The 70,937-nt window shown below is 54.2% G+C and overlaps 1 long non-coding RNA gene across 2 annotated transcripts; it reads left to right on the forward strand.

Moving 5' to 3' along the window:
- Positions 1 to 8,461: 8,461 nt before the first annotated feature.
- Positions 8,462 to 51,155, forward strand: LOC142821013 (uncharacterized). Of its 2 annotated transcripts, none has more exons than XR_012898060.1 (3): positions 8,462 to 8,682; positions 38,969 to 39,149; positions 50,385 to 51,155. It is a non-coding gene; the product is annotated as an uncharacterized LOC142821013 (long non-coding RNA). The 2 variants fall into 2 exon arrangements; XR_012898061.1 differs by lacking the exon at positions 8,462 to 8,682 and adding an exon at positions 38,463 to 38,826.
- The last annotated feature ends 19,782 nt before the right edge of the window (positions 51,156 to 70,937 follow it).

Here is a 70,937-nt window from a genome sequence, read left to right on the forward strand (position 1 = left end):
ACTGAGAACAGCTTCTCTCCAGCCTCTTTGGAACCCCCCTTCAGGAAGTTGAAGGCTGCTCTCAAATCCCCCCTCACTCGTCTCTTCTGCAGACAAAAGAAGACCAAATCCCTCAGCCTCTCCTCGTAGGTCATGTGCTCCAGCCTCCTTATCATTTTGATCACCCTCTACTGGACCCTCTCCAATACGTCCACATCCTTTCTTTAATGAGGGCCCCAGATTGGATGCAATACTCCAGATGTGGCCTCACCAGAGCCGGATAAAGGGGAATAATCACTTCTCTAGATCCACTGGAAATTCTCCTCCTAATGCCCCCTAATACGCCATTAACTTTCTTGGCTACAAGGGCGCCCTGCTGACTCATATCCAGCATCTCTTCCACTGGAATCCCCAGGTCCTGTTCTGCCAAACTGCTGCTTAGCCAGTCGGTCCCCAGCCTGTAACACTGCTTGGGATTCTTCCATCCCAAGTACCATTAACTCAGTCCTGGGAGATGAGCTCCCCTCACTCTCATGGGCAGGAAACTGCCAATCACACCTTCTGTTTGCAGTGCAGGGGCTCCCTAGAGGAGTGTGTGATGTGGATCTCACTGACTGCTCCGGGTTGTGTGTTTCTGCCTTCGGGAGCAGCCTCCTTTGTTTCTTCTTGGGCTTGCCGTTCTTGTGCATTATCTGGTTGAATTCTGTGAAGCCGTGTCATGTTACAGCCTTTCCGCAAGAGTCTTTCTGAGCTTTTTGATCTGTTTTCTCTGTGCATGTGCCATAAAACATACCAACCTACTGCTGCAGAAAGGGCTGTTTGATGCCAGCATCACCACGTGATTTCCAGTCTGAGTAACTGCATCATTCAGCCCAGGACAGAGCTGAACAGTTTGCAAAGTCCCGTGGCACCCTTTGGGTTTGAGGGGTGCTCTATAAATGCAGAATTCATCATGAATGCAGGGGATGAATCTCAGAAGCACCAGCTGATTTGTGTGTGTTCAGCTGTTGAAATCTAACACCAGGGGCAGCTGATGCAGCAAAAGGGATTTCATTTTCCGCAGAAATCGTTAGTTTCGTGAACTCCTCTGTGACTGTCTGAGTTCCCATCCACAAATGACCCCTCTTTGATAGACACTGTGTAATAATGAAGCTAATTCTGGAGTGAGGTCAAATTTTCTGATAAAATCTTACTTCACCCAGGGATAGGGAAGCAATCAAAAACTTCCTCACCCTGTGTGCAGGGCAGAGTTCATAGGTCAGAGCAGACATGCCGCTATTTCTTTGGGCGTACACGGGACAACACCTAATCTTGGATTCACTAAAACCAGATCTTAGCAACATGTCCACTGCCTGACGTAGAAACAGAATTGGGCACCGAGTTTCTGTGGCACTGCTCAGAAGGTTCCTTTGTGAGCTGGGAGGGAATAGAGATTTGGGACCTAACCCTGCTCCAAAATTGGTGATGGGGAGTGGGTGCCCTAGGAAGATTGGGGAGAGCACATTCTTGAAGGTGAGTTGAACAAATTCAGTGTCAAGTTTAATGTCGATATCATCTAGCTTGTCACATGTGTTGACCTTGTGTGTGTTTGTAAAGTACCTGGCAGGCTGCTGGAGCTATGGGAGTACTAAATACTAAACGCCGCCCCAAGTGAACATTTAACAAATGCTAGCTCATCCGTGGGTGAGGTGAAGACTTCACATAGCGCCACAGAGTCAAGCAGGTCTATGCCAAGATACAGGCATGGGGGGGAAAGTCTTGTCCAAAAGGAGTTGCCAGTGGCCACAGTCCTGTAGGGATTCAGACAATCATGCTGGTACCTTCTGTTTCTCCTTTTGTGGGGTGGGGAGTTCGGAGGAGGACATCATTCTTTTGTTTTGTTTGGCAACTTGTCTTTTGCACAGCAGTGATGCTTTCTGCAGTGTCTCTGTAACACCTGCAAGCCTACGGAATGGTGTGTTTTAACAAAGTCCTCTTTTTTCCCAACGGGGCATTGGGTGTTTGAATGAAATAATGTTGACCAACATCAAAAAGAGTTTTAAACAAATTGCTTCCCCTCTCAACCACGTGCCCTTGTGAAGTCCTCTGCTGAGGTCTCGGGTGGGGAAGTCATTCATATTCCAGTTTTTGATCCATGTGCCTCCTTTCAATGGGACTTCCTCTTAATTTAAAATGCCTTTATTGAACAGTTTAGATGCATTTTTCTACTCGCCTGTCAGGAAGGTCACAATGAGGGCAGCGAATCAAGGGATAACCTGACTAGCTAAATGAAAGAAGCAGCTGATAGCAGCTCAGCTAGATTCTTTTCAGGGCTCAGCCATTAGCCTGCTCTTTGTCCTTGGGTTGGTCACCCTCTGTGCCTCCATTTTTCCTCCCTGCCCCTCATCTGTCTGCCTCTTTGAGGCAGAGACAGTCTCTTACCATGGGCATGTACAGTGCTGAGTGCAATGGGCTACTGCTCTCAGCTGGAACGTCTATCGTGGTGACAATTCAGTCAGGGATGATAAAACATTAACTGACTATATGGGGAATGAGTGAAACTGACTAGGTGCAGAGTGAGTCCAGTTCTATGGGTCGCAGATGCGACCTGTCACTGCGTGAGGTATAGAATTTCCAGGCAGAAACTTTGATTCTCCAGTTGTCGATGCCCTTTAAAGCGCTGCTTAAATGAACAGCCCTCTCTGCAGAAGGGTTAGCAAAGGTCTGTAGAACCAGGGCGTATTTTGCCTGTTTATTCTCTGGTCTTCTCTGAGCTCAGATACAATCTCCTGGATAAAAGATTTCAGCTGCAGAGCTAGTGAACTGGAACTGTCTCTCCTGGCAATGAATTTCCGTGGGTGTTTGTTAACTGGCTTTTATGACAGAGAATACGATAAGCCATAATAGCTGAAACGCTGTAATTGTTCTTTGGCGTTCTCGGGAACAGTTATTGAATTGTTTCTACAGTGGATCAAACCTGCCAATTTTGGTGAATTTACCGCGAGCAAGAAAAAAGCATCATTTGTTCAGAATTCTGAGCTGCACTGTCCGGGTGATTCCCATTCACATCTCCTGCCACCAACGCAGCTGGCTCTGCATCTCAAACAGCCCCCACCCCCACTTGCAGAGAACTAGGGGACAGCTGGGTCAGGCAGACCAGGGACAGCAGGACAATGACTCAGTGGCTCACCTGGGAATACTCTGTGCAATGGCGAGGCCTGAAAAATTGGAAGTTGCTTTGTGCTTTATTTGGAGACCAGATCACAAGTGGTGAGTTTCTGGATAGATTTTGCTTTTCTGTAGGATGGTCTAATTAGCATTAGAATTAGCAGTGGCTGTTCATTCTTGCGGAGAAATGGACTGTGACTCAGTGAAATGCACAAACACACAGACTCTCACATTCCTCCGCATGCACACCACAGAGTGAGGCCAAAGCCAGATCGGCTCTCGTCATCAGAGGGGATGTGGTCTGTACTGGCCAGATATCTGACTGAGAGGCCTGTCACAGGTTTGTTCAGGATGCACTTGTCCCTCTGAGCTTGTAGACAAGTAGGGGCTGACCCCATTCATGTCCATTTCAGTCAATTTCATGATGATAGGATCCTAAAAATGGTACATGTCATGATTTCAGCTGTGGAAATGTCACAGGATTGAATTGCAGGAATCCTGGCCCAAAAAGGAATGGGGAGGGGGTGTCCGAAAGGTTCTTGTGTGTGCGGGGGGAGGCGGATGTTGCAGGACTTCTACCCAGAGGTGAAAGTAAGCGGGTGCGCACTGGCTGAGCTGTGGCAAAAGCCAGCAGGGAGCCATTTAAAGAGCTGGCAGGGAGCCAGGTTGCAAGAGGACCGTCCCTGTAAGAAACCGTAAGTTACTTTCACTGCTGCTTCTACCCTTACTTCCGCTGCAGGCAGAAGTGCTGCCTTCAGAGCAAGGCAGCTGCGGTGCGTCTGCATAGAGGCACTCAAAGTGCGTAAGTTATTTCTAGCTTATTTTGAGACAGTCTCTTTGTCTGCACAAGACCAAATTTCCAAACAGACCGCTATTCCGACAAGTCCCTTAATCCTCATGGAACCAAGTTTTACCGGAACTCGGACTAGTGTACCTGTTATTTTGATTGCATTTAGAAATGACTGGCATGCTATTAAGATGTGTAAAATGCTATTTCGGGATACTGGTCATTTCTCAAAATAGCGCCACTCTCTAGATGTCCCCCTGGAGAGAAGCGGCTGCTGTCCGGGAGGCCGGCTCTGAAGGCAGCACCCGGCCAGCAGCAGCACAGAAGTAAGGATGGCATTGCCACGTTACTTCTGCAATGTTGCCTGCAGAGCTGAGCCCCAGTCTGCAGGAGCCACTATCCGGCTGCCCAGTTCTGAAGGCAGCGGTGCAGAAGTAAGTGTGGCATGGAGTGGTATTGCCACCCTGACTTCTGCCTTGCTGCTGGTGGGGCGCTGCCTTCAGGCCAGGTGCCTGGCCAACAGCTGCTGCTCCCCAGCTGCTGAGCTCTGCAGTCCGCACAGGAGTCGGGCTGGCAATACCACGACCCCCCCAACACTAAACTTGTGACTCACCTGCTGCTCCCTTTTGGGTCAGGACCTGCCCTTTGAGAAATGCTGCTCTCCCCTGAGCTAGCTGTGTCGTACCGGACAAAAGTGCCCAGAAGACCCGATCTCACGCTCCGGGAGGCATTTTTCATGGCTGTGAATGTGGTAGGGCCCTAACAATGAAGTTTAAAGCTACAGACCCCTTGTCACAGGTGGAGAGCAGAAAGTGGGAACTGGTGCAGGAGACAAGTGTGGCTGGATATGTCTAGCACCCTTTCTGCTCACACCAGGGAAGGGTGCCTGAGTGAGATCGGGGGGTTTCCTACGTCACTGGTTACCCGCCTTTGCTCCTTGCATTTTGCCATGGTTCCCACATTCTGCTGCAAAGAGCCATGGTTCTGCCTCAAACAAACACAACTGCAATGTAAAGCCCACGCCCAGCTGGAGCGGGACTTGGAACGCAGGCCTCTGAACTCCAAAAGCAGCGCCAGTCTCTGAGCCTCGAGGGAAAGGGGAATGTTTCCGGGTTCCAATGGCTCTAGGGCTTGGTTCCTGTTGTGAAGCCCTTGAGCTAGTTTGTAAAGAGATACTAATCTATTCCTGTACACTGCAGTTGTGTATCCTTTCTCTGGACTGCCGCTAGAATGCAACACACACACACACACTTCTCTCTCTCGCTCGCTCTTTCACACACACACACACACACACACACACACACACACACACACACACACACACTCCATCCCACTGCTTTGATACCCGGCAGCTGCTGTCCGAAAGCAACCCATCTGCCCCTCCAGCTGGGGGAGACCCACCCACGCCTGCTGAGTGTGATAGTGCACTGAAAGCGGAGGGTAGCCCCGGTGTGCAAGCAGCTGTGTGATCCCATCGGAAGCACGGACATACTCGCACCACTGTGGCTAAGTTTTGTTTTCCGAGCGGTAGCCGGGTCAGAGGTCGCACAGGTGTGTCTCCGAGAGCTGAGACTCAAGCTCCGCTCACCGTGCGGACACACCCTAGCAGGGCGAGCGTTAACAGCGCACACCGTCGGGTACTGTCAGCTCCGAGGGCCTGTCGATGCTGTGGATGGGAGGTATGGACATGACCCAGCAGAACAACTTCTGGGATGTGTGAGGGGGTGTCTGGTGGTGGTGGGGGGGGGGATGGGCAGGAAGAAGGTGGGAGTCTGGCTGCTGGGAAGTGAGTCAGGTCTTCCTCCCAGGGTGAGGCATCCTGACTTCCCATGTCCCTGGGAAATCCCCTTCAGTGGGATTCTGTGCTGGGCTCCCACCTTCTCCTCAGGTTAGGACCAGCAGGGTGGAGGTGTCCTGAGCAGCCGTGGCTGGCAGCTGGATGAACTGCACAACTCCATGCAGCCCCCAGGAGAGAAGTGGGGATGGAAGGCGAGGCCCCTGCAGACAGCACTGGGCCTGGCTCTGTTTCTAGCCATGCTGAGGTAGTGGGCGAGGGAGGTGTCTGGCTTGTCTGGCTGCATAAGGCAAACTGAACGAGTCCACGGGAGAAGTGGTGCCTTGAGCAGAAAGAGCAGCCATGCTGGCGCAATGCCCTGAATTAGCTTTCATGGCAGGAGGGAAGCGATTTAGGTATTGGCATAGAGAGGACACTTATTGAGTCTGCAGATGATACCAAGCTGGGAGGGGCTTCGAGTGCTTTGGAGGATGGGTTATAATTCAAAATGATCTGGACAAACTAGAGAAATAGTCTGAGGTCAACTTATTAAACTTCCTAACGGTCAGGCTATGTCTGCTCTGCAGGCTTCTTGCACAAGAACGTCCGTTCTTCCACAAAAACTTGCTGGCTGGCTACACTGCACGTGTGTTCTTGCACAAGTACATTTACAGTAAAGCATCGCAACAGAGGGCTTCTTATGCAAGAGTTATTCCTCTCCCCATGAGGAATAAAGCCCTCTTGCACAAGAAGGCAGTGTGGACTGGCAACAGGGGTTTCTTGTGCAAGAAACCCCTATGGCTAAAACAGCCATCAGAGCTTTCTTGCACAAGAGAACATCCGCACTGCCATGAACGCTCTTGCACAAAACAGTTCTTGTGCAAGAAGCCTGCAGTGTAGACGAAGCCTGCAGTGAGACGTAGCCTCAGGGGCTGTGTCTAGACTGCATCCCTTTTCCGCAAAAGGGATGCAAATTAGAAACATCGCAATTGCAAATGAAGCGGGGATTTAAATCCCCCCCGCTTCATTTGCATAAACATGGCTGCTGCTTTTTTCTGGCTCGGAGCTTTGCCGGAAAAAAGCGCCAGTCTACACGGGGATCTTTCGGAAAATAAAGCCTTTACCGAAAGATCCCTTATTCCTTCCAACCCAGTAGCCTGTCTTCCCACAGATGCTTCCATGGGAATGAACAAAACAGGGCAGTATCCAGCAATCCATCCCGTCTCATCCAGTCCCAGCTTCTGGCAGTCATCAGTTGAGGGACACCAACAGCATGTGGCCACATCCCTGACCACCATGGCTTATAAGCACTGATGGACCTGTCCTCCCTGAACTTATCTAGTTCTTTTTTTGAATCCAGTTATCCTTTTGGCCTTCACCACATCACCTGGCAAGGAGTTCCACAGATGGACTGCACATTGATTGGTGAAATACTCCCTTATGTTTGCTTTAAACCAACTGCCTGTTACATTTTTGGATTTATATAGTGGCACTGTGATTTTTTTAATCTCTTATTTCTACCCCTTTCCTAATGGCTCCTAATACTCTGCTAGCACTTTTGACTGCTGCTGCATGTGAGTAACAGTTTTCAGAGAACTAGCTATGGGGATGCTGTGACGTAGTGGGGGTACTTGCTGGGCTGTGGTGACCTCTGCTGTCTGGAGCAAGACCCATCAGGGAAAACCTTATTATGCAAAGGTACCATACCAGTTGAACCAGCCTACCCCCCATGGGGAGAAACAAAGGGAGGTGGAATGCTGCCCTGGCTGGGGGCAGGGCTTGGAGAGGGGGAGTTAGTTCCTGGCTGGAAAGCAGGGGAGAAGGAGCTGGCGAGGGGGCTGGGATTCCCCTATCTCAAGGGGGGCACTGAGGCCTCTTAGCCCCAATTCCTGTAACCAGATTACATCTGTGCTGCGCTGTATCCTGGAGGAGCAATAAACCACCCTCCATTCTACTGGCTGGTGGAGTCTGTTTGTGCCATTTCGGGGTGCAGGAGACGGGGGACCCCCAACGCGCCGTCACAGATGCCAAGATCTCTTTCATGCCTCGGAACAGCTAATGGAGACCCCCCAGTTTGGACAGACAGGTAGAGTTGTGTTCTCCAGTGGGCAACACTTTGTATTTATCCACCAGGAATTTCATCTGCCATTTGCTCGCCCCGTCCCTCGGTTTAGTGAGCTCCCTCTAGCTCTGCGCAGGCTGCTTTGGACTTAACTCCCCTGAGTAGTTGTGTATCGGCTGCAAACTCAATCAAGCCCCTTTGCATGGGTTGGCGCCCTCTCAGCGGGTGCTCACCAGTCAGAGCAGTGGCCCTCAACCTGTGGGGTGGGGCCCCCAGGGCTCCCTTAGACTTGCTGGCTCCAGGGCTGCAGCTCAAGCCAAAGAGCCCAGGGCCAAAGCTGAAGTCTGAGGGTGCTGGATTCAGGATACAGGTCCCCGGCTTGGGGTGAAGCCCTTGGAGCCTCTGCCCCAGAGCACTGGACTCAGGCTTTGGCGCTGTCCCCAACAGGGCTCAGGCTCCTGCCCCCTCCTGGGGCTGTGAAGGGATAGTTGTTGTCACAAGGGTCCCAGTCCAACAGAATGACCCTGGTTCTTTTAGTCCTCCCGCTGCTATTCTACACGGCATCCGTACACAGCAAAGAGACCTGCTCTGGGGTCATGTCTCAGCTGCCCAAGGGGGCTGTGACCTGCATGTGTTGCAAGCACACAGAGGCCTGACGCCACCATGGTCACACTGCCACAGGCTGAGGGTCTGGTCTTGCCCTGCGCGGAGAGGGGCAGGCCCGGTTCCATTGGGCAGCTCAGATGGACAGACAGTGCGAAGAACAAATCAGAGGGTGGCTGTAATGAGAGGGCGGAGCCACCATCTCCCGCATCTCGCGCTCTACAGGCACCTGTCCTGGTGAGCAAAGTGAGCATGTGCCGGAGACGCCACCGCCGAGCGCCAGGGGATGGTGCGGGCTGTCACCAGGCCGACTTGCCCTGGGAGCCATAGGTGAGGACCCGAGAGGCAGGACGTCTGCTGTGAAAGGCCAGGAGGTGACAGGAGCAGCAGCGGGCGAGGCTGTAATGTCTACGTTGCCATATCTAGCTGTCCTGCCCCTGGTGTGCAGGGGGAGGCTGTGAGGGAACCCCGCCGCTGGGACCGTGCACCATCGGGTCTGCTCCTACGTGGGGGGCTTTTGCTTGGAGAGGGAGTACAGAGCCCTTAATTTCCCTTCTCCCTTTCTGTGTCCTTCTCCCTGGAGCGAGGGGGCCTAGCTCTCCCCCCTCTGTCCCAGCACCCAGTCCTGGGCCCCCCGCATGGTGCGCAGAGAAGCCCAGTTCTCCTTCCCGCTGTCCCTCCCTCCGGCAAGGCACAAGTGGGGCATCTACCCCAGAGCATGTTTATTGCCCTAGCCCAGGGGGCTGGAATGCCACCCCATCCCAGAGCAGGACTGGAGCCTCAGACCCCCAGCCCGGCTGCCCTGGGCGGAGCCAGGGCCCAAGAGTTTTGGTGATCCCCACCGGGGCCAGGCAGACCCTGGTGCTGGTTCAGCAGGCTGGTGTTCATCCGTGGTGCCAGCAGAGCTAATCTAGCACCGGATGCTCTTCGTGCCCAACGTCTGCTCCCTGAAATGCAGCCGCTGGCTACCCAACATGGGGTGGAGCACCCCAGCCAGGGACACCCCCTGATTTCTATCTCGCTCCCACCTGGTTCAACCCCGGGTGTGGACATGGGTCTGCGGCTCAGACTGGCAGATTTGCAGGGCTCTAGTGATCACCACGCACGCCAAGGAACCGGCTAGCGGTGATCTAGTGCAGCCCACAGTGCCAGGGAGGTAGCAGGCCATTCTGCACCCACTGCCCATCGTCCCAGCTCAGTGCTGCCGTCCTGCTGGCCAGCCCTGGGACAGCCGAGCCGAGCTGAGCCCAGAGGCAGCTCTCCGCTGCGGTCAGCTACTCCAGGAGCAGGTCATGCAGAAGTGACTGCACAAAATCACACTCTGCTATGAAGTAGGGCTGAAAAGCGGGGAGAGCAGAGTTTTGAGAGAGGGCAACTAGGTGGTACAAAGACGCCTGGAATTATGAAACAGTTTGGCTATGTCTACACTACCACCCTAGTTCGAACTAGGGTGACAGTGTAGACATACCCTTTGTGAGGTTGGTAGGCAGTCAGCATTGGGAAACCCACGCTGAACTGAAGCAGGAGCACAAGTAGAACTCAGGATCTCGTTTTATGGACTGCACAGTAAGCAGAGGACACTCCCAGAGGAGGCGGAAGAATTGTGCAGATTCAGTGTGCGTACAGGAATTAATAAATGAAAGGGTGACTAGCTTGCTTTGGTCTTGGGAGCGGCTCTCTGGGGGCCTGGAGGGAATGTCTGCTGATCCTTCGGTTCTTGGGATGTCAGCCACTAGGGTAGGAGCCACGAGCTTAGATGCCTCAGGCTGCCAGGGCGCAAACTGCTCGACCGGAGCGAGTTAATTCCATTTTTAAGCAAAAGCCACGGACACTTTTTGTGAGTCTTGCAGAGGTGTTTTTAGCTTGTAGCCAAATGTTTGCAGCCTGCGAAGCACCAGGGGACCCTTTGGTGGAGCGAGGCTGGACGACTGGGAGATGAATGGCCACTAAACACGGCCCTAGATCAGATTGCAGTACAATGGATGGAAATTGCATTTCAGGTGTGATGTACAATAGCTGCATCGGCCAAATTACTGACACTCGTACATTAGCTTCCCAAGCCCTTCCTTGGATGCACTGTGACTTCCTCCCCAGGCGGACACCAGCGGGTTAGTGTCAGGAATGCTGATGGAATCTGCCCTGCTTGCTGTGTGATAGGATAGGCTGCTGCTGGGCTGCTGCACGTTAGCCCTTTGGGAACGTGAAGTCACTTTGCAGATTGTGTTGTTGGGCTCGTCGTGGGTGAGATTCAAACCTGCTTGGGCTGGAGACAAAACTCTCCAGACTTAATAAGATTCAAATTAGATTGGAATTGTGGCTTGTCCTGATGCTTAGAAGAGGCTGCACAATTTATTCTCCTCTTTGCTTCGGCGCTTGAGCAAAAGCGTCCTCCCACCCAGCCGCGAGTCACCCCCAGCGCCTGGCCAGCCCCCCTCCTCCTCCACAGCGACACACATGGCGAGAGCTTGTGCCAAGGGGCAAGCAAATGGTGGGGGGAGAGGCGGGGCTGTCTGTCCCCAACTCTGCCCCTTCTGCCCAAGGCCCCGCCCCTTGTGGGAGTGCCACAGGAGCCCAGCAATCCTGTTGGCTCCCCTGCATACACAAGATGTTAGCCCTTGGCCCCGGTGCACCATTATGCATTATGTGTATCACGGCAGCTGCTACCAGCCCGGTCTGGGCTCAGGACTCCGTCACATTAGGGGCAGGGCAAACTCAGCATAAAACGTGAGCTTGTCAAACACACCTTGTGGAGCGGATGAATCAGTAGCAGCCCATGTCGCCCGAGCAAGAAGGTCACCAAGTTGCTTGCTTGTTAGATCGAACTCAGATTGTACCTATGGGCAAAGCAAAAGTCCAAGAGCTTCGCACACTCCGAAAATCCCACGTCTAGTCCCGGCGGTGCGGAGTCCAGAACGCATCGCCTCCGAGATCACTGACAAAAGCTGTAATCGGGAGGCCAGTTTAGATTCACTGTGCTACAAAATAGATCTCCGAGAGGTACATGAGCCCTGGGCTGCCAGGCTCCGGCTGCCTCTCCTCTTGCATTACTGAGACGAGAGGCAATACATCTCGCAAGGAGAAACATCTGAAACATTTAGGTGGAATTTTCATTCTGGTCACCTAATCCTCCCCGCTCCTTTCACTCTCCTGGCCTGTCCCGGAACCCCTGTCATGAGTCTCCCCACACCCAACTGCAACAGGGTGAGCATACCCCGCAGCAGGCCACAAGGGATTAACCCCACACGTTTCCTCCAGGGTAGCTTGGCAGAGACCCTGGAGGTTTTTCGCCTTCCTCTGTAGCATGGGGCACAGATCACAGATGGAGGATTCTCTGCATCTTGTGGTCTTCACAGTATTTGAAGGCTTCAATATCTGAGATATAGGTGAGAGGGTTATTCTAGGAGGGGTGGGTGAGATTCTATGGCCTGCACTGTGCAGGGGGTCAGACTGGATGATTGTAATGGTCCCTTCTGACCTTAAAGTCCATGAGTCTATGACATGTGGGAGGAGGAAGTCCTGCCCCATCTGCTGTATTGAGCATGCTCAGAGTGCTTTGCCAGCATAAAAGGAAGCAGCTCAGCTCAGGCCAGGAGGGATGCTGGAGAGGAAAGACGTGGACCATTGAGATCCACCCCCAGACCCTCCTGGCTGGAGATGGGAAGCCCCGCATCTGGCGGAGCACCAGGGAATGGCCTGCCTTGAGGAACCGGGAGAGCCCCAGGCATTGCAGGCTGCCAGACCACCAGCCACAGCAGGAAGCAACCAAGAGCTCAAAGTCTTTTCCCTGCTGAGCGGGTGGTGGCCTCCTCTGCCGCAGCCAGGTCCCTGAGTCTTGAAACCCTAGTTGGATCTCCAGTCCACTGTTGACAGTGCCAAACAGACTCTGCCTATTAGGCCACGCTGTCCTGTACCAAAGTGCAGCCATACTAACTCTGGCTATTAGATCACACTGCCCTGTGGTGAAGGGTGGCTGTACCAACACTGGCTATTAGGCCGTGCTGCCCTATAGACAAGGACGGCTGTACTGACTCTGGCTATTAGCCTGTGTTGTCCCAAGGCAACGGGCGGCTGTACTGACTCTGGCTATTAGACTGTGTTGTCCCAAGGCAACGGGCGGCTGTACTGACCCTGGCTATTAGCCTGTGTTGTTCCAAGGCAAAGGGCGGCTGTACTGACCCTGGCTATTACCCTGTGTTGTCCCAAGGCAACGGGCGGCTGTACTGACTCTGGCTATTAGACTGTGTTGTCCCAAGGCAACGGGCGGCTGTACTGACTCTGGCTATTAGCCTGTGCTGTCCTGAGGTGAAGGGCGACTATAGTGACTCTGGCTATTAAGCCATGCTGCCATGTAGCCAAGGACGGCTGTACTGATTAGGCTGCGCTGCCCCGTGGTGAAGGGTGGTCATACCAACTCTGGCTATTAGGTTGTATTGTCCTGTGGCAAAGGGCAACTATACTGACTCTGGCTATTAAGCTGCACTGCTCTGTGGCTGTCTCCGGCTATTAGGCCATGCTACCCTGGGCACAGGGGCAAGTGTCTTCACCTTGGGCCTTAGACTGTGGGGGTTTTAAGCCCGTAGCGCACCCTATAGCGTTAACCGTGGTCTATACACACTACCCTTACCACGCCCTACACGCCAGGGTGTGCATACTTTGTGACGTCATCCTCCCTGAATTCTCACTACCAGACACAGACTTTGCCACTTTGGTTTATCAGCGCCTGCCCCCCGGACACCAGCTCCCTTTGGGGCATGAGCTCCATGTAGAGCACACGGCGGAGACCTTCTGACAGAAAAAATAAAGACAAGTTTTTTAATAAAAACCCCTCAGATTTAAACATGAAAAAGCTCGGGGAGAGCAGAGATAGGAGAGTTACACAGAAAAAATCATAAAGACACAACCTCAGGCTTTACACGTCTGTACTGGATAAAAGCCCCTTCGTAGTACAAGTTACCTGTGGCGTTCAAACCCTTCTCCTGTTCCTCTCTTAGCCCAGTGGAGAATCCAGCTCAGCCATGGCCAGCATCCATGACCGTCCCTCAGAATGGAGGAACACAGCGCGGGAAGCCCATGTAATAGCCTTGAAACCCCCCAAGGAGACACGCCCCCCCCCCCCCCAGTCTCGGAAACCCTTATATGCCAAAACCTGAGACACAAACCTGCTTTTAAAGAGCCTTTATCCCTTTCTTAGTTTTCTCTCTCAGGGTGTGTCTAGACAACAGGGTTTTGTCGACAAAAGTGGACTTTTGTCAACAAAACTATACCTGCATCCACACTGCCTTTGAGTCATGTCGACATAACGTTGACAAAACTCAGCAGTTTTGTTGACGTATGTAAACCGCATTCTACGAGGAATAACGCCTTTTGTTGACACAGTTCTGTCGATAGAAGGCATTATTGCATCTACACTGTCCTTTGCGTCCACACTGTTATGTCGACAAAGCGGCTGGTTTTGTTGACAGAACTGGATGTAGTGTAGACGCTCTTTGTCGACAGAAGCTTTGTCGACAGTATCTGTTGACAAAACTTCTGTCGACAAAAGCCTGTAGTCTAGACGTACCCTTAGTGTCCTTACTTAGAGATCTGGGATGTGTCCGTGGCTTTCCATTCATTGAATAGTCCGCCCCATTCTTTCCAAGGCTGGGCAATGGGGGCACACCGTACCCGACACGGGCTGCACACGCACCAGGGGCTTGGGAGGTGCCCCTCCCAGTCTGATGCCTCATCACCCTCCTGCTGGATGAGCTGGAATTGGGTTGGCCCAAAGGTCCAACTAGCCCAGCGTCCTGTCTTCTGACAGTGGCCACTGCTGGGTGCCCCAGCAGAGAGGAATAGACCAGGCCACCATGGAGTGAGCCTGTTGAATCCGATGCCTGGATCCCTCACTACAGCCCACAGGCTTGTCTCACAATGACTGTCAAGATCAGAGCATCACGAGCTTTCATAAACCCTCACTTGTGTTTGCATAGCACCACAATGCTGTACACATCCATCGGCTTGCCTGCTTGTTCTCTGGAGTTCAAGCAAGGGTGCTGGCAGGGGGGAGGTGGGACGGTCCAGCCCTATCCCTTTTTACTGGCCATTAAGGTGAACGCTGTGGGCTAGGAGCAGAGAGAAATGAGTGCGCAGGGCAGGGCTTAGAGAGAAGAGGTGGCGGCACAGGACTGGGGCCTCAGGAGAAGGGCCGGTGTGAGGGTGAGGGCTCAGGAGAAGAGCCGGTGTGAGAGTGGGGGCTCAGAAGAAGGGCCGGTGTGAGGGTGAGGGCTCAGGAGAAGAGCCGGTGTGAGAGTGGGGGCTCAGAAGAAGGGCCGGTGTGAGGGTGAGGGCTCAGGAGAAGGGCCGGTGTGAGGGTGAGGGCTCAGGAGAAGGGCCGGTGTGAGGGTGGCTGCCCCTCCCTTCCGCAGCGGATTCAGAGCCATGGCAGGACTCCTTTGGGCTCCCTAGTTAGGTGGCGAGTGTCACGGGTCAGCACCCGCCACGTTCCAATGCCCTGCCCCCTGCCGTGGGCGTTTTGTGCTGGCGGAGCAATGCGTGCTGCCACTCAACGAGAGCTGGGGGCTGCACTGGCGTGGGGCTCAGGAGAAGAGCAGACGCGCTTTTTCGGCATCCCTGTAAATCTCGTTTTACGAGGAAGAAGGAATGTTCCGAAAAAGGGGTTTTTCCCTACATTTGGCCCAGTGTGGAAAGCCTCTTCCAAAAAAAGAAGTGGAAAAAGCTTCGCAATGTGTGTAGCTTTTTCTGGAATAATAGTGTAGTGTAGCCATAGCCATATAGAGAGCTAAGCACAGTTGCTTTCTACAACCCCAGGTAAGAATTATTTACGCGGGGTTTATAAATAAATAAAAGTGATTTTATTAGGTATAAAAAGTAGGGTTCGTTGGCTGCAAGTAACAGAGCACAGAGCAAAGAAAATTACTAAGCAAAATAAAACAAAACACTTGTTCCACGCAATCCCTCAGCCTAACCGGCATTCTAAGCACCTTAGTTCATAGGCTGGACAGCTGCCCCGCCTGGGCTGGAGTCTTCCCCTGAGCCTCGTCCGCCAGTCCCGGTCACTTGAAGATGTTTCCAGCAGGCATCTTGGTCAGTAAGCAGGGGTGTCCTGACCCCTGGCAGCCGCCCTTAGTGGTTTCCCATTGCTATATACATTTTGCCCATGGCAGGAATCCTTCGTGTTCCATTTAACATTTTTTTCACCTTCAGTGGAAAAGTACAAGGACCAAGATGGGCCCCAGCATCAGATGACATGATCCCAGATCCCAGAGTCCACGAATCAGTGGCAGTGTAGCAAGACTGCAGGAAGACAGTTCTGCCCTCACTCGTTTGTGGCTTGCTGAATTGCTATTAGCTCGGTGTCTGGTTTCTTCATTGTTGTTCTTGATGGGCTGGGAATAGGCTGTTGCCAACGTGAACACACTGAATACTCCTACATTCAGGTACAGAAATGGCAGATAGAATATACACATTCAGCAAATTGCAACTTTTCAAACGATACCTTCCATCGGGTATTTTGCATAAAGCCTGCTCCAGTGATGCATATTTGTATTCAGAAGCATGTTTCCATAAGGAGTGTGAAAGGCGCCGTCATGCTGTGATTGTTGCAGGCGCACCAGTCAAGCAGGGAGGGAGATGCAGGAAGGTGTCTGTGCAGCAGGGCAGATCTCTGACCTACTGCTGAGACAGACCTTGCCTTGTCCCTGCAGCCGAGTCTTGTGCTATACTTGGAAGAATTTCACAGGATCTTTGTCAGGGGGATACGGCAAAATGTTACATGTATTGACAATGTAACATTATTCCGTTATATGCATATTCACACACACACACACACACACACATACACACACACACACACACACACACACACTGTAGTTTTTTCTCACTGTAACTCACTGGCCAGGTGAGTTAAGTGTGAGGGGGAGGAATGGGGGCATCTCTCGGTTCAGACTAGTGCTCTGATCTTGACAAGAGGAGACCCAGAAATTCATGCAAGACACTCCATCTTTTACAGGACTCTTCTCCCATTCAGGTTTATACATTTTGCTTTGTCAGCTCTTAAACAAGCACCATCAGTTTTGTTTAACATCTGTTTATCTGGAAGTTATTTTTCTTTGTCATCTGACCTCGATATGTTGCTGCCTTCTTCCCGGTGTTATTTCAAGGCTGTCTTATTTGTTAAGGGGTATTTGCTCTTAACTCCAAGGCTATCTACATGTCCTGCACTGGTCTGTCTTATCTTGGGCCCAACTGATGGTACTTTGGCTCTCCTGAGTCTTCCATCTTCTTCAACCACCTAGACCAGGGGTGCCCAAACTTTTTTCAAAGAGGGCCAGATTTGATGAAGTGAACAAGCGTGAGGGCCGACCATTTTGCCTGACATTCTTTGAACCATTAAAATTAAATGCAAATTAACTATTTTATGCAAAGTTTATTGCAAACGGCATACTTTTCATTTCGTCACATGGATGACAAATCTAAACAGGTGTTAAATCACTCTGCCTTTCATATCTGAAGGCCAGATGAAAAAAAAATCCAGGAAGCTGAAATTTATGTCAGGAACATTGTAAAGTACATTACATATTATTGGTAATAAAGGTTGTCTGTCAACTTTTAAGTTCAAAAAATATGAACAGGAACATAACACCAAGTATACATGTTGCGTCCAAATATATTTATAACTGATTTAGACCAACTGACATTAACTGAGATTTTACAATGTATTCATCTCAATACATATGGATTCGTTGGGGGCCATAAAAGATAGATATTGCCAAATTACCTGTGGGGCCGTATTAAACCGGAACACGGGCCGCAATTGGCCCGCGGGCCGGACTTTGGACATGCCTGACCTAGACTCTGAAACTGCTGAGCCTTCAAGTTGTTATCTTTCTGCAAACACTCACATTCCACACTCCTTCACTCCCCTTCCCCAGGAACTACACAAGTGTTTCACATAGCGAAAGATCTGTGATATGTGCAGTATAATAATCATAAATGCAGGCACCACAACATTAATAGGTGCATCGACAATGTTACAGTCAACAATGTGCACAGCAAGTACCACACAGTTCCTAACAGGCCCCCGAAGGGTAGGACCAGGTAGAGTGCCGTCCACCACAACGCATTACTGTGGCTTGTTGTTAAAGTTCTCACTCAAAGCCTCCCAAAGCCATGTTGCTCCTGAGCTCTTCTAATAACCCTCATGTCTGGCTGCTCAATCTCAGCAGACAGCAGGCCCTCCAAGGCAGCCACGACTTTTCCCTTCTGCTTCACAAATATTATGCAGGACGCAGCAAACAACTGTAACTGTTGGGCCCTATTTCTCACTGAGCCCCAATCTCGTGAGTAAACAACACTCCTCACCTGCTGGCTTAGCAGTTAAATCTTCCCTTGGGCTCTCAAGGTGGCTAGTCTACAGCGTCATGAGCTGGGGAGCAATGGGTAGGCAGGGTCCCCCAGGACTGCTATTGGCTTTTTAACATCACCAATGGTACTTTGCCAGTCAGGAACCAAAGAGCCTGATTGCAGATTTTGGAACAGTCCTGCATTCTTAAAGATGTGAGTGTCAGGCACCCTCCCTTCCCAGCCCACAACGATGTCAGAAAAGCACCCCCAGTGATCCAACAGCATTTTCATAATTGTGGAAGAGTAGCCTTTTCTGTTGGTGCACTCTGGGGCAAGGTGGCCTGGTATCAAAGTAGGGATATGCATTCTGTCTATGTATCCACTGAATTTTGGGAACACCATTGCTGCAAATCCATACATCATATCCCGCATATTGCCAAGAGTCAAAGTCTTGTGTAGCAAGAAACAATTAGTGACCTTGCACACTTGTGTGACAATGGCACCTACGGTGCATTTTCCGGCTCCAAAATGGTTTTTCATTGACCAGTAGCAATCTGATGACGTGAGTTTCCACAATGCAATCACCATTCGGTTCTCCATTGTCAGCTGGTTCTCATTCTGGTTCCCCTGTGCTGGAAGGCTGAGGCAATTTCAACACTCAGGCCTGGGAATGTGGCTTTGAGCATCCAAAAGTTCTGCAGCCGCTGCTCATCATCCCAACCCTGCATTATCATGTGATCCCACCAGTCAGTGCTCACGTCTTGGACCAGAAGTTGTGCTTCAGTTAGTGCAGCTGCTCCCTGAATACCACCAACAGTTTTGAATTGATTTTTGTTATGTCCCACAACAGTTGTCCTCTGGGGAATTGTCATGCTCCTCGCAGTAATACTTGCATCTCTGGAAATACCGCAGGATTGTGCATCCTGTTCTTGAAACATACATGACAACCTTACAGAGCTGTTCAGGCTTCATGCAGCTCTCCAAGATGGTGGTCAACGACAAGTCCCATGTGGGAATTTTCAAAATAGAGGCAAAAATTATGAGATAGAGTTGTCATTATGGGGTGGGAAAAGTTGCATGTTACAGCAGGATTATCTGGTTATATTGGCTCTCTCCACTCACCCTATGCTGCCAGTACCTCTAAGCTATCTTTGAGACACCACCGACTTCCTGAGGAAACTACAGAACGTCAGTCATCTTCCCGAAAACACCATCCTGGTCACCATGGACGTAGAAGCTCTTTACACCAACATTCCACACGATGATGGATTGCTGGCCATCAGGAACACCCTCCCTGATGACGCCACTGCACACCTGGTTACCGAGCTCTGCGACTTTGTCCTCACCCACAACTACTTCCAATTCAGAGACAATTTGTATCTTCAAGTCAGCGGCACAGCCATGGGCACCCGCATGGCCCCACAATACACCAACATTTGTATGACTGACCTCGAACAACATTTCGCAGTCAATTGTTTAAGATAGAAACAGATTTGCTCCAATCCCACAGACAGAGACAAACACCAACAGGATCTCTATCAGACATTCTTAAAACTTAATACCCACCTGGGGAAGTGAAAAAACAGGATGACCAAGCCAGATGAATACCCAGGCATCAGCTTCTTCAAGACAGGCCCAACAAAGAAAACAAGAGAACGCCACTGGTCATCACTTGCAGCCCCCAGCTAAAACCCCTCCAGCGCATTAACATCCTGGAAAATGACCCCTCACTCTCAAAGGGCTGGGGGGTGGGTGGGGGGAGGCCAGTCCTCGCCTACAGACAATCTCCCAACCTCAAACAAATTATTTCCAGTAACCACACAACACACCTCCATCATACTCACCAGGAACCTACCCCTGCAATTAGCCCTGGTGCCAGCTCTGCCCACACATCTACACAAGCGACATCATCACGGGACCTTACCACATAAACCACCACATCAGAGGCTCGTACAACTGCACATCTACCAATGTGATCTGTGCCATCAAGTGCCAGCAGTGCTCCTTGGCCATGGATATTGGCCAATCTGGACAGTCTCCCGACAAAGGATGAATGGACAAAAATCAGATATTCAAAACGGTAACACACAGAAACCCCTTGGGGAACATTTCACTTGCTGGGCACTCACTGATGGATCAAAAAATATCTGGATTATTTCCAAGCAATTTCAAAAGTTCCCTGGAGAGGGAAACTACAGAACTGGATTTCGTTTACAAGTCTGACACCTGCAAAAGAGGTTTAAACAAAGCTCTGACCTGGATAAACTGCTACTTTCCACATCCTAATGACATAAAATGCTAAGCACTGGGTACTTAGAATACTTCCAGCCCACGCTAGTAGCCTCGTGTAGCATGAACACTCTAATCAGAAGAGGTGGACTGTGCCCATGAAAGCTCATGATACCAGCTACATTTTTTGTTAGTCTCTAAGGGTATGTCTACACTACCCCGCTAGTTCGAACTAGCGGGGTAATGTATGCATACCGCACTTGCTAATGAAGCCCGGGATTTGAATTTCCCGGGCTTCATTAGCATAAGCGGGGAGCCGCCATTTTTAAATCCCCGCTGCTTCGAACCCCGTGTAGCGCGGCTACACGGGGCTCGAACTAGGTAGTTCGGACTAGGGTCCTATTCCGAACTACCGTTACTCCTCGTGAAACGAGGTGTACCGGTAGTTCGGAATAGGCACCCTAGTCCGAACTACCTAGTTCGAGCCCCGTGTAGCCGCGCTACACGGGGTTCGAAGCAGCGGGGATTTAAAAATGGCGGCTCCCCGCTTATGCTAATGAAGCCCGGGAAATTCAAATCCCGGGCTTCATTAGCAAGTGCGGTATGCATACATTACCCTCCTAGTTCGAACTAGGAGGGTAGTGTAGACATACCCTAAGGTGCTGCAGGACCATTAGTTGTTTTTTTAAGTTTTTTCAGTTACAGACTTAAAACGGCTCCCCCTCTGAAACTAGTCACCCCTGTTTGACTCATTTCTACCCTACCGTGCATTGCCCAAAATTCCCAAATGTCCTGCAGGTGGTGAGTTGCACACTGGCTACCTACCCATCAGGCACCACGCTGGATTGACACAAGCTCTTGGTGAGAATGTTCGGTGCCGATGCAAGAAGCCAAGTATGTGCATGCAGAAGCGATATGCTAACTGTTGTGGCAAAAGCTTGTGGTGCAGATATGTCCTGAGCCTAGATGAAAATGAGGTGAAATGCTGTTTAGAAGGTCACACACGGTAAGTGGATCTATCCTCTGCCATTTGGAACCATGCCTCCTAGGCCCAAAGAGCTCAATACATCGGGTTCACATAGGGACTTTGAAAGTCTTTGAAAGCCTTCTGAAAAATCAGGCCTTAATTTTAGGTACGGAACACTTGGAAGTCTGACCCACTGAGGGTATGTCTACACTACCCCGCTAGTTCGAACTAGCGGGGGTAATGTAGTCATCCGCAGTTGCAAATGAAACTCGGGATTTGAATTTCCCGGGCTTCATTTGCATGAAGCCGGCCGGCGCCATTTTTAAATGCCGGTTAGTTCGAACCCTGTGCCGCGCGGCTAGACGCGGCACGGGGTTCGAACTAACCGGCATTTAAAAATGGCGCCGGCCGGCTTCATGCAAATGAAGCCCGGGAAATTCAAATCCCAGGCTTCATTTGCAACTGCGGATGACTACATTACCCCCGCTAGTTCGAACTAGCGGGGTAGTGTAGACATACCCTGAGAGAGACGTCTGGTGCCCTGCTTGAGAGAAAAATTCCACAGTTCCCATGGCAGTTTGGTGCAAATGTGCAATGTTTAATCACCCACTGCCGGAGGTCTGTGCCTAATTTGTAACCTGTATTAATCTGGGTTCAGCTTCCAGCTGGTCGTGGTTCTGCTTTGTGGTTAGTAACATTGGCGATGTGCTTTCGGATCCATTATACTAAGGGATTACTTGGAATTAGGAGAGAATAAACAAACATTTCACAGATTCTGAGAGGAGACATAATTAATTCAGTCTTCGCTGACAAATTAGTCTTTGGGGAACCCCCTCCTTCTCAGACTCCTCCCTTCCAATCTGGCTGACATTCAGACCACTATTTTACCATGCTCCAGTCACTTGGAAATATGTGATAGGTCATGTGCAGGCTAATTTTAATCAATGCCCATTTAACTATAATGGAGACAAAGGAGATGCTTATCTCTGCTGTTAAATCTGAGGATGTTCGAGGGAAGCAAGTTCGAAGCCATCTTGGGCTGAGTTATGGATTCTGTCTTTGCAACAAATCTCTTTGCATTCTTTTCATCAGTTTCTAATTTATGCACTAACTATAAATCCGAGATGACCCAAACTCAACTAGCACATCTGACACTGGGATTTACAATGGAAAAGTTTTCCAGCTCCTTAATGATCTTCTTATAAAATATGAAGTTCTTCTTATAAAATATTGCAATTCTTTTCTGAGAAGTGTATGTTTTTTAAGTACACCAGAAGCAGTAAGCCTGCTAAACCAGCGTGGTCACTGCATGATCAAGATGCTAAATGAGCCCTCAAATATGATAAAGTAATTGCTGAGAAAATAAATAAATTCTTTCATAGAATCATAGGGCTGGAAGAGACCTCAGGAGTCACCGAATCCAGCCCCCTCTCCAAAGCAGGACTAGCCCTAACTAAATCATCCCAGCCTGGGATTTGTCAAGTCGGGACTTCAAAACCCCCTCACTCTGCTCTTCTGCAGACTAAACAAGCCCAAATCCCCCAGCCTCTCCTAAGTCATGTGCTCCAGCTCTGTAATCATTTTGGTTGCCCACTGCTGGACCCTCTCCAATGCGTCCACATCCTTTCTGTAAGGGCTGGGGGGAGGCAGAATTGGATGCAATACTCCAGATGTGGTTCCATCAGTACCGAATAAAGGGGAATAACTTCACTTCCCTAGAACTGCTGGCAATGCTCCTCCTAATGCACCCTAATATGCCATTAGCCTTCTTGGCTACACGGGCACACTGTTGACTCATATCAACCATCTCATCCACTATAATCCCCAGGTCCTTTTCTGCTGAACTGCTACTTAGCCAGTCAGTCCCCAGCCTGTAACAAGGCTTGGGATTCTTCCATCCCAAGTGCAGGACTCTGCACTTGTCCTTGTTGAATCTCATCAGATTTCTTTTGGCCCAACCCTCCAATTTAAAAAACAACAAATGGTCTGGTAGCACTTTAAAGACTAAGGAAACATGTAGATGGTTTCATGAGCTTTGGTGGGCACAGCTCACTTCCTCAGATGACTGGCTGTCTGACGAAGTGGGCTCTGCGCACAAAAACTCATGATCCCATCTACATGTTTGGTTAGTCTTTAAAGTACTACCGGACCATTTGTTGTTTTTTAAGTTTATCCTGCACAGACTGACTCGGCTCCCCCTCTGAAGCTATTAATGAAGATGTTGAACAAAACCGGCCCAGAACTGATCCGGGGGGCAGCCCCACTTGAGACCATTCACCAACCTGACATCGAGCCGTTGATCACTACCCGTTGAGCCTGACAATCGAGCCAGCTTTCTGCCCATCTTGCAGTCTGTTTATCCAATCCATGCTTCCTTAACTTGCTGGCATGAATACTATGGGAGACCGCATCAAAAGCTTTGCTGAAGTCAAGGTATGTCACATCCACCGCCTTCCCCATATCCACAGAGCCAGTCACCTCGCTATAGAAGCTAATTAGGTTGCTCAGACATGACTTGCCCTTGGTGAATCCACGTTGACTGTTCGTGATCACTTTTCTCTCTCCCAAGTGCTTCAAAATGGATTCCTTGCGAATTCCCTTAGTTTTCCGGGGACTGAGGAGAGACTGAATAGGCTGTAGATCCCATGATGGTCCTTCCCTTTTTTAAAGATGGGCACTACATTTGCCTTTTTCCTGATGACTCCCCTGCATTCTCAAGCAATATATTTATACTGCTCCCTAGTCGTCTGTCCAAGTTTCCACTTCTTGTGAACTTCCTTTCTGCATTTCAGCTCACCAAGGATTTCACTACTAAGCCAAGCTGGCTGCTTGCCATATTTGCCTTTCTTACTGTGCATTGGGATGGTTTGTTTCTGTGCCTTCAATAAGGCTTCTTTAAAATACTGCCAGCTCTCCTGCACTCCTTTCCCGTTCATGTTGGCATCCAGGGGATCCTGCCCGTCAGTTCCTGGAAGGAGTCAAAGGCTGCTTTTCTGAAGTCCAGGGTGTGTATTTTGCTGCTCTTCCTTTGGTCAGGATCCTGAAATCAACCATCTCATGATCACTGCTTCCCAGGCTGCCACCCACCTCTACTTCCCCTATTAGTTCCTCCCTGTTTGTGAGCAGCAGGTCAAACTGCGCATGGCCCCTGATCGGTTCCCTTAGCACTTATACCAGGAAGTTATCCCCAATAGTCTCCAAAACCTTCCTGGATTGTCTGTGAACGGCTGTATTGGTCTCCCAACAGTTGTCAAGGTGATTAAAGTCCCCACGAGAATCAGGGCCTGCGATCTGAAAGCTTCTCTCAGTTGTCTGAAGAAATCCTCTTCTACCTCCTCCACCTGGTCAGGAGGTCTATAGCAGACACCGACCATGACATCACCCCTCTAAACTTAACCCAAAGGCTCTCAACAGGTTTTTCTCCCCCTATATACTGGAGCTCTGAGCAATCCTACCGCTCTCTGACATACAGTGCAACTCCTCCTCCTTTTCTTCCCACCTGTCCTTCCTGAACAGTTTATACCTTTCCATGACAGCGCTCCAGTCATGTGAGTCACCCCACCAAGTCTCTGTTATTCCAATCAAATCATAGCTCTTTGACTGGGTCAGGGCTTCTAATTTCATCCTGTTTGTTTCCCAGGCTTCTTGCATTCCTGTACAGAGACCTTAGATAACTGGCTGATTGCCCTTCCTTCTCCGTACAGATGGGAGGTCCTCCTCTCTTGCACCATCCTCCTTGTGTTTCTGTCCAGTATCCCACTTTCCCACTCCCCTCAGGGATTAGGTCACCATCATTCGACGAACCTAGTTAAAAGCCTCCTCGTTAGGTTTGCAAGCCTGCCCGTGAAGATGCTCTTCCCTCTCTTCCTAGCAATCCCTGTGCCTGGAACAGCATCCCAAACTGCCATGACAGCCCCTTCCTTCTGCTCTGTGCCAGAGCTGGGAAATTTCTCTCTCCACATCCACATGGTCAGCTCCTCAGGCAGCCAAATATGGTGCTTGCTCACAGCAGATAGAAATGTGCTGACGCATAAGCAGAGACTAGGCTTTGGGGCCTACATTTGGGTATGATAATATAGTGAATGATGAGCAAAGTGAAGTGAGACAGTTTCAGACGCAGGCCAGAGACACGTTGCGACGCAGCTCTCAGGTATGTTGTAAATGTGTTTTGGTTTTCACAAGTGTTCCAGACAAAATATGATGCTTTGGAAGCTCCCTGTATTAGCAGCTCCTGGAATGACATTTACACAGATGCTACTTAGGCTGCTGTTTAACGTGACATAGTCATGGAGAAAGTAGACAATATTCAAGGACGTCAGTGGAAGCACAGGTCTGATGAAAGGCGGGTTACTGCTCATGAAGGGTGTGTGCTGGCCTGGCTCCGCGGGAGGCCACGCTGGGTGTGGGTATAATGCGTTATAGAAAGGGTAGTGGGCTTGTTTTATATGTGTGCTCTCGTCCATGGTGCAAGCCCCGCAGGAGAGAGGATTTCACACCCATTCTGCTCACCCCTCGATATGCCGTTTCCTCCTGGACCGGAGGTGTCACTGCAACGTGTGGCTGTTCTGCAGAGCCCTTTTGCTCTCACTCCTTGTTCTACTGGGAGTGAAGCCTGCAGTTCCCGCGCTCCCTGTGTCCTTCACAGTCCGCTCAATGACATGTCAGGTTGGAATTTTTACTAGTGGGTGAGCCACAAGCCATGCGGCCTGGTGTGGGCGTGGCTGGGGAGTGAGAGCACAAGCCGGTCCGCGGATGAAGCTGCCCGCTGCCCGGAGGCTCAGGAATCAGAGGCTTGGCCTAGAAAACAAGATTTTTTTTAAAGGCTTGTCTCACTTTTTTGGGTCTGTCTTTAGATACCTAGCTCCACCTGCCCCCCCCCCCCCATTTGCATGTGTCACAATTCACGTGGCTCCCACCCCTCCTGCTGCATGGCCCAGCTGCAGCCTGCCCTTCCCGAGAGCAGGCACTGCACAGAATCCGGGGCAGCGGAGGAGCGGGAACAAGAGGGACTGGACCCACCTGGGTGCTCTGTGCTTAGCTCTGCCTCCCTCCCGCAGCAGCACTTATTGGCTGCTCTCCCCCAGAGGAGAGGCCGTGGGCAGCTGCCACTCAGAGGGGTTTCCCTACAAACTCAACAGTGTCATTGCCAGACCTTCGGTACCAAGTCCCACCAGGGGGCTCAGACGCCACCTTGCGAGCACCGAGCCGTGTGCCGGGCCCTGGGCAGGGATTGCCTCTGCTCCGGCTGCGGAACTTTGTACCGTGCCCTGGACTCTACGATCGAGCAGCATGTGCACCGAGCCGTCTGCCGGGCCGTGGGCAGGGATCGCCTCTCCTCCGGCTGCAGAGCTTTGTACTGTGCCCCACTCTGCAAAGGCGGAAGGCGCTGGAGGGAAAGGGCGGGTTGTTCCTGCTGGCATCCCATGCGAAACCCCTGGAACCACAGGGCTGGTTTGTGCTGACACCCCAGGGGTCTCCAGAGCCCAAAGCACAAGTGGCTGCAGCAGCAGAAGGCCAAGTGTCCCCGGGGGGGCTGGGACGGACTCGTCTCCTCACAGCCGGGGCCGAGAGGGGCCGAGTAACACACTCTGCTGTGACTTGCATTTGCTCAGGCAAGACTCCCAAGGAGAGTAAAATCTCAGCAAGGGCTTGTTGTAAATTGGCTTGGGGGTTCCACAGTCGTGTGCTCTGTTTTTGTAACCGGATTCTCCAGGGTTGCCATTGACCTCATTGGCGCAGGTCTGGGCGTGGCCGGGAATGTTCACACGTCTCCCTCGGCCTTGGCCAACCTTGTCAAATAGGCCTGTTCCGCGAGCCCTCTCCCTGCAAAGCCCCCACCCTATCACGCCACTGGCCCACCACTTGCTCGTGGAAAGCACTCACTGAAGCTGGACGGGGCTCCCTTTTATGGACTTTCCCACAGCACGGCATGGAAGAATGTCTTAGTATCGTTATCGTTCCCTTTCTTATCAGCCCCACGACGCCCAGAGCCGGTGCGATCAGGTAGCAAGCCGGATGATTTCTTTTTTTTTTTTTTTTTTTAATTTTGACAACTCTGCAGACTCTGCCTGGGCCTGGAAAGCAAAACTCATGGTGCTTTGCACGTCATCCCTGTTTAGAGCTGAGTATCATGGAACCAGATGCACAACTTAGTACAGCGCCTGGCACCGTGGGCTACTGGGTCAGGAGTGGGGCTCCTACCACAGCAATTCATAATAATGCATAAGGAGCAGCACATTGGAAACCATTCTAATGCAAGCCACACCACCTGACTTTGACCCCCCAACCTCTGGACACAGTCGAATATTCCTGAGCGCTGTCTACTGGCCCTGGTCTGCACGGATTAAGTTCCACATTTACGCAGGCTAGAGTGCTCTTGTCAGAATCACCAACAAGGCAGGTCCTGAGCCAACCCTGAGAACCGTAGGAGGGCACCCCACCCCACTGCGCACGTCAGCCCCCACAGCCGCGAATGTCACCCCTCCGAGAACGAGGCTGCTTTCTGGCAGGTGAGATGCTTCCATTGCACTCGAATCCCTCCAGAGCTGACACAGGCTGGATCGTCCACCCTCAGCCCGGTGAAATCTCCCCACAATTCAGCCGTGCTCTCCCTCTGCTACTCCATGTTCTTCAAGGGCCAGCTCCCATCAACCCAAATACAAACCCTGGACAGCAAACACTCACCCAAGAAATGGACTTCTAAATACGATATAAAGTCAGCCTGACAAGTAGCGCGTGGCCAGTGTATTGGGCGGTCTTTTACTCATCATCTTAGCCCCCTGGCACCACCAGGATTTGAACGCACAACGTAGTCTTTTTTCTTTCCCAATGGGCGCAATGGGGATCCCCTGACAGGGCGGTCTCTCCGGGCCGAGAAAGCCCCACCCACTGGGCCTTACTGAGCATGTCTGAGCTGCTCTGCTATAAAGGAGCAGCCCAGCTTGGTTGGGGCTGGGGACCAGAGGGAGAGGACGCGCCTTGCTGGCTCCAGGCAAGCCGTACAGGATACCCAAACGCTGAGGATATGTCTAGAGACCTCACAGGTTCCTGACACCAACAGAAGCAGCCGATCCCAGACGAAGGAGGGAAGCTGGAGAGGCATCAGTGAGCAGGGACTCTTGAAGCAGGAAGCAGCTCAGGGATGGCGACGGCTACAGGGTGAGAGAGCCGACGCCAGAGAGAATTTCCCCCACTGACTCCATGGCTAGAGAAAGCTACTAACAGGGCCCTGGGCTGGGGTCCAGTGGAATAGGAGGGCCTGGACCCCCTGCCAGGGGATAGAAACCTTTTCCCTATCTACCGTCCCTTGAGAGACTCTGACCATTGGGCTGCACTCCCCTACAAGGAGGGGCAAGCTATAGACTGGGACTGTTGAACTTTGCTGCCCTGCCCATAAGGGCAAGTGAGACTCTGACCTGGGGCAAGGGGCGGGGAGCAGGCAGACTTTGGTGAGAGGAATTAGAGACATGGCCTGGGGAATAAAAGGTGGAGAATGCAAGAGTGGCAGAATACGAGAGAGACGGGCACCCTCATCCCGCCTTGAACAGGGTCTTCGCCCCAGCCATATTGGTGGGGAATGTGGGCGAAACCGCTGGCCTGGGGAGAGGCCTAGACTAAGGAAACAAAGAGACGTTGGACGTAACACAGGAGTCCCCTTTCCTTTGTCCATTAGAGAGGGTTAGGCCACGGGGAGATGGCGTCAGACAAAGGCCTAGAATGGCTGGTGGAAAGCCAGCGGCAACACGCTCTTCACAGCCGCAGCAACACGCTCCGCTGTTACAACGGGTGACGACCCGCCAACAAGAGAGGGTTAAGGCATTGGTTGCATAGCAACAAGCACAGCAGGAGAGCTTGGACCAACAACTAGCCGTGTTGTGGCAACCCCCAGCTCCTTGTTCAATGCACCAGGGGACACCCATGGGGATCCTCTCCTCTGGACTCCTGCTGAAACTCACAAAGATGGGGCCAGGAGATGGCCCAGAGATATTTTAAGTGACTTTTGAATGGGTGGCCACCGTCACCCAATGGCCCATTAGACACTGGGCTACCGTTTTAGCTCCTTATTTGATGGGACCGGCCCAGGTGGCGTATTGTAATTTGGACCCTCAAGAAGCCCTGGATCTTGTAAAAGTGAAAGCTGCCACACAAGCCCAGATGGGCGTTAATCCCGAGACATACCGACAGTGCTTCCGACAGGAGCGGCACCCTGCTGGGACCAGGCCTCTGGGACGATGCATGGCAGTGGCTAGCGCTCGACCAGCGGTCTCGTGCACGGATAACTCAGGCGGTGGTATTGGAACAGGTTGCCCGCGCCCTCCCTACTGGAGGGGAAAAGTGGGTGCACAGACACAGGCCCACGACCCTGGCAGCACAAGCCCTGGTCCACCGTTCCCGGAAGGTGGGCGAACTGGTAGGAAGGCCCAGTTCTCCCCAGGGCAGCCCCAGCTGGTTCCTCAAGGGCGTGGCAACATGGGAAGGTGACTCAAGATAAGGGACAAAGGGGGGGGGGGAGCAGACAGACTTTGGTGAGACAAATTAGAGACACGGCCTGGGGAATAAAAGGGGGAGAATGCAAGACAGGCCCCCTCCCCCCGCCTTGAACGGGGCCTTCTCCCCAGCCGTGTGACGGGGACAGCGCTCTCCCGCGCTGAGTGTTCCTGGCCTGTTTGGAACCAAGAGCCGTTTGCAGGTTGCTTCGGTGACAAACCACCACCCATCCCCCTTGTTTACAGCTCTCCCGACCCCTTTGTGTCCAAGGGCAGTGCTGCTTTCACTTGCTGCAGAGTGAACGAAATACCCGGTAGGAAACACCTCCTGGTGGCGTATACAGGCAAAAAGAGCCAGAAACTTTCTCCGTCTCTGGTCGCCACTGTCCTTTCTTAGAGCCGTGCTTCCCTCCCGTCTCTGGAGCTTCCTGCATTTCAGCACCTGCTCGGGGGTTCCTGTGCTGCAGCATCCTAAGCCTCCGGCATGTTGAACGGCTGAATGTCTCAGATCACATGAGACAGCCCCTCTCCCCCCCCCCCCAAGCCCGATGGCAGGTGGAACACTCCAGCCCCTCAATTAATTCCTCCCAAGGCAGATGGAAAGCTGGCTGAAGTCGTAAACTTGTCTTGTTGGTGTCGCGTTGGCCACGGGAAACTGAAATATTGACCCATTCTTCTCCACAAAACATGACTAATTCGCTGCACCGGGCGCGGCAGTGAAAGCTGGCAGAGAAGCTAACAGCAGCTCCTGATGACAGCAGATACAGACACAAAACCCAATCAGGCAACCCCAGGCCCCGGCTGTCTGGGGTGTTATTGAAACATACAGCTCAGAGGTGGACAAATATTATCCACTTAACTTATATCTCCAGCCCAGGCTGCCTTCTCGCTCAATAGGCTGTTCTCCATTACTATGATTGGGCTCGCTATAAAAGACTGCTAGGCAATGTTTGTCCAACTCGTTCTGAGGGAGACAATCCCAGGAAATGATTCCTCATATTAAGGCTGATTTTTCAATTGTGTCACTCTAGCAAATCTCTCAAACCCTCTGGAGTCTTCCTTGTATGTCACGTCAGTCACACACAGAGCGTGATAGCTCTGCACCTTGGCTCCTCCTGCTTCCGCAGTGGTTGCATGTACACGCTGATATTTTATAAAGATTCACCAACAGCCTCCAGAGTTGAAATCAGCTGGAGTTAGGCACCCAAGTACCACTGAGCAGCTGAGCCTCCAGGCCAGATTGTCAGCAGTCCCCACTTATGACATATGGTACACATTGGGGGCTGAGCTCATGACAATCAGACCTCTAATGTGCACTGTAATGACATGTATTTGCAGAATGGTATTTAACCAATAAATGTCTCCATGTGATGGTAAGAATTTCAGGCAGGATATAGTGCCAGGTAAAAAAGGCAGACAAGGCTGAAACTCAAGTTGTGAGGAAACCCACTTTATTTGTCTGTAGCTTTTTTTCTTTATTCAAGGCCTCTTGCATGGGTTGAACTAAGATGCTGTGCATGAAATGCTTATGGCCTCCACCAGCTGCGGATTACTAGTAAAGGGTGGCTTTGGGCCATCCTATGGACCTGCGTGAGCTGTACCATGGCAGTGCTGGTTTGTACTGGGGCAGATCGTCCCATGTAACTGATCTTGCAAACCATAATCTAATAGCTGATGGTAACAAAAAGCATTGTGAGATTCATGGTTTCCCAAGGTAAGTTTCAGCCTCACCTCATTCCCCTGAAAAAAAAATGGAGGGGATCCTCAAAGAATCCACCCTGAAGCATTTGAAAGAGATGAAAATGTTCAGGAATAGTCAACATGGATTCACCATGCAATTACAGAGTGGTCAGCCTCACCTCTGTCCCCAGAAAAATCATGGAGAGATTCCTCAAGGAATCTACTTTAAAGCACTCAGAATAGATCAGGAATTGTCAACATGGATTCACCGAGGGCAAGTGACCAAGCTGATTGCTTTGTACGACAAGGTACCTGGCTCTGTGGATATGGGGAAGCTGTTGAATGTGATAGACCTTGACTTTAGAAAGCTTTTGATACGGACTCCAACAATATTCTTGCCAGCAAATGAAGGAAGAATGGACTGGATAAATGGACTGTAAGGAGGACAGAAAGCTGGCTAGACTGTTGGGCCCAACGGGTAGTGATCAACGGCCAGACTGCGTCAGACCAAAGGTCCATCTAGGCCAGTGTCCTGTCGGCCGACAGTGGCCGCTGCCAGGTGCCCCAGAGGACGTGAACACAACAGGGAATCACCAAGGGCATGTCTACACTAGGAAATTATTTCAAAATAACTAGATTAGAAATAACTCCCAAAATAACCATTCAAAATAAGCCTCATTCCCCAGGGAAAGCAGGAGTACAGATTTCGACATAACCAGCCCGTTATTTTGAAATGACAGGATTCGTAGTGTGGATGCTCCACTTATTATTTTGAAATAAAGGGGGTTATTTACAAATAACCCCCTAGTGTAGACCAGGACCAAGTGAATCCTCTGCTGTCATCCTTTTCCAGCCCCTAATAAACAGAGTCGAGGGACACCATTCCTACCCATTCTGGCTAATCAATATAGATGAACATCCATGAATGTAACAGGGTTCAAAAAAGAACCTGATAAAGTCCTGGTCTTTACAACATCATTTGGCAAGGAGTTCCACAGGTTGACTGTGCACTGAATGCAGAAAAACTTCCTTTTGTTTGTTTTAAACCTGCTACCTGTTCATTTCATTCGGTGACCCTCTAGTTCTTATGTTATGGGAACAAGTAAATACCTTTTCCTTGTTCACTTTCTCCATACCTGCCATGGTTTTATAGACCTCTATCATACGCCCTCCCTCCCCTCCTTAGTCTCCTCTTTTCTAAGCCAAAAAGTCCCAGTCTTCATATGGCACCTGTTCCAAAACCCTCATAATTTTTGTTGCCCTTCTCTGAACTGTTTCCAATGCCAACAGATCTTTTTTGAGATGAGGTGAACACAGCTGTACGCTGTATTCAAGGTGTGAGCACACCGTGGATATACACAGAGGCAATAGGATATTCTCCGTCTTATTCTCTATCCCTTTTGTAATGACTCCTAACATGCTGTTGGCTTTTTTGTCTGCTGCTGCGCACGGGGCGGATGTTTGCAGAGAACTATCCACAATGATTTCAAGATCTGTCTCTTGAGTAGCTGTAGCCAAATTAGTCCTCATCATACTGTATGTGTGGTTGGGTTATTTTTTCCAATGTGCATTACTTTACATTTATCAGCGTTGAATTTCATTTGCCATTTGGTTGCCCAATTACTTCATTTCTCTCAGCTGGATGCAGCCTGCATGGGTCCCTCTTTCCCTGTGTGTGCTGTGGCAAGGGTCCCTCTTTCCCTGGCCAGTGTTTGGGTTGGCAGCCTTCCCCCTGGTTTCAGGGTTTACGGAGCCCAGCCGCCTTCCGGGACTTGCTCCCCTGCTGTTTCTAGCTCTAGAACTGCTGTAGATGAGTCTCAAACTCTTGCTCTCCATCTCGCCTCGCCCCACCTCACCTCGCCCCATAGCCTCACCCCGCCTAGCCCTGCCCTGCCCCACCTTGTCTCACCCCACTTCACCCTGCTCTGTCCCGCCTCACCTTGCTCTGTCTCACCTCACCTCACCCTGCCTAGCTCCTCTCCACCTTACCCCACCCCATCTCACCTCGCCCCACCTCACCCTGCCCTGTCCCGCCTCACCTTGCTCCGTCTCACCTCACCTCGCCCTGCCTAGCTCCTCTCCACCTCACCCCACCCCATCTCACCTTGCCCCACCTCACCTCGCCCCATAGCCTCACCCCGCCTAGCCCTGCCCTGCCCCACCTTGTCTCACCCCACTTCACCCTGCCCTGTCCCGCCTCACCTTGCTCCACCTCACCCCACCCCGTTTCACCTCGCCCCACCTCACCCCACCCCGTCTCACCTCGCCCCACCTCACCCCACCCTGTTTCACCTCGCCCCACCTCACTCCACCCCGTCTCACCTCGCCCCACCTCACCCCACCCCGTCTCACCTTGCTCCACCTCACCCCACCCCGTCTCACCTCGCCCCACCTCACCCCACCCCGTCTCGCCTTGCTCCACCTCACCCCACCCCGTCTCACCTCGCCCCACCTCACCCCACCCCGTCTCGCCTTGCCCCACCTCACCCCACCCCGTCTCACCTCGCCCCACCTCACCCCACCCCGTCTCGTCTCGCCTCGCCCCACCTCACCCTGCCCTACTCCGCCTCAACTTGCCCTGCTCCACCTCACCTCGCCCCACTTCACCCTGCCTTGTACTGCCTCACTTTGCTCCACCTCACCTCACTCCATCCCACCTCTCTCGCCCGGCCCGGCCCCACCAACCTCACCCTGCTCCGCATCACCTGACCCCGCCTCGCCCTGCCGCACCCCGCCTAGCCTAGCCCCACGCTGCTCCGCCTAGCCTTGCCTCTCCTCAGCCTTCTAACAAGGGAGGCTTTTAAAGGCCTCCTGAAGGCCTGAAGTGGAGTCCACTGGCCCCAATCTGCCTGGGCCAGCTCCCTGCCAGCTGCTCCTGCATCCCTCTGCCCCAATTAGCAGGCCTTGTACCCTTTTGGGGCTGCCTTTCTCCCCCCTCCCCGCCCGGTAGCAGCCCTGGGGTGGCCCGACCTTGTCACAGTGCAGGGCCCCATTTCCCCGCTCCGAGCTCTGTGCCGGCTGCTGTGCCCTGGCGACATGGCTGCTGGCCGCAGGGCCCGAGGGGGAAGGCAAACGCAGGCCGGCTTTGTGGAAAGGCAGGCGTGGGAACGCAGGCTCCGGTGGGAGCAGCCTCCCCAGTCCCTAGAGAAGTCTGGCTGGGTGCCGTGCACATCCCACGTCTCCCGGGGGCCAGAGGCAGCCGAGCTCTCCGGCTAGCAGGGCGGCTTTGCCGTTGCCTTTCCCTTCGGTGCAGGGCTCCGTATTTCTGGCGGAGCGGGAGCGCTAAGAAGATTAAGGGATTTCGTGGCAGGCGTTTCCATGGAGCGAGCTCCGGGACTGACACTCTTATTACTATAAACACACGGGGAGGCAGCATCTTTCCTTTCCCCACCCTTTGCGTGCTGCAGCCCTTCCCCTCTGAGCAGCCAGTCGCTGGCAGCAGGAGCTGTCACCGCAGCTCGGGGGCCACGGCAGCGAGAGGGGCCCGCCCCCCTCGGTCCTGCGCAAGGCCACGGCTGCGTACTGGGGGCGGCCAGCTCATCCTGCTGCCCGTCTCTACAGCTGCACAGCTGGCTGGAAGTACACCTCCTGCTGTGACGGAGCTGGCCCCTCCGGCGCCTGCTGGGAGCAACGGGCTTGCTCCGGAGAGCCTGGGAGCTGGCCCCTCCGGCGCCTGCTGGGAGCAACGGGCTTGCTCCGGAGAGCCTGGGAGCTGGCCCCTCCGGCGCCTGCTGGGAGCAACGGGCTTGCTCCGGAGAGCCTGGGAGCTGGCCCCTCCGGCGCCTGCTGGGAGCAACGGGCTTGCTCCGGAGAGCCTGGGAGCTGGCCCCTCCGGCGCCTGCTGGGAGCAACGGGCTTGCTCTGGAGAGCCTGGGAGCTGGCCCCTCCGGCGCCTGCTGGGAGCAACGGGCTTGCTCCGGAGAGCCTGGGAGCTGGCCCCGCAGGCCACCCAGCTTAGCTCTGACCTGGAGCCGTGGGCGGCCGCCGCTGTCTGAAGGTATTTTCGTTGTGTCCAAGCACTGGGTTGCTCCGCAGGGTGAGCCGAGGCCGGGTGCTCGGCAGCCACTGGCTTTAAAGCGCTCTGGGCTCTGTCTTTGGAGCCTGGCAGATTCCAGCTCCTTTTGGCATAACAATTATTTTTAGCATCATTTTCCTGACCCAAGCTTCCCCGATTAACGTCAAAGATCCGCCGAGCCAGGAACATCCCAGCCAAGCTGTCAGAGGGCTGCCCCCTTCCGTCCCCGCCCAGAGAAAGGGACCGTAGGGCTGGAAAGGGCCACACGAAGCCACCTAGCTCGGCCTCCTGCACTGAGACAGGGACAATTAAACCCAGGCCACCCCACCATCCCGGACAGGCGTCTGTCCAGCCTGTTCTCACCCCGGGCTGGCTCGTCCAGATCTTGACTCCTCTTGGAGCAGAAAGTTTTCCCTAAGATTGAACCCAAACGTCCCTTGAAGGGGTTTGCCCCTTGATCCCAAAGGGGCCTTAATTAGGCTCCCGTCATGAAGGCGGATAAGGACGTCGCTCCCTGGGGAGAGTGGGTGGAGCTGCTCTCCCATGCGATCTGGTCGCATGCAGATGGGCGTTAGCTCCCGGGGGCTCAGCGCTGCGCCCCTGAGATCAGGTCCCATAAGAAATCCATGGTGGGGCTGGCACAGACTCACGGAAAAGTCCCGAGCCTGTCGAGGGCAGGGCAGCAGGAGGCAATGTCACTGGCCAGGCCTAGGGGAGGCTGAGGCCGATGAAAGGGAGAGTCCCTCAGCTAGAAGCTTGCCCGGAGCCATGCGGCGATGCACGACAGCCTTGCATTCTGGGCCCCAGCCCGGGTGAGCGGCTCCTGGCTTTACAAGGTTCCAGCCCAGACCGAAGTGCCTGACACGTCCGCGAGTTGCCCTAAAGAGCTGTCGGAGACGGGCGGTTTCCAGCCGGCTCTCAAGCAATGAAATGAAGCGTGCTGGAGCGTGCTGGCATTTTGCAAAGGTCAGCAGGAGATATGTGAGCCTGGCTGCTCCGCGCTTACTGGCACGTCAGCTCTCTCCTGCCCGCCCCGGATCCAGGTTGTCACTCAGCCATGGGAACAGCCTGGAGGCTGCTGCTGCCACGCCAGGGCCAACCGAACACAAAGCCTTTGCTCATCTCTGCTGAAGACTTGCCGGCCGTGGGGTGCCCCCAGAAGAGTGCACCTGGGTGGGACATTGGGGCCATATTGTATCTCCTGGGCACCTGGATCCATCCTGCAGGCCAGTGCCCTGCATCCATAGCGGGGGCTGGTCCCGGGGTGCTGGAGCCAACAGCTCACACACATTGGGTGTGTCTAGACTACATGCCTCCGTCGACGGAGGCATGTAGATTAGCCAGATCGGCAGAGGGAAATGAAGCCGTGATTAAAATAATCGCGGCTTCATTTAAATTTAAATGGCTGCCCCGCTCTGCCGATCAGCTGTTTGTCGGCAGATCGGGGCAGTCTGGACGCGACGCGCCGACAAAGAAGCCTTTCTTGATCGGCACAGGTAAACCTGGTTTCACGAGGCATACCTGTGCCGATCAAGAAAGGCTTCTTTGTCGGCGCGTCGCGTCCAGACTGCCCCGATCTGCCGACAAACAGCTGATCGGCAGAGCGGGGCAGCCATTTAAATTTAAATGAAGCCGCGATTATTTTAATCGCGGCTTCATTTCCCTCTGCCGATCTGGCTAATCTACATGCCTCCGTCGACGGAGGCATGTAGTTTAGACGTACTCATTGAGTCCTCTTGGAGATGCAGAGACCCGAAGGGAAGGGGGAACGGGGCAGACGCAGCGTGGCCCCCGCTCGCTCTTCGCCGGCGTGTCATCACCTGGGCAAGCACAGGGCTGGAGCCGGGGAATGGCGTGGGTAAAGAAGTTCTGCAGTCCCTTCTCCCCCTCTCACCCAGGGCTGGGGACGGATGCCAGGCAGCAAAGGCCCAGGATTCCAGCCCAGCCCTGCTGTGCCCTGACTTCATTTACTGCTTCACTCCCTTAGTGGTTCATTGCAAAACGTGCCAGGCCTCTCTTCAGCCCGTAGCTGCCCTCGCTCAAGGGATGGGCTGAGACCCAGCCGCACCCCGCGGGCTCCCATGGCTGAGCTGATGCTGTTCCTGGGGCCCAGCCCAAAGGGCCCAAGTGTCTCCTCCGGTGCAACCGCGCTTGATCCCTGCATCTCACCAAGATGAGTCCAGACACGTGTGCTGAGTCCAGGGGCGAGGAGCACAGTAACAAACAGGCTAGAGAGGTTGTCATGTTACTGGATTTTAAGGGGGGCAGCCAAGGTCACTGCTGCACCCGTGGGGGGGTGTTTGCCCCAAAAGTGTGTACAAAGGGGGCCATGTGAGGGGTCAAACCAAAGCTCACCCTCCACTGATTCTATAGATGCTGTTCATGTGATTGTGCCATGTCTGTGTGTGGAGTTAGAAACACGGACTCTGTGTGGAGGCTGGAAACTTCTCTGTCTGTGGCGGAGCAATGGGCGAGGAATGCTCAGCCAATGGATCTGCTAATGAGCGAGGCTCCAGCGACAATGGATCTCTACATGCCGAAGACACACCTGGCCACTGACCATGTGACCCTTTCTAGCTTGGAAGAGACCAGGGATGAATATTAAATGCCATGTGGTAGACTCCATTTTTTTCTTCAGTCTTGCTCCGAATCCCAGATGCAGCCTTGCAAGGAACAACGAGCCGGAAAGAACTGTGGACCCATCCTGACATAGGATGTAACCAGAGACTTTTAAGAACATAAGAACATAAGAACGGCCGTACTGGGTCAGACCAAAGGTCCTTCTAGCCCAGTAGCCTGTCTGCCGACAGTGGCCAGCACCAGATGCCCCAGAGAGGGTGGACCGAAGACAATGATCAAGTGATTTGTCTCCTGCCATCCCTCTCCAGCCTCTGACAAACAGATGCCAAGGACACCATTTTATCCCCTGGCTAATAGCCTTTTATGGACCTAACCTCCATGAAATTATCTAGCTTCTCTTTAAACTCTATTATAAACCTAGCCTGCACAGCCTCCTCTGGCAAGGAGTTCCACAGGTTGACTACACGTAACCTGTTTATAGCAGTTGTTTATAAACTGTTTATAAACTGTTTAAGATAGCAGTTTATAACATCTCTGCTAAGAGCCTGCATCAAGAACTCAGAGATTCGATGCACATAATGTATTATCCTTAACAACCTCACTCTCATGCTTTTCTTTCTTTTAGTAATAAACTAAACTAGATTTTAGATTGTAAAGGATTAGCTCAGCATGATCTTGTGGGTGAGATCCAGAGTGTAAATTGACCTGGGAACTGTGGCTGGTTTCTTGGGACCGGAGAACCCGTTCGGGGTAGGTGAGATCGGGTTCTATAACCCTTAACCTGTGTGTTAAGCCCGGGGCTGTTTGGGGCATGGAGAGAGCGGGGGTGCAGAGGGGTTTTGCTCGTGAGGCTTCTGGCTGGCCAGATAGGCAGCTGAAGTGCTCTATGGGACTGGTTTGTGACCTGTTTGGGAAGGGCCTCCAGTCTGGGGCCGTAGGGAGCCCCACATCTGAGCAATTCGCCCTGCGCAGACGCCCTCAGCTGTGCCCAGACCCGGCCCAGTCTGTCACAGAGGTAACCCTGCTACAGTCCAGTTATTGCTCCATTTGTATCCCAGGCTAAAACAGGGAGACTCTCTCCCTCTGCCCGGTGAGATCGGATCCTCTCCTTACCTGCTGAACTTTCTCCTCCTCTATGATTCCTCCTTGGAGCTGGCGGAAGAGTCGCATGGGAGGTATCCATGGATAGTGGTTGGGTCCCCCCGGGGTCCCATGTAGCTGCTAATAGAAGTTACATGTTTGAGGCTCTGACCTGGACCAACCATTTGCCTCTTTTGTTTTTGGTACACTTACCTGAGCTCCTTTATCTTCACACAGCACTGCTGGGTGTCCCTGCTGTGCCCTGTGCCCACCATGCCCTGTGCGATTTGGCTCAGAGAGATCTCGTTTCATCTGCTGCTTCACAGTTCTGCCTGCATGGATTCCTCTCCCCACACAGCAATCAGGTCCAGGATCCCCTGCGGGCTCCTCGTTTGCAGCCCTGGGCATTCACGGTCAGGTGAGTTGCTGGGCTCACCATGCTCGCTAAACAAGAAATGAAATTCAGATTTTCCCGGGGCTTTTCGTGTGTACCCAGACTAGCAGCAGAGTTGAAAGTCCTGGCTAGAGTGGTCACATTGGGGTACTGTGGGACACCTCCTGGACTCCAAGAATGTCAACTTTAAGGGTATGTCTAGACTACATGGCTCCGTCGATGGAGCCATGTAGATTTGTTTTTTTGGCAAAGGCAAATGAAGCCGCGATTTAAATGATCGCGGCTTCATTTACATTTACATGGCTGCCGCGCTGAGCCGACAAACAGCTGATCAGCTGTTTGTCCGCTCAGCGCGCTAGTCTGGACACTCCCCTGCTGACATCAAAGCCCTTATTCCTCATGGGATGAGGTTTACCGGGGCTGCCGACAAAGGGCTTTGATGTCGGCAGGGGAGCGTCCAGACTAGCGCGCTGAGCGGACAAACAGTTGATCAGCTGTTTGTCGGTGTGACGTAGTGGGGGTACTTGCTGGGCTGTGGTGACCCCTGCTGTCTGGAGCAAGACCCAGCAGGGAAAATCTCGCTAGGCAGAGATAAGGCCAAACTTGTCGAACCAGTGGCCAGACACCCCCCATGGAGAGGAACAAAGGAAGGTGAATGCTGCCCTGGACTGGGGGGCAGGGCTGCAAGGGAATTTAGTTGTTACTGTGGGAGAGCATGGAGGAGACAGCCTAGGGAGAGGAGCTGGAGTTTAGGGGCCCAGTCTCCCCCCAACTCAAGGGGGCCTGAGGCATCCTAGCCCAGTTCTGTGACCAGACTACATCTGTGCTGTGCTGTATCCTGGAGAGGCAATAAACTTCCTCTATTCCACTGGCTGGTACAGTCTGTTTGTGACATCTCGGGGTGCAGGAGACGGGGAACCCCCAACGTGCCGTCACACTGGTGTCAGAAGTGGGATGCACTGCACCCCGTGGATGGAGCTCCCAGCGGTGAGCGACAAGGCGCAGTAGAAGCAAGAGCCCTGGAGCCAGGCGTGCTGGAGACAGAGCGAAGCGGTTCCTGGGAATCGTGGGGCGCTGCAGCACTAGACTGGTGAGTCTGCACCGAGGGGCCCAGCGGGCAGATGGCCTACGCCCGACTCTTGAAGGCAGAGCTGGTGGGGCTGTGCAGAGAGAGGGGCTTGCCGGTGCGGAAAGCAACCAAGGCCCAGCTGATTACCCAGCTGGAAGAGAATGACCAGCCACGGGGCCAGGATCTTGTCCCCAGGGGAAGCAGCCAGACCCCCCCTGAGAGTGTGTCAGGCTCAGAGAGGGGGAGGAGCGCTGGGACCCGCCGGAGAGATGAGACAGCGTCTCCCGGGAGGCCTGCAAGCCGTAGCCCATCTAGGGCAGGGGCCAGCCCAGCGGAGCTGCGGCGGCTGGAGATCCAGCTGCGGATGAAGGAATTGGAAGTACAGGACAGAGAGAAGGAACGCCAGGACCGAGAGAAGGAGCGCCAGGACCGAGAGAGGCAGCGACAGCATGAGCTGGCCATGGCAGAGCGGAGAACCTGCGGGGCCCCGGCTGCGCCAAGAGTGGATGGGCCCCAGAGTCCCGGGGATGCCAGGCGCTTGGAGAGGCTCACAGTGGCCCAATTGAAGGACGTGGGCGACATAGACGGGTTCCTCAGCTCCTTTGAGAGGGCCTGTGGGCTGCAACAGGTCCCCCCAGCTGACTGGCTGCAGGAGCTCGTCCCCGCACTGAACCAGGAGGCGGCCGGAGTGCTCAGTCAGCTGGAGGACCTACAGCCAGGGGATTACAACCGAGTCAAGGAGGCCCTGCTGCACAAGTTCGGGCTGACCCCCGAGATGTACAGGAAGAAGTTCCGGGGGGTACAGAAAGGGCCACGGGAGACCTATGTGGACCTGGCCTCCCGCCTGGCGCAATACTGCCGCAAGTGGGTCTCGGGAGTCGGAGCCCAGACCGCAGAGAAGCTGCTCAAGCTGGTCATGATGGAGCAGTTCTATGAAGCGTGCCCACCCAAACTGAGGCTGTGGCTCAAGGACCGGAGACCAGAGAACCCCCAGGAGGCCGGGAGACTGGCGGATGAGTTCACGGAGAGCCGGTCCGGGGGTGAACGGGAGTCCCGGAGAGAAAGAGAATCGCGCAGAGACCGGTTCTCGGCGGAGCAACGGAGAGAGACACCTCCGAGGCGAGCCCCAGGGACCAGGACCAGTCGTCGATACCCCAGAAAACCAGCCAGGGCCCGGGCAGAGCCGACCCGAATGGGCCCACAGAACCTAACTTGCCATCGCTGTGGGCAACGAGGCCACAAGAGGTCTCAATGCACCAGGCGCAAGAACAGGTCCCATGACCTGGGACGTTCCAGGGTTAACTGGCTGGGGCGGGAGGAAGGGCCGGCTGCCCCAGTGGCAGGGGCTGGCCGGCAAACCTCAGCTCAGAGAGAGGGGAAGGATGCTCAGTGCACCTCCCCTGGGAGGTCTGACCCTCGGGAGACAGATTTATCCGTGCACCGGGTGGGGGCGGGGCGGCCCCTACGGAGGGACTGCCTCGTACCCCTGGAGGTGGATGGTAGGAAGGTGACGGGTTTCTGGGACACAGGGGCGGAGGTGACGCTGGCCCGGCCCGACATAGTGGCCCCAGACCGTATGCTACCCGACACTCAGCTGACACTGAGGGGCATAGGCGGCACCCCCTTTGAGGTACCTGTAGCCAGGGTGCATCTGAAATGGGAGGCCAAGGAGGGCCCCAAGGAAGTGGGGGTGCACCCGCACTTGCCCACCGACGTGCTAATGGGGAGTGACCTAGAGGAGTGGCCAGACGGACCCCACAGGACGCTGGTCACCACCCGTAGCCAGAGCAAGCGAGGGGCTTGCGGCCCGGAACTCGAGGAGGTTCCCCAACAGGGGGCCCAGGGCCCCGTCCCAGCAGACCTAGAGTTGGACCTAGGCAGTGGGGGGAACCACGGCCCTGTCCCAGCCCCAGCCGCTGAATTCCAGGCGGAGGTGCGAGCGGATCCCTCCTTGCAGGCCCTGAGGGACCGGGCTGACCTGGGTGCTGCTCAACCCCTAGGAGGAGATTGCCAGGAGAAGTTCCGGTGGGAGAGGGGATTTCTGTACCGGGAATGGCTTTCCCCCGGGACGGTAGGCAAGTGGGGGCTCCAGCGGCAGCTGGTGGTTCCCCAAAGGTATTGCCGCAAGCTGCTACACCTGGCCCATGACATCCCGTTCTCGGGACACCAGGGGATCCGGCGCACGCGGCTGAGGCTGCTCCAAAACTTCTATTGGCCGGGGATGTTTGCAGCTGTCCAGCGGTACTGCCGGTCCTGCGACTCCTGCCAACGAGTGGGGAAGGCCCAAGACAGGAAGAAAGCTGCATTGAGACCCCTGCCCATCATAGAGGAGCCTTTCCAGAAGGTGGCGATGGATATTGTGGGGCCCTTCAACAGAGCGACCCGGACAGGGAAGAAATACATCCTGGTGGTGGTGGACTTCGCCACCCGCTACCCCGAGGCCGTGGCCCTGCCCTCCATCGAGGCAGACACGGTGGCAGACGCACTGCTGACCATTTTCAGCAGGGTGGGGTTTCCCCAGGAGGTTCTCACGGACCAGGGATCCAACTTCATGTCGGCCCTGCTCCGGTGCTTGTGGGAGAAGAGTGGGGTGCAACACACCTGGGCCTCGGCGTATCACCCCCAGACCAACGGGTTGGTGGAGAGGTTCAATGGGACTCTGAAGCAGATGCTACGGACCTTTATGCACAAACACCCGCAGGACTGGGACAAGTACCTACCCCACCTGCTGTTTGCGTACAGGGAAGTGCCCCAGGAGTCCACGGGGTTCTCGCCGTTCGAGCTGTTATATGGGAGGCGAGTGAGGGGCCCCCTGGACTTATTGAAAGACGAGTGGGAGGGGAAGGTCTCCCCGGAGGGTGAGCCGGTCGTGGAATACGTCCTGACATTCCGGGAAAGACTTGCCGAGCTCATGGGCCTGGCCAGAGAGAACCTGAGCAGGGCCCAGAGGAAGCAGAAGGTCTGGTACGACCGCAATGCACGGGCCCGCGCCTACGCTACCGGGGACCAGGTGATGGTCCTGATCCCCGTGCGGAAGAACAAGCTGCAAGCCGCCTGGGACGGCCCCTTCAAGGTGGTTAAGCAGCTGAACGAGGTGAACTACGTGGTGGAGCTGACGGGCCGGACGCGCGGCCAGCGGGTATATCATGTTAACATGATGAAGCCGTACTGGGACAGGGAGAACTTGGTGCTGGCCGTGTGTAAGCCCTGGGAGGAGCAGGGGGAGGATCCCCTGGTGGGCCTGTTCCCTGGGACCGGAGAGGACTCTTCGCTGGAGTCAATTTCCCTCTCGGACCAGCTCACCCCGGCCCAGCAGGCCGAGATCCGGGAGGTGCTGCGCTCCCACCAGCAGCTGTTCTCCAACAAGCCGGGTCTTACCAACCTGGCTGTCCACCGGGTGCAGACGGGCACTCACCCCCCGGTGCGCTGCTCCCCATTCAGAGTCACAGGGAAAACAGCCCAGGACCTGGAGAGAGAGGTCCAGGACATGTTGGCCCTGGGGGTGATCCAGCCGTCCTCCAGCCCCTGGGCCTCTCCCGTGGTGCTGGTTCCCAAGAAGGACGGGTCGATCCGGTTCTGCGTGGACTACCGGAAGCTCAACGCCATCACGGTGTCCGACGCCTACCCGATGCCAAGGCCCGACGAGCTCCTGGACAAGCTGGGGGGAGCTCGCTATCTCACCACCCTGGACCTCACCAAGGGCTACTGGCAGGTGCCGCTAGACCAGGAGGCCAGACTGAAATCGGCTTTCATCACGCCGCTGGGGCTCTATGAGTTCCTGGTCCTACCCTTTGGCCTCAAAGGGGCGCCGGCCACCTTCCAGCGCCTGGTGGACCAGCTGCTGAGGGGAATGGAGAACTGTGCCCTAGCGTACATCGATGACATCTGCGTCTTCAGCCAGTCCTGGGAGGACCACGTGGCCCAGGTCAGCCAGGTACTGGATCGGCTGAGGGAGGCTGGGCTGACAGTAAAGGCTGGGAAGTGCAAGGTTGGAATGGCCGAAGTGTCCTACCTGGGCCATAAGGTGGGGAGCGGCTGCTTGAAGCCAGAGCCGGCCAAAGTGGAGGCCATCCGGGACTGGCCTGTGCCCCAGACCAAGAAGCAGGTCCAGGCTTTCATTGGGATGGCGGGGTACTACCGGAGGTTTGTGCCCAACTTCAGCTCCATCGCTGCCCCGATCACAGAGCTGTGCAGGAAGGGGAGGCCCGACAGGGTGGTCTGGACGGAGCAGTGCCAGAGGGCTCTCTGTGCCCTGAAGGAAGCCCTGGCCAAGGCCCCAGTGTTGGTAAACCCAGACTTCGACAAGCCCTTTATCGTGTTTACTGATGCCTCGGACACCGGGCTGGGGGCGGTGCTGATGCAGGCGGACGAGAAAGGGGAACGTCACCCCATCGTGTACCTGAGCAGGAAGCTGCTGCCCCGGGAGCGGAGCTACGCGACCGTAGAGAGGGAATGCCTGGCCATGGTGTGGGCCCTGCAAAAGCTGCAGCCGTACCTGTTTGGCCGGCGTTTCACGGTGTTCACCGACCACTGCCCCCTGACCTGGCTGCACCAGATGAAAGGGACGAACGCCAAGCTGCTGCGGTGGAGCCTGCTCCTGCAGGACTACGACATGGAAGTGATCCACGTCAAGGGGAGCGCCAACATCATCGCCGACGCGCTGTCCCGTAGCAAGGGGCCCGAACTTCCCCAGGTCACGAGCGGAGTGACCCTGCTCAGTTCGCTCTCGGAGGGGGGAGAACTGTGACGTAGTGGGGGTACTTGCTGGGCTGTGGTGACCCCTGCTGTCTGGAGCAAGACCCAGCAGGGAAAATCTCGCTAGGCAGAGATAAGGCCAAACTTGTCGAACCAGTGGCCAGACACCCCCCATGGAGAGGAACAAAGGAAGGTGAATGCTGCCCTGGACTGGGGGGCAGGGCTGCAAGGGAATTTAGTTGTTACTGTGGGAGAGCATGGAGGAGACAGCCTAGGGAGAGGAGCTGGAGTTTAGGGGCCCAGTCTCCCCCCAACTCAAGGGGGCCTGAGGCATCCTAGCCCAGTTCTGTGACCAGACTACATCTGTGCTGTGCTGTATCCTGGAGAGGCAATAAACTTCCTCTATTCCACTGGCTGGTACAGTCTGTTTGTGACATCTCGGGGTGCAGGAGACGGGGAACCCCCAACGTGCCGTCACAGTCGGCTCAGCGCGGCAGCCATGTAAATGTAAATGAAGCCGCGATCATTTAAATCGCAGCTTCATTTGCCTTTGCCTACAACCCTCATCTACATGGCTCCATCGATGGAGCCATGTAGTCTAGACACAGCCTAACTGCGCTGCATTGTCTTTAACTGCCCTTAAAGTTGGCAGAATGGGCTTGGTCGTGGACACACTGGTTATAAAATGGCCCTAATGTGGCTGCCTTCAACCTAAACTTGCAGCGTAGACCAGGCCTTATTCCCATGGCTAATTGTGGTTATTTTCCTCTGTGTGAATTGGGGCTGACTCCACCGGTGCTAGGCTCCCCCTAATACCCTGTCTCCCCACACCTCTCTCATGCTCACAGCCCCATGCTTATCCACTTCTCCACCTCCTGCCCAGCACCTCCGGAGCGCCGCAAACAGCTAATTTGCAGCATTCGCGCCAGATGTTGACTCAACATGAAAGCTGCGTCTGGACTGGCATGATTTTGCAGAAATACTTTTAATGGAAAAGTTTTTCTGTTAAAAGTATTTCTGCAAAAGAGCATCTAGATTGGCACGGATGCTTTTGCTCAAAAAGTGCGTTTGCACAAAAGCATCCATGTCCAGTATAGATGCACTTTTGCACAAGAAAGCTCCTATGGCCGTTTTAGCCATCGGGCTTTCTTGAGCAAAAAATTAAGGTGCCTGTCTACACTGGCCCTCTTGTGCAAATATTCTTGCGCAAGAGGGCTTATCCCTGAGCGGGAGCGTCAAAGTATTTGCACAAGAAGCACTGATTTTGTACATTACAAAGTTAGTGCTCTTGCACAAATTCAAGCGGCCAGTGTAGACAGCTGGCAAGTTTTTGCGCAAAAGCCCATCTTCAACTGGGGGAAAAAGACTTACGGAGGGTTCCCAACTAGGGCTCCAACTCTGCAGTATAAGCCCGGGGCCACCCCCTGCCTAGGAGGAGAAGGAACAGAGAAAGGGGTGTGCTCGGGGGAGGGGGTGGGGAAGAAGTGAAGTGAGAGTGGAGTGGAGTGGCGGTTTGGGGGAAGGGGTGAAGTGGGCGCAGGGCCTGGAGTGGGGGATGTCGAGCATCTCCCAGCGCACTGAGAAGTCGGTGCCTCTGTCCGTGAGCATCTGCCTCCCACTCCGGAGGGCTGACATTCTCTGCAGCTGGGCCGCAGGTTTGCATCTTGCCACTGGCCTCGCTTGCTGGAATGGAAGGTGCCCCTGTAACTCGCCCCATCCATCACCTGTGTTATTGGCAGGGTAACGCTCGCTGAAAGCAGGAAGCTATCGCATATCCTGGCAGGGCCTTGGCACCGCGGCCAATATTTAAATCATCTTTGGGTCTCAGAGACTTGACAAGGGTATTCCCGGCTCACCCCATGCTCCTCCGTTCCCTGTCACCCTGGCGGTTTGCAGGCATATTCAGTGCAGCGGGTGCTGGGGTCCAGCTTGACATTCACGGCTCTGAGGGGCAGGAGAAATCACATAGCTTGGGGCCTTCTTTCTATTTTCTTTCATTGCTCCCCTGGCACTTGGCAGAGCCACTGAGCAGCTCACTTAGACTCACAGGCCCCTGCTACTGTCCCCATTGCAGACAGGAAACAGACTTGCTCCTGGTCACGCAGGAAGTTGAGGGTACAGCAGGGACTTGAGCCCAAGGGCCCTTATCCTTAGCACAGCCGCTAGGCCCTGAACCATCTGCTGCGGCTGCAGGGAAATGGGGGGGCGGTGAAATATTTTGCTATATGCTGGCAATATTTTCTGAAATTATCAGCAAATGGAAAAAGAAAAGTCATTTGTTCTGGGTCAAAAAATGTTTCATTCAATGTCACATGAGATATTCTACTTTGATTCTGAGCCTTTTTTAAATGTTTAAAGCTTTTGGGTAAAATTAAAGGAAAAGCTGTTTCAAATCAACACATTTCTATTTTTTTCTGAATTTGTTTAGGGTGAAAAAACCCCCAATAATATAATTTGAAAAAAATCAACACAAACCTGTGAAATATGTTGATGTTTTTGAATCTGCATTTTTCACCCCAAAAAGTTTTAGCTAACAAATTTTGCACAAGTCAACTCTGTAGCCCTCTAGCCTATGCACTACCCTACTGGATAGGTGAGCATCCTCTGGTGGGCTAAATGTACTGAGAGCTGCAGTCTGGAAATCATTTTAAAAATACGTTGATAAAAGTCCTTAAATCTCACAGGGCCGTAAAACCACAGCATAGTAGCAGCTTCCATTTATTACCAAGCTTGGGCTGCTGGCCAACTGGTATTAATTTAGATTTGTATGAACCCCTATCCAGTGCACCGGGGGTGTTTGTCATGTATTAAAACACAGAGATTAAATGTAGCAGCACCCTGGATCTCCATAATGCATTTCCGCTCCCAGGTCATCCGGTGTGCACAGATGTTTGCTATAACTCACTCTGCTTTGCAAAGCCCTGATGCTCACTCTGCCCATCTTCTTTTAGTCCATGTACAGAGTGCTAGTGTAACGCCGCCAGACCCCAGTCATCTGCTGGTGGAATCAAACCTGGGAACCTCGGGAGCTTAGTGCATGAGCCTCCCCTTCAGGAGCTAAGCGCCAGCCTTGTCTATACTGGCATGTTTTGTCACCAAAAACTGTCTTTTGACAACAAAACGGTGAAAGTGCACACACTATAACGCAAGTTTGGTTGGGAAAAACACCCAATTTTGGTGACAAAAAACTTCCAGCCCTGTCTTTTCCCCTCCCTATATTGTCGACAAAGAGCTAGTGTGGATTCCGTGGTTTGTTTTGCCTGCCCTGATGGTCACTGATGCTCAGTGTTGTGTGCTCTCTGCTGCCCTGCAGGCCTGTGATCCTCCTCTTTTGAAATTCCAGGCGGTATCTGATAGCTGAGCAAGATACTTTGTTTGAGGTCCAAAGAACAAATCATTGGAATGCTCCTGCTCTGCCCTGCATTAGGAACACAGCAGCAGGCAGATTGTTACTACAGGGAGGGCTGGAGAGGCTGCTGGGCTGCTTGGACATTCCTCAGCACGGAGAGCTCCGAAGGAATCCCAAGAAGCGCAGGGATCAGCTCTGCCTCCCCCCTACACCGCTTGGCTCTATCTGCCGGCAGGGGAATAAGCAACATGGCCAGAAAATGTCCACAATGGGAGGCAGAAAAAACGCATCAGCCTGTTTTAACTTCTGGCAACTTTTGCATGTGGACAGCACAGACAGTGGCGTGCCGCTGCGTGGGACAGTACAGCACACCCAGGAGGTGGGTGGGTTACACCAGGGCTGCGCTTTTGTGCAAAATCTTGCCGCCTGTCTACACCTGCCGCAAGCATTTGTGCAAGAACACAAAAAAATCAGTGGTTCTTGCGCAAATACTCCAATGCTCCATACTACTAGCTTGTCAGTGGGGCTAGTATTCTTGCGCAAGAGGCCAGTGTAGACAGCCAAGTTAATTTCTTGCGCAAGAAAGCCCGATGGCTAAAATGCCCATTGGAGCTTTCTAGCGCAAGAGAGCATCTACACTGGCACGGATGCTTTTGCGCAAAAGCAAATCTTTTGCGCAAAGGCACATGCCAGTAAAGACGCTCTCTTGCACAAATACTTTTAACGGAAAAACGTTTCCGTTAAAAGTATTTGTGCGAAATCATGCCAGTCTAGACACAGCCCAGGTCTCTGCTCATGTCAAAGGAAAAAGCACCGGGTTGCAGTAGAGAAATTAAACCTTGCAGGAGAGAAATTAAACCTTGCCCCTTCCATATCAAAGCACTGGTCCCTTCCAGCTGCTTTAGCCCACAGTAGGAACTGTACTACCTATCCGTGAGTATCATCTGTCAGCCTTTCTGTGTTAACTGGCTAGTCCCTGGGCACAGATCTCGAGCGCTCCTCAGGGCTGGGACCACAAATAGCCACAAGGCAGACTGACCCTGCCCAGACAACGGAGGACCTGTTAGAAGCTCAGGGCTTTGGGAGCCCTGATTCCCATCGGCCTAGAAATGGACATGAACAGGCTCTAGGTGACTGGTTCATGGCTGTTGTGTAGCGGTTAGGACACTGCATTAGTCAACAGTCTCTCCTGGGTCTGGCCATCGTTAGCAAGAAGAAAGGTGGGTCTTAACGCCCTCAGGAGAGCGAGGGCAGGACTCACACAACTCTAAGGCCTTGCCCAGCAGCTGAGAGAGATCTGGCAACACAAAATGCCAGTGGTAAGAGAAGAATGGGGAGCATTTTCCTGCAATTTCCAATAACAAATGAAGCACAATTTCTGCAATTTTGTGGCCTTTGCCACAATTTCCCCTTGACCCCGGGTGTTACCTGTCAGACCTCATCAAGCTGAGAGCAGTGAGGAGAGAGGCTGTTAATGATGGGAAATTGCACGTTGCAAGGCTGTTGCAGGTCCACTCGCACCTTGGAAACCACGTCCTGCAAGCAAAGAGGTCAGGGCTGCGGGGCGCGGAGCCCGAGCGCACCCGAAATCTCGCAGTTACGGGCAGGCAGCACTTGGCAGGCGAGTCCCTCTGCACTATTCCAAATGGCCTTGCTGACAGCTGGCCACTAAGGGCACCTATTTACTGAGCGCACTAAGCAAAGACAAGGATTCCGGGGTGGATTCTACAAGCAAAGGAAACTTTCCAAAAGCTTGTGCTGGACAAGCCAGCTGTGGATTGGCTCAGGGCCTGGCAAGCCTCACTGGGAAGCCAGTCGGGGGCTGCTTTGAAATTTAAAAAAATGCATTTGGGGGCCAACTTGCAGTCAAGTGTCTAGTGCTGAGGGCTTGTCAGTGGGGCTGGATGGTCGGAAGATCTCAGCTGCATTCGGGCTCCTAAACAGGGGCCGACTCTCCCAAAGGCTTGGCCCCCAGCAGCCTCATTGGGACCCACTTAGGCGCTGGGCTCCCCTGTCAGTCCAGGCTGGAGTGTTTGTGAGGCAGCTGGTGGGGCTGGGGGCAGGGAGAATAGAGGGTGTTTGCGGGTCCCGGGGGACGAAGGATGCCAGACTGCTTCAGCCGCCCAGGAAGTGCATCTCTTTCCAGGCAGGCGGAGGGAGAATTCCCGGAGATGCGTGTGACGGAGGCTCCGTGGGCCCTTGGAGACTGCAGGGGCGGGATCCTGCGAGGTGCGAGCATTCTGGCTCCTCGCCAGCAAAGCCCTATGCATGTGTGACACCCAGCGGGAGAGGCAAGGAGCTTTGCTACTGCAAGACCAGAGTGTTCAGCCCATTGCTGGCTTGAGCCGAATGCTGAGGAGGGGGATGGGTGCCTGGGATAGAAAGAGCGAGAGGGCTGCTGGGGTGAAGGATGGACGGGCACTGGGCTAGCGAGATTTTGGACCTTAGTGAAATCTATCCCTGAGGTTGGGCTGATCCCACCTGGCTAATGCACCCCCCTTTCCTTCCCCTCCTAGCACCCCTGTGTAAAGCATGTTGTCTGCATCATATGCGCCTCCTCCCCGGCTGCAGAGCAGCAGGAGCCAGGTCCCTCCCCCAGCACCAGGGCTAAAAGGTGCCCAATCCACCAGCCTCCAGATGTAACTGTCAACGGCAGGGGAATCCTCACCAAACCGGGGTGATTCCAGTGGCTTCCCAAGGAGTTTGGCTCTGGGCCCTGTGCTGCTCAGTGTTTTTATGAATGATCTGGAAGAAAACACATTGTCACTGCTAACGTTTGCAGATGACACAGCAATTGGGGGGCGGTAAATGATGAAAAGGAGTCACTGGTCCACAGCCGGCAGGATCCCTTGGGAGCTGGGTGCAAGCAAACAGCATGCGCTGTCATTTGGATAACAGGAAGGGCACTCTAAATAAACCCATGTTCTAGGCCTTTACTCATTTTTGTTGCTCTTCTCTGTTGCTCTTCCATTTGTCCACATCTTTCCTGATATATGGCACCCAGAGCTGGGCACGATTCTCCAGCTGCGGTCTAAGTGGTGCAGAGTAAAGCAGACGAATCACTTGTCATGTCTTGCTTATGACACTCCCGTTCATGCAGCCCAGAATCATGTTGGCTTTTTTTGGCAAGTGTCACACGGTTGACTTGTATTTAGCTTGTGGTGCACTGTGACCCCCAGATGTCTCTTCACAGAATCCTTCCTATTCGGTCATTTCCCTAAGTGGACACTTTGCACTTGTCGGCTGTGTCTAGACTGGCAAGTTTTTCCACAAAATCAGATGATTTTCCGGAAAAACTTGCCAGCTGTCTACACTGGCCGCTTGAATTTCCGCAAGAACACTGCCGATCTCATATAAGATTGTCAGTGTTCTTGCGGAAATACTATGCTGTTCCCGTTCAGGCAAAAGTCTTTTTCCGAAAGACTTTTGCGCAAAAGGGCCAGCGTAGACAGCACAGTAGTTTTTCTGCAAAAAAGCCCTGATTGCGAAAATGGTGATCGGGGCTTTTTTGCGGAAAACTGTGTCTAGATTGGCCATGGATGCTTTTCCGCAAAAAGTGCTTTTGCGGAAAAGCATCCTGCCAATCTAGACGCGCTTTTCTGAAAATGCTTTTAACGGAAAACTTTTCCGTTAAAAGCATTTTCGGAAAATCATGCCAGTGTAGATGTAGCCGTCCTGTCTGACTCTCATCTTACTTACTTCAAACCATTTCTCCAGATTGTCCAGATCATTTTGATTTTTAACCCTGTCCCCCAAAGCACTTGCAACCCCTCCCAGCTTGGTATCAGCCACAAACTTTATAAACGCACTTTCGAAGCTATTATCTAAATCCCGGATGAAGATATTGAACAGAACCAGACCCAGAACTGATCCATGAGGAATCCAACTCCTGAGACCCTTTCAGCAGAACCTGGGAACCTCTGGGAATGATTTTCAAACCAGCCCTGCACCCAGCTTATCTAGAGTAGCTCTGTCTAGGTTGTGTCCCTAGTTCGTTTATGAGCAGGTCATGTCAGGCTGCATCAGAAGCTTTACTAAAGTCCAGCTATTCCACCTCTGCTTCGTCCCCCCATCCTTGGAGCGTGTTACCCGTGAAAGGAGCTTTCAGGCTATCAATGGGGGAGTCCCGATATAAAAAGGAGTTGGGGGGTTATGACAGGAGGGGTTGTGTACAGGTACTCTGACTCCGGTACTGCTGCTGGCAGCAATGCTGCCTTCTGAGTGTGGTGCCTGGCCATCACCCACCACTCTCCAGCCACCAGATCTAAAGTCAGGGCAGACGTAAGGTGGCAATACTGTGACCCCCCTAAAAAAACCTTGGGATGCCCCTGCAGCTCCCTTTGGGGTCAGGGTCTCCCCTATGAAATCTGTATCGTACAGGGTAAAAGCACCCACAATCCCGGATGTCACAAGGGGAGACCAGATTTCACAGCACGTGACACATTTTTTGTGGCCTTGAATTTGGTAAGGCCCCACTGCTAGCGAGTCAACGCATCCAAAGGTGTTTACCCAAATGGCCTGCCATTGCTGACGGCGTGATCAACCCTGTGAGTAATCATGACTCGTTTTTAACTCACGACAGCCCCGTACTTTATGATTGTTATTTTGTTCCTTGCTCAAAGCAGCGGCTCCTTTCCCAGCAATTCCTTTCAAGCAACTTGACTGTTGCTTTAAAGTCCATGAGCAAGCACAGGAAGAAACAGGTTTTTCTCCAGACGGGGGAAGGTACTGTGCACCGCTTCTACTGCCAAGTAAGCGTTGGGGAGCCAGCTGCAAGGGGAGTTCCATTTGCAAGTGAAGAAAATTGGAAAAGCCAATTTAACAAGGGTGTGTGAAGGCAGCGTGTCGTTGGCACACCAGGAAGCCAGCGGGGTACAGCGGGGGGGGGGGGCGTCTGTGTGTGTGTGAAGCTTGTATGGGGGCCCTTGGAAAGCAGCGGAGAATATGTTTCAAAGGTGGCTAGACTAGAAGATGAAGGTCAAAGCAGCCACTGCTTTTCCCTGTCACGAGATCGCTCCGGCTGGAGGCAGGGGATGAAAAGCTAGATCCCGACGTCACTGGAAATCAGCTAGCTGTGCCAAAGGGTGAGAAACTCTTTTTGGCAAAGCAGCCAGTTAGCAGCAGCCTGGGAGAAGCTTTTGTTTTATTTCTAACCCTTTCTTTTCCCATTGACCTTACTCAGGCCTCACTTGAATCTGTGACCCTGTGTTCTTTGAGTTAGACCTGCCTTTGGCTTCGCCGTCAATGGATTACAGTGCGAGGCCATTACGAAGGGCCTGACCCTAACGATAGCCTTCCAGCTGTGCGTATGTGGTCTCTGGCTCGGCAGTTCCTGTGCGTGCCCGGTGACAGGGACGGGACGCTACAGGGAGATGTGTTAGGGGTAACCTAGGAGGAGGACAGGTTGACGGGCTTCTGGTGGTGATGGGGAGTGGACACCAGGTTAGCTCCAAAGAGTCTCTCTCTCTCCCCAAGGCAAGGGGGAGGTAGGATCTCAGTCCCCACTTAAGGAAGTGTCACAGCCACAGCTATGTTCATCCTAAGCCTCCCGCCCACAAATGAGAGGCAGGCATGGAGGGGGCCGAGCCTGGGCACCCTGGCTCTCTGAGGCAAGGCTGCAGCCGGCTAAGCACAGGCCGCCAGGGATGCCAATGGTCCAGCTCCGCCCCAGCCAATGGGGTGTGCCCACTGGAGTTAGCCAAGCTGGGCAAATAGCAGGGAAGACGCGGCCGTGCGGCTTTCACTTGGGCTCACATTGGGCCGCCTGTGGCTGAACCAGCCCTAAAAGCCAGGCCGGTGGGTCTTGCTGCTGTTTCACCCCAAGTTGAAAGCCCGGCATGGCCCCGTGGCCCCCAGCCCGGGGAGTCGTGTGTCCGCCATGAAGCAAGGGCAGACAGGAGAAGCGATGGAGACAGGCTTCTCGTCCAGCCATGCTGGGAGCCATTTGGGTAAACTGAGAGATGAGACTCAGAAGCCTCGGTGCCGAAGTTCCACCACCCCACACACGCAGGCCTCTGCCCCGGGCAAACGGTGACCCTGGAAGGAGGCAGAGCCCCGTGCGCCTGCATCTGGCCAGCTGGCCCTCGGCAGGGTGTGCAAGGGGGCCACAGGGGAGAGCTGCCTCAGGCCAGAGCCTGGAGGGGCAGGGCAGCAGGAGATGGAGTCGGGGTACAACCGAAACCAGTGAAGTGCTGAAAAGTGAGCCAGTGATATCTGCCCAGGCCAGCTCCGTCCAGGGTTGGTTGCCATTCAGAGCACTCGGAGAGGGGCACCAGGGTAGAGGGGAAGAGCTGTGCCTGCCAGATGCTTTGCCTGTGAACAGGTTTTCTCAGCCAGTGGCGGTGGGCGTCCAGGACCGATTCCAAGAGTTAATTAATTTCCTCTCATCAGCATCCACAAAACCAGCAAACAATGTCTGGAGGAGAAGGAACATTGCTGTGCTACAGCTGCAGCTCCCCCATCAGTCACGCTGGTAGTTACTTTGTCTTGGCAAAAATGAAATGTCAAGTGTAGGCAGAGAAAAAAACTCTTTGAATATGAAGCAGTAGCAGGGGCTCAGAATCCCTGGATCTTCAGGTAATGGGGAAGCTAGAGAGAGAAAAAGCTAGAAGTGCACAAGATGAATTCAGAACCCAAATGATGCCCCAGAGAGTGTGTTGCCACAATGCATCACTGTCATACCAAGCTTCACAATCCACGTCTTTGCTCTGCTAATGTGTCCCTCCCATCTCTACCCGAGCACTCGGGAATGTCGAGAGGGAGCCATCCTACCATGGCAGCAAGAATCAGGTGGCTCTTTGGATCAAGTGGTTCTTTGTCATCTCAGAGGGGTAGGAGGCTGCTTAAGATCCCTCATCTCCCATGCAAACATATTGGTAAGATCCTTCCCTGAACTGGGAAGCTGCAATGTTTCAGGGGTTCACCATGGGGCGAGCCTTGGTAGAGGTGAGGAAAGCCACAGATCAGGTGCAGAGCCAAAGAGAAATCAGCCAGGCCATGGAAGCAATGAGAGGCAGGGGAGCTGTGTAGATGGCTCCTTCTTAGGCAAAAACCCCTCTTGTACAAGAGCCGTTCTTCCTGAAAACCTCCAGCAGAACTGCTCCTGCTCAAGATGGGGGTTTTGCGCAAAAATGAGCTTGTAGATGGCTCCTTTTTGCGCAAAATCCCCTTGTGCAAAATGGCGGCTCATTAAGTATGGAAATGAGGTGCGGCGATATTCACCACTTTGCCACATTTGCATATTTTCTTGCGCAAGAGAGGGCAGTGTAGACGTAGAGACTAACAGCTTCACTAGGGCATAAGCTTTTGTGGTAAAATCCACTTTATCAGAGGCATGAATAGAATACACTGCAACACTATTTCAAAATAACCAGCGCTATTCCGAAATAATTTAGTACACATCTACACAGCAGGCACTTACTTCGAAATAGTGTCAAAACACTTTCAAGCTGGAGGACTTCTTGCTCCGACTCCTGGAACCCTCGGGCTGTGTCTACACTGGCACCTTTTTCCGGAAATGCTTAAAACGGAACAGTTTTCCGTTATAAGTATTTCCGGAAAAAGAGCGTCTACATTGGGAGGATGCTTTTCCGGAAAAGCCCTTTTTCTGGAAAAGCGTCCATGGCCAATGTAGACGCGCTTTTCCGGAAAAAAGCCCCGATCGTCATTTTCGCGATCGGTGCTTTTTTGCGGAAAAGACTACTGTGCTGTCTACACTGGCCCTTTTCCAGAACAGTTTTCCGGAAAAAGGACTTTTGCCCGAGCGGAAGCAGCATAGTTTTTCCAGAAAAGCAGCTGCTTTTCCGGAATAAGTGGCCCAGTGTAGACACAGCTGCATTGTATGAGGAATAAGGGAAGTCAGAGGAAGAGTGCTCTATTTCGAAATAAGTGCTGTGTAGATGCTCCATATTTCAAAATAAGCTATTTTGAAATAAGCTCCATAATTGCTGTTGCTCAATTTGCATAGCTTATTTTGAGTTAAGTCCTGCAGCGTAGATGCACCCTACCCTGCACCATTATTTCGAGAGATCTAGCATTATTTTGAAATATAGTAGCCCAGTGTCTGTAATGCTGACGGACATGGCCACGCCCCCTGGCCGTGTGCGTCAGTGCCCCGCCCCTCCTGCCAGGGCGCTCTGCTGAGCGCTGCCCCGCTCAGCTGGGCCCCAGGCGGCAAGTGGCCATTTGGGGTCCGTGCTTCCCATGCGTGGGGAACGTGGACCCCAAACAGCCGCTTGCCGCCGCTTGCTCCTCCGCCAGGGCCATGACGTACATGGCCAGGGGGTGTGGCCGTGTACATCACCGCCCCCCCCTTCCCCTCCCACTGTGGCGCTCAGCCGGGCCACCACGGGGAGCATTTGGGCTCCCCTGCGGCGGCCTGGCTGACAGTGCAGCACTCAGCTGAGCGCCATGGCAGGAGCGGAAGGGGGGGCGGGGCAGTGATGTACATGGCCCCGCCCCCTTCTCCTCCCCCGCAGTGGCCTGCTTCATTGCGGGGAGGACAGGCCAGGAAGGGGGGGGAGCAACAGGGCTGGCTGGGGGAGATGGGGGGGCCAACGGGAAGCAGGGCTGGTCGTGGGGTGGGGAGGGTCGGGTGGAACGGGGCTGGCCGTGGGATAGCAGGTGCCTCCTGACCCACCTGGATGTGGGGGAGCACAGCATCCCCCAGGTAGTCTCAGCCTGTTGTGTGCTCTACAACACTGTGGAGAGCAGGGGGGAGGCCTTCCTTTTGGGAAGGGGGGCAGAGGCCGGCTGGGAGGGAAAGAGCCTTCGAGCTGCCATCCACCAGGCCCATCAGGTGCGGGTGCGCATCCGGGAGGCCTTGAGGGAAAGTTTCTCTGGCAGACCCCAGTGACACTCCCCAGGGCCTCCCCAGTAGGGGCCTGTCCCTTTCCCACAACAACCCCGCCCTTCCCCCTTCACTGTGCACTCAATAGAACAGCAGTTGTGTGTTCAAAACCAAATTTGTTGTTGCTGGGTTTTTTTAGAAAACAAACTGGGGGGAGGGAGGCTGAGAACCTGGATATGGGGAGGGAGGAGGAGGCCTCAGAGCTGGAGCGGCATGTGGTGCAGCTGGAAGCTCCACCTCGGGTCCGGGGATCTTGGGGAGGGGGCAGAGACAACAGGGGGATAGGCAGGATGGGGGCTGGAGCGGGGTCAGGCATGGCAGAGGAAGTGGGGGCAGGGACAGGCATGGCAGGGGGCAGGGACAGGAGCCAGGTACCCCACCATCTCCTGGAGGGTGGCACACATATTGGGGCCCTGCTGCACCAGCTAGGTCCACATGTGGGTCCACCATTGGGCGTCATCCCGGACCAGGGTCTGCTGAATGTCCCGGAGAACGGCCACGTGCTCCCTCATAAGGTTCTCCTGGACGCTCCGGCACCTGCGGCTCCTCTGGGGCCTGGGGGCTGGTTTGCCTGCTGGTGATTGCCCCTCTGTCACGGCTGGTCCGGCTGTGAGGAATCAAGAGGGAGAGGTGGTCAGTCGTCCCTGCAGACACGGTCCCTGAGGCCGGGCCCTCCTCTGTGAGCTGTGAGCAGCAGTCCTCAGGGCTGATGTCCCGGGAGCAAGGCCACGTGTGGCCTAGGCAGTGGGCCCTGCCTCACAGGGACCGAGGTGCCCAGGGGCCATGCTTCCCGCCCCTCCTGCCCCCCGGACAAGCAGACAAGGGAGGGATCCCACGGGCGGGTGAGGGGCCTGGAGCAGCTTGGCCTTCCAGCAGGGTCACACACACACCTGCGCCTGGCAGTGCTGTCCCCGGGAGCGGGTGATGCCTCGTGCAGACATGGCCGTGTGCGGCACTCCTCAGTCTGTGCCAGCGTGCGTGTGCCCTTGTCCCCAGCCTCCTTCCAGTGGTTCCTGGTGGTAGGAGGGTGTCCCCCTCCCCGAGGTCAGACGTGTGTGGCCTCCCCAGAGCCTGTGAGCCGGAGCCCGGGTACTCAGAGGCTGCCTCCTGGGGCTGCGTGGCGCAGACGGGCACTGCACATGCATCCATGTGCACAGACTGCAGCGTGATGGGCAGGCTGAGAAGGCCGAGCGACGATCGCACCCCAGTCCCTCAGCGCCCACCGTTCCCACCCTGTGCGTGTGAAAAACTAAGAGCGCTCACCTGATGATCCCTCCCCGGCCTTGGAGGGTGCCTGGGACATATCCAGGCCCTGGGGTACTGGCTCCAGGGTGAGAGTGATCATGCCGGCCATCTTTCCCTTCTCCTCCTCCTGCTGGTCAGCCTCCTCCTCCTCCTCCTCGTCTGGGACCCCCAGGCAGGTGATGACAGGCGTCTCCAGCCCTGAGTCCAGCCTGCCCCAGCCCCCCGCTCACAGCGGAGCTCACTGAAGTAGGGGCAGGGGTAGCATTGTGCCCCAGAGTGAGAGATGCACTCCCTGGCCCCTGGCGTACCCTGATGGAGCTCCTTGACCTTGATTCCCACCTGCTCACGGCCCTGGGAGGGTGGCTCCCCGTGGCCAGGGCCTCGGCCATCTGACCGTAGATGTCAGCATTCCTGTGTCTGGAGCGGAGCACCCTTCGCGGTGTCCTTTTATAGACAGGTACAAACAACTTACAGAATTTCCGTACGTACCAGGTTACCACCCTGTTGCCTAGTTACCACCCCTCACCTCGTGCAAGAGGGGCTAACCGTCTGTTCGTCATCCTGTCAGTTCTGACCTGGGCCTGCACCTAGCTCGGGCTGTGCATTGGTTTTTGAGGAGTCTTTGTACCAAGACATTTCTTACTAAGATGTTCCGCTACTCCCTTTGGCTTACAGTCTGTACTCGGTGCTTCCCTGGGTCCCTCCATACTTCCCCTAACTGACACAATTACAGTTCTCAGTAGGGCCTCTTTCGTGGCTCCTGTGTTACTGAACCAAAGTCTTGCTCCCTAGATTGCAGGCCTGTTGCTCTTTTCATGTTACAGGCCTTTATTCAGGCCTGCCGATTCCATGTGACTGACCCGCAACTTACTACATCTGTGGCTTTAAGAGCTGCCGGGAGACAGGACCTACGAGTTGTGATGAGTCACCTGGGGAGCTGTTTTAAAATCTAGCTCCGGGTCTGAGGGCTGGGCCAGGGAAGGTCCAGCCTGGAGCTCACTGGGGCTGTGTCTACACTACATGCCTCTGTCGGCAGAGGCATGTAGATTAGGGTTGTAGGCAAAGGTAAATGAAGCCGCGATTTAAATGATCACGGCTTCATTTACATTTACATGGCTGCCGCGCTGAGCCGACAAACAGCTGATCAGCTGTTTGTCGGCTCACCGCTAGTCTGGACGTTCCCCCTGTCGACATCAAAGCCCTTTGTCGGCAGCCCCGTTATTCCTCGTGGAATGAGGTTTACTGGGGCTGCCGACAAAGGGCTTTGATTTCGGCAGGGGAGTGTCCAGATTAGCGCGCTGAGCGGACAAACAGCTGATCAGCTGTTTGTTGGCTCAGCGCAGCAGCCATGTAAGTGTAAATGAAGCCGCGATCATTTAAATCGCAGCTTCATTTACCTTTGCTGAATAAACAAATCTACATGCCTCTGCCGACAGAGGCATGTAGTGTAGATGTACCCTGGGAGTCACTATTCACCTTCAGCTATTTCTTATTCGCCCCTTTGAGACACCTCAGCCCCCGTGCCCTGTGATCACACACGCACCACAGACTGTCACAGGAGAGTAGGTTAAGTGGGGAGCTCCCTGACTCCCCACATGGAGGCTGAAATGCTAGTGCAGGAGCTACCCAGGAAATCCTTGCTAAGGATCCTCTCCCCAAAACCTGGGAGTGGTGCTGGGAATGATGAGCAGACAGATGAGGCCCACGTTTGCTGGAGGATTTATTTGCCGGGGACAATTCACACTGCCCCACTCTTGAGATGATTTTCATTTTCAGCCCATCGAGCCGGCATTGTAAGTACTCTTTCATTAAATGTTAATTTCCCTGTAGAGTGAAATATTAATGCGACTGAGCCTAATACTGTCAATAGGAAACACAGAGCCAAACAGATCGTTTGCTAATATAATTACTTGGGAGTTTAGTCTATTTCAAGCTCTAAAATTGCTCCGCTGGGAGGATCGTGCGCAGGTGGCGCTAAGATCACCTGGGATCACCGAAACCTGGTGGGTTTGGAGCCAAATCATCAGCGGTTCCAATTCCCTGCTGCGAACGTCTGTCGGCTTCCTCTATTGGTCTGTGCCACTGGCGCATCCTGCTCTCTGTAACGCCTTGATCCCCACACACCCAGGAGACAGGGCGGCGCACTTGTCTCCCTGGCGTAGTCGGGGACAAAGGCGCGGAGACTAAGGGCAGCGCTGTGCGGCCGCCACTGGCCCGTGGCTCACGACTGATCCTGGGCTCAGGGGCGGTTGTGTTGTGGTGCTGGCGGTGGGGCTTGGGCTGCATCTGGAGCTCTGGGAATCGCAGCCCAGGCCCCCAGACAAGCCCAAAGAGCTGCCCCACAGTTAAACAGCCCCCCTGAGCCCAGTCATCTGGCATGGGCCGGCGCCGTTCTTAGTGTCGGTGTGGACGTACCCTAAGCCTGGGCTCTGGCTCAGCCTTGGGCGGACGCCCTCTTTCCAGCCACACGCAGATCGGGCCAGCAGCCGCTCTGGACCCTGCTGGGCATAGCCGGGCCAGAGCCCGAGTCCTGCCTGGGATGCAGCAGAACCCCCAGGCCTGCTCTGCGCGGTTCAGCACGGAGGCTGTCGCCCTGCAGTAGCACCGCCGGGTTTGCAGAGCATCATGGAGCCTGGCTGCCATCGGCCCAGTAAGGACGTGCCCTGACTTACTTAGCCCAGGCTAGCCAGGGCAGCTGGGACCGGCTGTGGGTGCCCCTTGTCCCAGACTAGCCCCCTAACCACGGCACCAGGCAGCCGCTCAGCACTCAGCACTTCTCCAGCACCTGGGGCCTTGGCCATTGCTGCAGGCCTGCACGCTCACGGGCCATGCGGGCTCCCTGCAGCCGCCAGGCCCTCAGTCCCAGGGTGGGCAGCCCACCCAGCCCTTGCCCAGGTTCTTGTCTCCGGTTTCGCTCGCCCTGCGGGGAGCGGGCTGGGGGCCGCTGCCTCGTGTCCTGACACAGGCTAGGGATGAAAGTGAGTCGGGGGGTCGAGCCGACCGCTCAGCTGCTCGCTCCCCCCCTTGCTATCAGAGGCAGCAGGGGGGGGGGAGCAGAAGCCGGTAGGGGGGGAGGTGGCCAGTTCCTCCTAGCACGTCTCCGCGGTGTGGCCTGTCCTCCCTGCACTGCTGTCGCTGTCAGAAACAGCAGCATGGGCGTGGGAAGGGGAGGTTGCCGCGAAGCAGTCTCTGCCCACGGCAGGCCCAGGCTCACTGAGAGCAGAGGCTGCTCTGAATCCCACGAAGCAGCCCCCGTCCGCAGCGGCCTGGGCTGCCCGAGAGCAGAGGCGGCTCTCGCAGCAGACCCTGTCCTTGGCGGGGGAGGAAGGGCGGGATGCCAGCTCACCACTGGGACCCCCTGTGGACAGGGACTGCTGGCCCAGTATGAGTGAGGACTGAGCAATCCTGGCTTAGTCCTGGCTCTCACTGAGCCTGGACCCACCCCACGCTGCCTGCGTTCCTGGCTCTCACTGAGCCTGGACCTACCCCACGCTGCCTTCGTTCCTGGCTCGCACTGAGCCTGGACCCACCCCACGCTGCCTGCGTTCCTGGCTCTCACTGAGCCTGGACCTACCCCACGCTGCCTGCGTTCCTGGCTCGCACTGAGCCTGGACCCACCCCACGCTGCCTGCGTTCCTGGCTCTCACTGAGCCTGGACCTACCCCACTCTGCCTTCGTTCCTGGCTCGCACTGAGCCTGGACCCACCCCACACTGCCTGCGTTCCTGGCTCTCACTGAGCCTGGACCCACCCCACGCTGCCTGCGTTCCTGGCTCGCACTGACCCTGGACCCACCCCACGCTGCCTGCGTTCCTGGCTCTCACTGAGCCTGGACCCACCCCACGCTGCCTGCGTTCCTGGCTCGCCCTGAGCCTGGACCTACCCCACACTGCCTGCGTTCCTGGCTCTCACTGAGCCTGGACCCACCCCACGCTGCCTGCGTTCCTGGCTCGCCCTGAGCCTGGACCTACCCCACGCTGCCTTCGTTCCTGGCTGGCACTGAGTCTGGACCTACCCCACGCTGCCTGTGTTCCTGGCTCGCCCTGAGCCTGGACCTACCCCACGCTGCCTGCGTTCCTGGCTGGCACTGAGTCTGGACCTACCCCATGCTGCCTGTGATCCTGGCTCGCACTGAGCCTGGACCCACCCCACGCTGCCTGTGATCCTGGCTGGCACTGAGTCTGGACCCACCCCACGCTGCCTGTGATCCTGGCTCGCACTACATTTAAACTGCAGAGCCGCAGCGGGGAAGCTCCCGGGCCCGGCGCAAGCTGGGACAGAGGAAGCCTTCCCTTATCGACTATCGACCACCCTGTTAGTGTAGGACCCGTCTCTCAACACCCTTCGCACCGTCACAGGCTTTTCATCCAAATGTTCCCTTTGAACAGCGTCCTGTGGACTCTCCGCTGCTCGGGGACCTGGGACAGAGAGAGCTGCCGGCACCGAGGCTGAATCCCAGGGACTTTCCGCTCTGTCTCTGAAATCCAAGCTGGCAGGTGCGCTGCCCTCCCTGCGCCAGCACGCTCTTCCGGAGGCTTCTGCTTGCTCGTGTCTGAGTTCAGTCCCGTAACAGGGCGCTGAGCCCTTCGGCCCCGGGAACACCTCCCCAGCAGTGGAGCTGAATTCAAGGACGTGACTTTTCCCGCCCAGCTGCTGGGGCCTTGGCATGAGTGTGCAACCCATCCGGCCAGGTCGGCAGGCAGAAACTGGGCCGGGGACAAGACGGCCGCCTCATAGCCTCCCTAGGTAAGTCTGGGTGGGATTTACATCGGAGCACGGGATGGGGGAGGCTTTCTTAGCACTGCTGTAATAGCTGCCTAGGACTTTGAAACCCACAACAGCCCCGTGGCACCTCAGCCCTGCCCTGCACTAGGTTGATTTCGAAATAACAAGTGGAGCGTCCATAGCACCGAGACCGTTATTTAGAAATAACAACTCCTGCTCCCATGAGGAACAGCGCTGATTTCGAAACAGCGGCAGTGTAGGTGCTCCGGGCCGCTACTTTGAAACAACCACTCCTCAGAGTCCTTCAGGGGAATTTCTCCCCAGTGCTTCCAGGGGCGCTAAGTTGAGGTAGCACGTCCACAGCGAGGGGGCCTGCCTTGGACTCATTTTGAGGCTTCCCTGTAGTGTGGACGCGCTATTTCAAATGATTATCTGGGAGTTCTTATTTCAAAGTAATTTCCTAGTGTAGACATGCCCTTAGAGACAAAAATATTGCTAGGACCATGAGCTTCCCTGGGCAAAACCCACTTCATCCAATACTTGTTATAGTTTGGTGGGTGGGGTTTTGGGGTTGAACTCGGGACATCTGGGTTCTTCTACCAGTGTCTTCATGCAAATCCCTCTGTGCTTCTTTCTAGTCACGTGTCGTCTCTTCGGGGCAGGGAATGTCTTTCACTGTGTTTGTTCAGTGGCCAGTGCCCTGGCTCCTTGAGCCACTCCTATCAGGACGATGAGGAGAGCACATCACCTGCGAACTTCCCCTGGGGCCAGCGTGCATTGGAAAGCAATCCGCGTGGTGGTTCATCAGTTGGAAGCATTTTGAAATTTCTCCTCTTGGGAAGTTTTCTGGTAGTTTTACTCAGGTAGCCCTAGCAAATCAAATACCTAGTTTCAGTAATTGGAAACTGACTCACATCTAGATTCTTGCAAAATCTAACATATGGACCCCCTTTAAGTATTATTAATATGTTCATCCTTGAATTATTAACACTGTGAGTCATGCTTAATTCCATCTACATTCCAATTATCATCACCAAATATATTTGCTATTGAATGGATGCTCCCAAATCTCTACTTCCATTGTAAAGATAATTATGGTCCTAACCCTTCTTACGTTCCTGGCCTATTTCTATCCCTAGCTGCAACAAAAACCTGGAAAACGTGACTTGGGTGCAGTAGTTGTCGCTCTACATGCAGCCTGAGCCAATAGCTCCAAGAAGTGTGAGCTGCTCCTGTGGGCACAAGTCAGGCTGTCGACTCTGAAACCTACAGACAACAATGTCAGTGTCAGCACTGCTGACAAGTCGGATGCGGGTCACTTGAGAAGAAACATCCAGCTGATGTGATGGGACGCAGGGACAGATAAAGCTGTATTGGAGTCTGCACTTTAAACAGTGATTGATGCTCTCTACCCTGGACCAAGTATTATCCTCCAGTGAACAGCATCTGCAAAACTCTACCTCCTCGCTCCTCTGCCTTTGCCTGCGTGAACCTGCTCCTGCCCTATGTGTTTGCACTGCGCCTTTGCTTGCGAAGCATGGTGTGCAAATCTGCAGTGTGCTAATACTAGCTCTAGTTGAAGGGTTTTAAATCCCCACCTCCTGGAGCCATGGGATTACGTGAGAATGTCAGATTTCATTTTTTAAAGTATATTTCTTAACCTTGTGTCCGTTGAGAAAATCTTGAAAAAGCAACTCCCCAGGGCTCCACACGCACCAATCACATTTTAAAAATGGCCCAAATGTCATTCCTTTTAAAAAGCTCCTTTCGGAGGGCACTGCCTCGGGGTCCTGGAACGCCAGAGGTTGGATAGCTAAAAAAGGCCGTTCCGGCTTGGGATGCTGAAGCCCAAGACCTCCATGGCCTGCACCTGAGGTTAATACTCTGTGTAGCAGGGACAGAATTCAATCATGTGGGACGCTTTTTAGGGTTCCTCCAGCATCTACCAAAGGACCATTCCCAAGCAAACACGCCCAGTGGCTGGGGGAGGCAGCGCAGAGGGACAGTGACGAACCCCCAGCAGATCCCTAGCTGAGGTTGGGCCAGGTCACACACAGAGTTTGCCCCAGTTGGACTATGACAGCTGGGGTGGGATTTTACATGGGGCACCTCAACCCCTCCCGCCACACCTTCAATGCCAGGCTCACCAGGGCCCACATTGTGGTGGAGGGGGCCTTCGGATGATTGAAAGCCAGATTTAGGTGCCTCCTCACCTGCCTCAACCTCGCCAAGCACAATATCCCTCCCGTGGTTGCAGCATGTTGTGTGCTGCACAATTTGTGCGAGAGAAAGGGGGAGGATTTCCTGCCAGCCTTGATGGCTGAGGCTGACCGCATGGCTGGCCACTACACTCAGCCCCGCACTGCCGCCATCTGGGAAGCCCAGCGGGGGGCCGTCCGGATCCGGGAGGCCCTGTGGGAGAGCTTCCAGGTGGAGGAGGAGGACTGAACTCTCCCTGCATGCCCCACTGGGGCCTTCTTCCACCCTCCCCCCTTCCCCTCCCTAATCCCCCTTCCTAATGTCAAATAAAGACACCTGTTGTGCCAACAAAAATATCTTTTTATTTTATATAACTGGGGTGGGGGGAGGGAGGAGTGAGGGTAGGAGAGGGAAGGGGAAACCTGGGCCAGAGTGGCCACCAGGGAAAGCTGGGGAGGGCTAGCCTCCCACTAGTTCGAATTAAGTGGCTACACAGCCCTTAATTCGAACTACTTAATTGGAACTAGGCGTTACTCCTCGTAGAATGAGGTTTACCTAGTTCGAATTAAGTGCTCCGCTAGTTCGAATTAAGTTCGAACTAGCGGTTTGTATGTGTAGCGCATATTAAAGTTAATTCGAACTAACGCCTATTAGTTCAAATTAACTTTGTAGTGTAGACATACCCTAAGGGAAGCATCAAATCAGGCTGGTTTGTGCTTTATGGGCGTTTTTATGTTGGCCCCAAAAGGGAGGTTTTGTACGTGTTTTACCTGCAAAGTGTCAGGGTAGGCAGAAAAGCTCAGGAAACTTTGAAACAAAAAGTGGTTTGGAAACATGAGAATTTTTCATTCCAGAGCAAAACCAAAACCAAAACGCATTGACCCTTTCCAAGGCTCGACACGAACTGTTGTTGACATCGAGGCATTTCCGTTAGATGGTTCATTTTCCACAAATTGGCATCTTGTGATGGGAAAAATGTTCTGTCTACAAAAGTCCAATTCGCTGTAGCTGGCAGAAGGGGCCGGGCTGGAGCACTGGGCTGGCTTGGAGCGGCAGCCCTGCTTTATGATTTTCAGCAAGTGAGTTCCGGCAGGCTGTTCTGCGCCTGTAAAATGCGAATGAAGCTGTTGAGGGGGGATAAAATCGCAAGGCCCCTAGGACAGACATGGGGAAGAATGATGCCCATTATTAATGGATGAAAGCCGTGGTGAGAGGCCTGTATCACGTAGACTAACACACCCCAGACACTTTCCCTTTATTGCGAGTGAGGACGCTTCATCATCGACATTCTTCCCTCGCGGCAGGGACGTGTGAGCAGCAAGAACTGCGACGTGGAGATTGCTCCCGTCAGAGCCTATTGCTACATCCCACATCGCCTGCGTGCAGACCCCATCCTATGGCTACAGCTGATCAGTGTTCAGCTGCCTCTCCTCTCCCAGCCTGTAGGGATGCTCTCAGCTTGACCTAGCCATCGAGGCCTGGGGGAGGGGCCGATAAAACCCAGATGCCCCTTTGCTCCTATTGCTGATGGCGATTCCCCGATTTCTCTTCTAGCTCCCGTGTGCTCAGTCAGCTGCTGGCACTAGCAGCGGGGGTTCCAGGCAGTCCTTTGCCAGCAGATGTTGTTCTGGCATTCTGGCCGGGCATGGGAATCGGTTGCACTAGGCTGTGAGAAGAGCTGTGTTTACAGCTGCCCAGAAAATGGAATTTCTGTCCTGTAGGAAGCTGTGACATTTTGAAATACCTCTTAAAGTTGAAATGTCAGAATTTCTCTTCTGCTGCCTTCCTGGGTGACCTAGTACAAATCACTCCCCCTACCCTGTGCCTCAGTTTCCCCAGTTGTAAAATGAAAATGAAAACGATCATGCTCCTGACCCACTTTGTAAAGTGCTTTGAGATCTGCAGGTGGAAACCACTAGATCAGCCCCACTTGTTCTTCCTGTGGTTAATAAAAATTCCCTAGAAAGGAAGAAACTAAAGTCCCCGGTTCTGAAATTCCAAACAGTTCTTGTTTGTTTTTTCATAAACTCAGAACACAAGTTTCCACACAAAATGGAATGAAATTGAAGCTTTTCTATTTGGACTTCCCACAGAAAAATGTCATTGGAAATGAAATCTTCCGGAGGGGAGGGGAACCCAGGAGTTTGGGTTAAACTAATTTCCCCGAGGATGTTTTTGTTTGAAAGCTGTTGACCAACTCAGCTGATTTTGTTTGGCCTCTCAGCCAGAAGCCTTTGACTCTGCGGAGGTGCAGACAGACCCTGGGCAGGGAAGGAGGGAGGGGGCCTAATTCAGAGAGGAAGGATAGTCCAGTCATTAGAACAGGGCTAGGAAATCATTTGGGGAGGGGGCACTCCAAGAATTTGGCTGCACTCTTCCATGATACTAATGGAGGAGCTGTGAAGATTGGGGTAAGGGATTGGGGTGTGGGATCTGGGAGAGTTTGGGTGAAGGATGGGAATGTGACCTGGGACAGTGAACTGGGGGTGCAGGGTCTGGCAGGGGAGTGTGACCTGAGGTAGGGATTGCAGGGGTTTGGGTTGTGACCTGGGACAGGGATTGGGGTGCAGAGTCTGGGAGGGGTCTGGGTGCAGGAGAGGATTCTGGCCTGGGGGAGGGGTATAGGAGGAGGGGGTGCAGGATCCTGGAGGGCGGATGTAAGCAGGGTGCGGGGATTTGGGCTGTGACCAGGGATAGAGGATCGGGGTGCAGGGTCTGGGCGGGGGCTGTGACCTGAGCAGGGGAGTGGAAGGGGGAAGGTGGGCTGGAGCAGGGGTGCAGGGAGCAGGGGTGCAGGTTTGGGTTGCATGGGGTAGGAGGGCAGGTGGGAGGCAGAGGGTTGGGGGGGAAGGGGCACGTCACATGCTGCCTGGCCTGCAAACGGGCAGCTGCTATTGGCCGGAAATGAGCCAATGGGAGCTCCTGGGGGCGGGATCAGTGTGAGAAGCCTCTTTCCCCCTCCCCTGGGCTCTCAGCATTCAGAGGCGCACATGGCCCGCGGCAGAGGCTTTCCTGAGTGCCAAACACGGGCGGGACAGATGGGGAATCGGCTGAGGCTCTTGTGGGCTGGATCTGGCGGCTTCGCGGGCTGACTCCAGCCGGCAGATCATATTTTGCCCAGCCCTGCATTAGATCATTGCCCTGGGACTCGGGAGACCTCAAGTCCCTGCTCTTCCAATGGGAACATGTGTAAGTCAGGAAAATCACTTTGTGCTTTGGTTTCCCCCGTACCACAGGGAGAACAGGCCTGCCCTGCCTTGCAGGTGGGGTGCTCAGACACAGCGAGGACGGAGGCCCTATAAGCACCGAAGAGGCGCAGACTGGCAGTAGCTTTGTTCTTTCCTTCAAAGGGCACTCGTTCTGGGTAGTGGCGTGGCTGGCAGTCCCTTGCGTGAGATAGGTGTTGTCGGGGAGATGGCGAAAACTGCGGGGTGTGTTCCTGGGGTGAGCTGGAGCTCGGTGCCTCAGTTTCCCTATCCCCATGGGGTGGTGGATCGGATTAGCCAGCTGCTGGCAGGGCTGGTGCTTGTGTATCTGGAAGGTGGCACTGGTGGGGCAATCAGAACAGTGTCGCTGCCGGTTCCTTGACTGAGGGAGTTTGCCAGCTGCCTGGTTCTCTGGGGGGTCCTGCCGGATGCTTTGTGGTGCCCCAAAGGACCTCTCCCTATAAGCAGGCTGACCAGCAGCCACTCTGGGCCCCAGGGCAGATGTGGATCCCCCATAAGCCGTGCCCATACAGACGTGGTTGGCCTGGCCGGGGTGCACTTGTCTGTCATGGTCAGGGCATGCACCTGCCTGCCCGGCGGCTTTTGCCACCCCTGTACAGCCTGGCCTGGGGGAGGGGTATAGGAGGAGGGGGTGCAGGATCCTGGAGGGCGGTTGTAAGCAGGGTGCGGGGATTTGGGCTGTGACCAGGGATAGAGGATCGGGGTTCAGGGTCTGGGCGGAGGCTATGACCTGAGCAGGGGAGTGGAAGGGGTTGCAGTGTCTGGGAAGGTGGGCTGGAGCAGGGGTGCAGGGAGCAGGGGGGCAGGTTTGGGTTGCATGGGGTAGGAGGGCAGGTGGGAGGTAGAGGGTTGGGGGGGAGGGGCACGTCACATGCTGCCTGGCCCGCAAATGGGCAGCTGCTATTGGCCTGAAACGAGCCAATGGGAGCTCCTGGGGGCGGGAGCCCTGCGGCTCACTGGGCCCTGAGCAATTGCCCCCCGTTGGCAGGCCTGTGTAACAACACAGCCAGGAGCGCGCCTGCCCACCCCCGCTCCCTAGCAGGGCGGCCGCACAATCAGGCCCATTGTGTCCCCAGCCCTGCTCTGCTGGCCCGCCGCTTGCGAGGCCAGTGCCCATGCCTAGTGCTGCCTCGGCCCCGGGCCGGCTCTGTGCACCCAGCTGCCTTCTCCAGCGAGCTCTGCAGTCTTGGGAGGGGCCTTCCCGCCTCACCGCAGGCAGCTCGCCACCCTGCCCCAAGCTCCGCCAGGGCGCCACGGACCTGGCACCTTCGGATGCCCCTTCCCCAAGGCCCCTGGCTCCTGAGAGGACGCTGCCCAGTGGGGCCGGCTGGGTGTTGCATGGCACGCAACGGGCGAGCTGCCTGGAGAATTGCAGCACTGCAGCCCGTGCCCGTGCCGCCGCCAGTCCTCGGCACATTGCTTCTCGTTCTCGGCTGCTCCCGGAACGCCTTGCTGGCGCCGCGGAGGAATCCCGCTCCGAGAAGGCCCTTCTCTCAGCCAGGCTGAGCCGGGGAGAACAATGCGGAGACAAGTGTCCCGGTGCTGCAACCTCCCGGCAAACATTAATATTCAAACATTTGATTCAGCTGGGAGGTAACAATGCCAGCTATTGTTCAGGGGCTCCGTGCCGCTGGGCTGCCAAAAACCATTGTAGAGAGGAGAAAGGAATCAAACCTTCAGGAGCCATCTGGCTGGGGGGGATTGTTGTAACAAGAGTTCCTATGGGCTTGGAATCCGGGCTCGCGGCTTTCACCTGACTTAGCATCGACCAGGAGAAAGTGGCTGTTCAAATCATCAGCAGGCGGCGTCAAGCAGAGGGCCCCAGGGGTCGGCTGAGGGGAGGGGTTGCATGCTCAGCAAGTCTGCAGACGACACTAAGCGAGGGGGAGTTGTAGAGACGCTGTGGGGCAGGGATGGGGTCCAGAGTGACCTGGACAATTGGAAAACTGGGCCAAAAGCAATCTGCTGAGGTTCAACAAGGACAAGTGCAGAGTCCTGCCCTTGGGACGGAAGAATCCCGAGTATTGCTACATGCTGGGGACCGACTGGCTGAGTCGCAGTTTGGCAGAACAGCCCCTGGGGCTCAGTGTCCCTCTAAGCTAGGGGGCAGCCCAGCTTCCCAGTGATTAATCAGCCCCACCCAGGCAGTCAGCACCAGTCAGCCCTGAGCCTCTGATTGGGGATTCCAGTGGATGAGAAGCTGGCTATGGGTGATCAGTGTGCCCTGGTAGGAGGAGCATTGCCAGCAGATCTAGGGAAGTAATTATTCCCCTTTATTCAGCTCTGGTGAGGCCACATCAGGAGTACTGAGTCCAGTTCTGGGCCCCCATTACAGAAAGGATGGGGATGCTTTGGAGGGCAATAGAGAGCAACCAAAATGATTAGGGGACTGGAGCACATGACCTACGAGGAGAGGCTGAGGGACTTGGGTCTGTTTAGTCTGCAGAAGAGAAGAG

The sequence above is a fragment of the Pelodiscus sinensis genome, chromosome 29, assembly GCF_049634645.1.
Source record: "Pelodiscus sinensis isolate JC-2024 chromosome 29, ASM4963464v1, whole genome shotgun sequence".
Taxonomy (NCBI): Eukaryota; Metazoa; Chordata; order Testudines; family Trionychidae; genus Pelodiscus; species Pelodiscus sinensis.